Source organism: Hemiscyllium ocellatum, chromosome 12 (genome assembly GCF_020745735.1).
Source record: "Hemiscyllium ocellatum isolate sHemOce1 chromosome 12, sHemOce1.pat.X.cur, whole genome shotgun sequence".
Classification (NCBI taxonomy): domain Eukaryota; kingdom Metazoa; phylum Chordata; class Chondrichthyes; order Orectolobiformes; family Hemiscylliidae; genus Hemiscyllium; species Hemiscyllium ocellatum.
The window spans coordinates 57046158-57118246 of NC_083412.1; the positions used below are offsets into that span (position 1 = coordinate 57046158).

At 40.1% G+C, this 72089-nt stretch overlaps 1 protein-coding gene across 1 annotated transcript; it reads left to right on the forward strand.

The window, feature by feature from the left end:
* Positions 1 to 3258: 3258 nt before the first annotated feature.
* On the forward strand, positions 3259 to 35978 carry dpt (dermatopontin). The gene is made up of 4 exons (XM_060833063.1): positions 3259 to 3593; positions 15844 to 15969; positions 29330 to 29437; positions 33799 to 35978. Exons 1-4 carry the CDS (start codon positions 3280 to 3282, stop codon positions 33863 to 33865), a joined length of 615 nt encoding a protein of 204 aa, XP_060689046.1. The 5' UTR covers positions 3259 to 3279; the 3' UTR covers positions 33866 to 35978.
* The last annotated feature ends 36111 nt before the right edge of the window (positions 35979 to 72089 follow it).

The following is a 72089-nucleotide window of genomic DNA, read 5'->3' on the forward strand; positions in this document are numbered from 1 at the left end:
TATTTGGAAAGAGAAGGACTACTTAGGGATAGTCAACATGACTTTATGTGTGAAAAATCATGTCTCACAAACTTGATTGAGTTTTCTGAAGAAGTAACAAAGAGGATTGATGAGGGCAGAGCAGTAGATGTGATCGATATGGACTTCAGTGTGGTATTCGACAAGGTTATCCATGGGAGATTGGAAAGCAAGGTTAGATCTCATGGAATACAGGGAGAACTAGCCATTTGGATACAGAACTGGCTCAAAGGTAGAAGACAGAGGGTGGTGGTGGAGGTTTGTTTTTCAGACTGGAGGTAAGGATCACTACTGGGTTCACTACTTTTCGTCATTTATCCAAATGATTTGGATGAGAGCATGAGTGATATGGTTAGTAAGTTTGCAGATGACACTAAAATTGGAGATGCAGTGGACAGCGAAGAGGGTTACCTCAGATTACAACAGGCCCTTGATCAGAAGGAGTTTAATTCAGATAATTGCAAGGTGCTGCATTTTGGAAAACCAAATCTTAGCAGCACGTATACACTTAATGGTAAGGTCCTAGGGAGTGTTACTGAACAAAGAAACTTTAGAGTGCAGGTTCATAACTCCTTGAAAGTGGAGTCGCAGGTAGATAGGATAGTGAGGAAGGCATTTGGTATGTTTTTCTTTATCGGTCAAAGTATTCAGTACAGGAGTTGGGAGGTCATGTTGCGGCTGTACAGGACATTGGTTAGGCCACTGTTGGAATATTGTGTGCAGTTCTGGTCTCCTTCCTATCGGAAAGATGTTGTGAAACTTGAAAGTGTTCAGAAAAGAGTTACAAGAGTTGCCAGGGTTGGAGAATTTGAGTTATAGGGAGAGGCTGAACAGGCTGGGACTGTTTTCCCTGGAGCGTCGGAGGCTTTGGGTTGACCTTGTAGAGGCATTTAGATGGGTGTATGAATAGGAAGGGTTTGGAGGGATATGGGCCGGGTGCTGGCAGGTGGGACTAGATTGGGTTGGGATATCTGGTCAGCATGGACGCGTTGGACCAAAGGGTCTGTTTCTGTGCTGTAAATCTCTATGACTCTATGACATTTATGACTTGGATGCGGGCAAAGAGGGTACTGGAGCCAAATTTGCAGATGGTGCTAAAATAGGTGGGACAATAGGTTCCAATATAGAAATAAGGAATGTATTAGTGGATATGGTAGGTTAGGTGAATGGACCATTATTTGGTAAATGAGGCTTAAGTTGGTTAAGTGTGTAGTTATCCAGTTTCGTCAGAAGAATACAAGGCAATGTATTATCAATGTGGAACGAAATTTCAGATTTCTTTGGTGCAGAGTGATCTGATGTCCTTGTGTATGAATTGATGAAAACTGATACGCTGGTACAATAAATAATAATGAAGGCAATGGAATTTTGGCATTGCAAAAGGAAAGGAGTATAAAAGTGGGGACTTATTGTTGCAACTGTACCAGTCATAAGTGAGGCCACATCTGGAGTATTGCATACATTTTTGGCGATATAATTGAGGAGGGATATAATTGCATTGGAGACAGTTCAGGGGTGATTCACTAGATTTTTTTATTCCTGGTGAAGGGCTTGTGTCCAAAATGTTGACTCTCCTGCTCTTCAGATGCTGTCTGACCTGCTGTGCTTTTCCAGCACAACAACTTTTGACTCTGACTCGCCATTAGCTGCAGTCCTCACTTTCTCCAGACACGTGAGATTTGTCTAATGAGGACAGATTGAGCAGTTTAGGCATATACTCTCTGGAGTTTAGAAGAATGAGAGAAGATCTAATTGCAGTATATAAGAGAGAGTCATAGAGTCATACAGCATGAAAACAGACCCTTCAGTCCAACTCAACCACACTATCTGGATATCCCAATCTGACCAGTCCCATTTGTCAGCGTTTGGCCCATATCCCTCTGAGCCCTTCTTATTCATATACCCATCCAGATACCTTTTAAATGTTGTCACTGTACTTGTCTCCCCCAATTCCTCTAGCAGTTCGCCCCATACATGCACCACCCACTACATGAAAAAGTTAGCCATCAGGTCCTTTTTAAAACTTTCTCCTCTCACTTTAAACCTATATTGTCTAGTTTTGGACTTCCTCGCCCTAAGGAATAAATCTCTGTAGGGTCACCCCTCAGCCTCCAGCAATCCAGGAAAAAAGGCCTCAGCCTATTCAGCCTCTCCCTATACCTCAAACCCCTCTGTCCCGGCAACGTCCTTGTAAATCTTTTCTGCACCCTCTCAAATTTAACAACATTCTTCCTATCGCAGGGTGACTAGAATTGTACGCAGTATTCTAAAAGTGACCTAATGAATGTCCTGTACAGCTGCAATATGACGTTCCAATTCCTATACTCAATGCACTGACCAATGAAGGCAAGTGTGCCAAGCACCTTCTTTGCCTTCCTGTATATGTGTGACTGCACTTCCAAGGAACTATGAACCTGCACCCCTAGGTCTTTTTGTTCAGCAAAACTCCCAAGGCACCACCATTAGGTATATAAGTCCTGCCTTGATTTGCCTTACCAAAATGCAACACTTCACATTTATCTAGATTAAACTCCATCTGCCACTCCTTGGCCCATTTGATCAAGGATCCATTGTATTCTGAGATAATCTTCTTCACCATTCACTACCCTACCTATTTTTGTGACATCTGCAAACATAACTTGCCATACTTCCTATATTCATATCCAAATTATTTATATTATTAATGATAAATGCTAAACATGCTAAAGTAGATGTAGGGATGATGTTTCATTTTGTGGCAATCTTGAATGAGAGGTCATAATTTTAGTATAAGGGTTAGGAAAATTAACCAGCAATGAGGAGAAATTAAGTCTGTGAAACAGTCATGAATCCATGCAATTCACTATCCTAGGGCTTGGTAGATGCAGGGACATTAAGTAAATAATTGTAAATCTTTTAGATTGGATCTGTGATCCTTTTCTAAACTGTCAAATGATTATTCATGACTGTAGGATAACAGGGTAATTCCTGTGAAATGGTAATATTTTCCATACCACTCATAGTACTTACATGAAGAGGTTAATTGTTTCTGCTGATTAAGTTGTTCTAAAATTCTCTTTAGGAATATGTATAAGAATATTTTTGTCTTCATTACAGAATATGAAAATGCTTAGTCCACCTTAAAAATAATATCAACAGTTCCACAGTCTGGGTATTAGATTTAAAACATGCTGCATATTTTTATGTCAGATCATAAATGTTTCTGGATTCAAGCTTGGAAACATCTGTTAGCCAAATGTTACATCCCATATAAAATAGTGGATGCAGCAAAGTCTGAGCCAGTGCATCCTGACTGCAGAAATGCGTCCCAAATGTGCTCACTTGCTTATAGTCCTGGTCATTGTTGTTCATGGTCAGAATTATCCGCCATCTGATGTGCAATGGGTCAATCGTTATAGACAAGGTTTTAACTTCCAGTGTTATCCAGGGGAAGCTTTGGTCTCAATACAAAGTTACTATGACAAATCAGAAGGTTCTGACAGAGTCTGGAGTTTCGAATGCATGCCAACGCCTCAGGAAATGGGAGAGGTGACAGAATGCTGGTGGGATGACATTCAACGAGCTGGACTTGAATGGTAGGTCACAAAGTGTATTGTTAATATATTGCTTTCTTCTACACAACCTCTGTTTAATTTTTGCTGTTGTGTCTATTAAGCTATGCTTTAAAATGATCAAATAGTTCTCAGACTGTTGTGTATGAATAGGAATGCAGGCCAGTTATTCTACTAAATATAACTGATAAACTTCAAATGAGAAACAGATAACGTCAGCTTTGAATTTCCTGTGACTAAATATTCTTTCAAAATACAATGTAAATCCAATCTTATTGCTAGAGTTGTGTGTCCTACGCTTGCATGTACTAACAGATTTCTTCCTACCCTGTTAGAATATTGCTATGCAAGTAGATTAAGTACAACTTACATAGCACATCAGTGTCTGCAATATTAGAAAGTTTGAAGTATATTCGTCCGTTCCAACCTCAACATTTAAGGAAGTTTCCTTTTTTAATGAATGATTTCACATTTATGGACACTTTCAATGGTTTAAATATTAACTAGGCTGAAATGCGGTATATATGAATGGTCCTTATGTATTTTTCCTTTTCTTTCTCATTCGTTTTCGCCTTATACCGTTTCTACCCTGACCACAACTTACTCTACTGTGGACTCTTCGAAAGTTAGCCTGTGATATCAAACCTAAGTGGTTGATAATCATGAGTGGAGCCAAATTGATTTTCATAGATGCATTCAGCCTTGAATACTGTTTGATGAATGGCTTGTACACTGAAGGGGCAAAGATGGATATTGTGATTCTGTATCTTGGAATGCTTTTCTGAATATTGGACCATCATTCTTTGTACACATTTATTTGGCTGAATAACGAGGAAAGCCAAAGCAGGCAAGAAGAAAGAAAAGATTTTATACTCAGAAACATGAGGAAAATAATAGAAAGAATGAGGATGATTCTAAAGAAATGTTAAGTAACAGAGCAGAATTACGAGTTGCAAAAAGCAATTCAGAAAGACACAAAGAAACTCAGTGAGAAAGAGATTAACCTGAAAAGTCAGTCCATGTTTTATTATTCACATTTTTGTGCTATATTTATACATTTAAAGTCACAAATACATAACTATTTTATCTAAAAATGTAAAGTCAACAGAGGGAAGATGGAGATTGATACTCTGCTGCATTGTATCAATTTTATATGTATTTTGCAATCTTGTGCTATTACAGTCCTTTTTTCACTTGGAGGTTTTGATGAGGTATGATTGTCTCATCTTGCTGTTAATTCATTGTATTGCGTTAAAGATTTCCTTTAAGTACCTGGTTTGTGCAGCAGTAGGTTCTATAAGGCCAAAAGAGGGCCACTTTCTTCTAACGTCCTTTAATAAAGGAAATCTATTGTCCTTACCCAGTCTGGCTGACATCAGTCTCAAAAACCACAGCAACGAGGTTGATGAGCAACAATTGCGGACCTTGCCTGTAATGCCTACAGCTTATAAAAAAATGATGAAATTCTGGAAGTAAAATGCTGACAGACGGTCGAATGGCCTCAATAAAGTGCTTGTGGCAGTCCAAAGCTGGTCCCACTGTTGGTAAAATTCCTTGGGAACATTGTGACAGAGCTGGGAATTTGGCTCCCACCAACTTTACCCCAACACCACTGTGATCCTACCTGATGCAGACCAGCAGAATTCCTATTTTTGAAAATCCTACATTCTGCATGATGATCCAGATCTAACCCTGATTAAGACTACCACCTTAATGAGACCGATTTAATCAATTAATGAACAAATTCAGAAGCCAAATTAACTTTATATATTTGAATATTTATTTCAAAGCACTGCTGGTTTTTGATCATTTGCCTCCATTTTATGATGTTAATTTGTGAAGTATGCACAAAACTGTGGCACAATCAGTGCTTGGATGAAATGGTCTGAGGTGAGTTGAAGTTTCATTAGTTCTCAAACTAAGTAGGATAGTAATAACCTTTAATAAAAGCAAAATGCAAATTATTCATGTGACAATGTTCAGTTTTCTTCTCTACCTTCATATTTTCTTACCATTCTCTTTCATTCCATCAATTCCCACTCTACCCCCAAGGCTCCCCCAACCCCATTAAAAATAAGTGTAGGTGACTTATGTCTAAACCACAAGTCTAGGAGATCGATGAGAGCACTTCAGGTCCCTGTTGTGAAGAGTATATGGCTATCTTCACAGCCTGAACAAATAAACTCACTAGGATAGATTCAAAGGGGGAAATGGATTCCCTCCTGCTCCCACAACCAGCTAATTACCCATCACTGACTAGAAATCTGATTTACGTAGAGTGATAACACACCAAGGGTAAAGATGGGACTTCTGTCCCTCACGGACAGGAGGTCCCACCCGAGGATACTGCCAACCAATCTGATCAGCTAGTGCATCTACAGTATTAGTAATAATAGAAGACAGCAGAGTTCATTGTTGGGACAATGGATAGTTCTTAGGAATTCTGATGTAGTATGACCAGGAGACCTCAGAAACGACAGGGAGTTGGGAGAGTGGGTTAGAGAGTTTGGTGGGGTGGGGGGAGTATGGGGAAAGATAAATGGGGTTAACTAACTTGGGGGTGTTGTCCTAATGACAAAGAAGTTTTCCTTTCACTGGATGGGCCTTTACCCTCCACCTTTGTTTGTTGCACAGGTTGGACATAGGGGAATGCTATGGGCTGGCTGACATCCCACTTTATTGTACATGTACCTATAGACCGGACCTTTCAAATGTACTGCCAAGAGACCATAACATTCACCCTTATGTCCGGAAGGTCTCAGAGATAATAGTAGCATCCTTATGCCATGCATTGATACACCAATGTTTGCAACCTCTCCCCCAGAAATTCAATATGGTATACTATACATCTTAAAAGAATGGGTGATTTTTGATGTCTAAAATTTGTACAGATGTAAACAGTTTAGGTGTTGTGCTTCTGCTTTTGACCTCATTAATTTTTCTAGTAGTATTCAATCTTTTGCATATCATTTGGAAAAACAAGTTTAAGAAATTCATATTGTTTTTGAGGAATCCGTCTCAGAAACTCAAATCAAATTTCAGGCCAGTATTCATCACCTACATTCTATCACTCAAATGACATCTGGAAGCTTGGTCAGCCTTCAACTGTGTCCAGATCTATATCTCTGCCTCGTTCATTGACTCAATCATTGTTGTCACTGTCTCAATTTGTGAATAAGTAAAAAGCTATTCCAGTTGAGGCCCCTTTTATTTTCATGTTTTTAGCTTCAGTTCCTGACAATCACCTGATGAAGGAGCAGCTTCCAAATTAACCTATTGGAGTATAACCTGGTTTTGTGTGATTTTTAATTTTGTACACGCAGTCCAACACTGGCACCTCCGAATCATGACCTAAGAAATGCAATGTAATCTACTGCTTGATATGAAATCAGTTTCCTAATCTAACTCAGTTTCTTACAAAATCTACTTCATTTCAGTGCTGAAATATTGCCGAGCTCTGTCATTACTCCTCCCATTCTGTGGCTGAAACTCCATTTCACATCTTCATTGGCACTGTGATAACTCACTTCCACTCACAAATCCCATGGGCTTTCCATTTATTGAAACGTCATTCAAGCCTATGTTTTCATATACTATAAAGGCACATTCTCACCAGAGTCTCCTCTCCTGGCTCCATTGGTTCCATTGTTCCAGAGCGTCAAGTTCAGAATGTTCATTGTTGTCTATCTATAAATCAATAGCTTTGCCAGTTTGGTATTGTAGACAAAATCAGTCTTAAAATCCACACTGTATTGTATTTTGTCTCATGTTCAATAATTTTACTTGCTTGGCAAAAGACGTGCTTCCCATTTTGGGTATTTATTCCATGGCAGGAAAATACGATGTTCCCAGTTTTTTGCTGATATAGAAAGTGTTCACAGCACAGAACTGGATACTTAGAAGCCACCTTAAGAACAACAGACTTCAACAGTTGATGAATGCCAATTGGTATTAGCATATAATGTAGTTGCCAACAATGACTGCATGAAACACCCATGCTTATGTTATTTTTACTTGGACAAATGCCACTTCCCACAAAACCATAAATTGTAAACATCCCTGTAATTGAAATCTGAACAAAACTTCTCTCAGAATTGTCAGTACCTTTGTAATCAGTTAACAAATCACTTATTTAAAACCCCAACATTTTGTGATTGTTTTTCGTGTATTTCTCATAAAAATATTACAAATTGGAATGCAAAAGCCTAGGAATGCAAACTAGTGGAAAATGAGAAACCAGCAGCAAGGCTTAAAGAAGAAGATAAATCTGTTTCACATTATGTTCTGTTCTACTTACCACCAAATTGCTAGTCACAGATTAGATTGACTAAATTTCTGTCTTTCCTGGATTGACAATGGTGTCAGTCACTGTGGTTATGTTGAAAATCACACTAATGTTTAGATTTGTATAATTTTATTTGTTTAATAAAATAGCCCTTTTGAGATGGATTTTTGCCAATTGACATCAAAGCTATTTAGATAATATTTTCACCTCCAGAATGGCTTGTGGAGACCATGAGGCACACACAAAAGAAAAGACTCCACAGAAAACAGTTAATTGGATAAAGATCGCATAAAATTAAGTTGAGATATTAAAAATAAAAGTAAACAGATTAGTGAGCAAAATAAGTTAAACAGTTTTTGAATGATATTTATTTGAAAATAGAGTCAGAAAGTCTTGGAAACAGACTCTTCGTTCCAACCAGTCCATGCTAACCATAATCCCAAACTAAACTACACTCAACTACCTGCACTTGGCCCATGTCTCTCCCAAACAATTCTATTCATGTACTTACCCAAATGCTGTTTAAACTTTGTAACTGTACCCATATCCACCACTTCCTCTGGAAGTTTATTCCAATACAAATCACTCTCTGTGCAAAAAAAGTTGCCCCATGTCTTTTTAAAATCTTTCTCCTCTCACCTTGAAATCACCCACTCTAGGGAAAAGACACCTGCCATTTACCTTATTTATACCCTTTGTGATTTTGTAAACCTCTATTAGGCCACCCCTCAATCTTTTCTAAATCCTCTCCAGCTTTATAATACACTTCTTATAACCAGAACTGGATTCCAGAAGAGGCCTCACCAAAGTCTTGTACTACCGCAACATGATGTCCTAACTCCTATACTCAAAGGTGAAAGTGAGGACTGCAGATGCTGGAGATTAGAGTTAAGAATAGAGTGGTGCTGGAAAAGCACAGCAGGACAGGCAGCATCCGAGGATCAGGAAAATTGACGTTTCGGGCAGGACCCCTTCATCAGGAATGGTGAATCCTGATGAAGGGCTCCTGCTCGAAAAGTCGATTTTCCTGCTCCTCGGATGCTGCCTGACCTGCTGTGCTTTTCCAGCACTACTCTAATCTTGACTCCTATACTCAGAGGTTTGAGCAATAAAGGCAAGCTTACGAAACATCTTCTTCACGGCCCTGTCCATATGTGATGCAAACTTCAAACAATTATGTACCTGAACCCCTAGCTCTCACTCTTCTACAACCCTACCTAAGGCTCTACTTTTAATTGTATAAGTCCTGCCCTTGTTTGTTTTACCAAAGTGCAATACCTCGCATTTATCCAAATTAAACTCCATCAGCCACTCCTCAGTCCATTGGCCCAGATGATCAAAATCTCTCTGCAATCTTAGGTAACTTTTTTTTTACCATTCACCAATTTTGCTGTCTTTCACAAACTTACTAACAATGCCTTCTATATTCTTACCTAATACATTTGTATAAATGACAAATGGAAGTGGACCCAACACCGATTCCTGCAGAACACTGCTGCTAACAGGCCTCCAGTCTGAAAAACAACCTTCTACCAACTGGCAAGCTCACCCTGAATCCCACATGATCTAACTTTGTTAATTAGTCTACCATGCAGAACCTTGGCAAAGGCTTTACTAAAGTCCAAGTAAACAAAGTCTACCATTCTACCCTTATTAATCAGGTTTGTGAGACACAATTTCTCTCACACAAAACCATGCTGAGTATTCCTAATCATTCCTTGCCACTTGGTTTAAATATTTATTTTAGTTGTCTGGAGGTACTAGTACAATAATAAAATGACATTAATATTGAAAGTAAAATCAAACTAAAGAGAGAAGCAAAGAGAAATGGAGATTCTTTTCTAAATTTGTTCTCCCATACGAACCCTTGTATCCACATTTGTAGTCTCAGCTTCCATCTCACCACCTTTCCTTGGTTTTCTTTGCTTGCTCTCTTTCAATACCACTTCCCACACTAGGACTTAAATTTTAAATCATTTCAGGGTCAATATAGGAGGGGAGTGGTGTGTAATTTGTCAGCACTCAACCTCTGAACTGATGTACTACCAGAATTCTGACCCTGAACTATTTTGAATGAGAGCAGTCAGGGTCAGATCAGCTCATTATCCTTATACACAATATCCATTCAAGACCCTTTGTGCCTGACTAGAATTTTCAATCAACATTACAGGCAATTCACATTGACCATGTTCATAAGCAGGCCACAGAGGTGGCCTCAATGTGAGAGTGAGTGCCTGAGCTCATGGACAGCCTTCTGAACCTACTACTCGCTCACAGTTGTGGCTATTGGTTATTCCCTGGGGTGCCTGCCCCTCCAGAGTCATAGCCAAAGCCTGTGACCTTTTAAAACTGGGGAATTGATGGCCCAATGTATCATTGCTAAATGATTAATCTAGAAACCCAGTTAATATCAGGGGGATCTGGGTTCAAATCCTGCCATGGTGTTTGGTGCAATTTGAATTCAGTAAGAATCTAGAATTAAGAGTCTGCCGATGACCATGAAATCATTGTCAATTGTCAATTGTCCAAAAAAACCCATTGGATCACAATGCCTTTTAGGGAAGGAACTGTCATCCTCATCTGGTCTGGCCTATATGTGACTCCTGACCAACACAAAGGTGGTTGACTCAACTGCTCCCTGAGTAATTAGGAATGGCTTCTTAGCATGTTGCAATCTGTGTAGCTCATTGTTTACATTCCTCTCATCAGATTTTCACCCCTTTCACAACACCAAATAGCTCTAACCCAAATTATAACATTCATAATGTGGAGGTAAAGGAGAAACAGAAGTAGAAGAAACGACTAAGAGACAAGAAAGGAAGAGAAGAAAGTATTATAATTAAAGCACAGAGGAAAACAAAAAGGTTGGAGATACGGTTTGAGATGTGCAAACACAAGTATCTTTAGCTTGATGCATGTGAGAAACTGAGAGAATTTTTTAAAGATCGAAGAGCTAGACAATCACAGAATCAGATATATTTTTCAAATTCATTGCCAATAAGAACCAAGTTAAACAAGCTACATCCTCAGTAGGGTAACTGAAGAAGGGCCACTAGACCTGAAACATTGACTCTGTTTTCTCTCTGCAAGAGCTGCCAGACCTGCTAAGTTTCTCCAGCAATGGCTAAGATGCTAAGATATATGAGCTGTCCAAATATGTGACAATCCTTTACCTTCGAATATTTTCAGTTGTTGCACCAATGTGAGCAGGAAAGATGATAAGATCAAATCATTTGTTTTTAATCAATTAACAATAGATGAGTGCAGAACAGTAACATTTCAATTATTTAAATATCCAACGTGTAATAATTGAGGGACCTTATTCAAGCATGATGTTCTAAGCTTTACATGACTGAAATGTTTTCAGTGTTTGCTTAATGCGAACACTTGGGAATGTGAAAATAGAATGGCATGAAAAACAATATATCAAGGCATCATCATAAAGTCCTGTAATCTGTGACCTCTAAAATTGACACAGAGCCCACAGCCAGTGGAAATATTCTGAAATATAAACACACCATTAATGGACTTGCAACAAGAAACCAAACATACCTTTCCCCTTGTCTTTGCAAGAGGGCTGAAAACTGCTAACTGTCAAATAAAGTGGTGTAAATCAGGCTGCTGGCAGTGGTAAGTGCACCAGAGTTTGAACAAGCCCACTTCGCCCACATTGCAACACATAAACGCTGCAAAATTCAATAATCCCACAAGCGGGTACAAGGATTTTAATGCATCATTACGTTGTGCCTGTCTCTTCTGACATAGAGATCACACAAACCTTGTGCTGCTTGCTAATATAAATGATTGTAGCACGTCTCTAGTGCCAAGTGCATGGTTGGGTGACTCCAAGCTCAAACAGGAAAAGAGGCTTACATGAATAAAAGGTAGCTTGCTCTATTAAAGGGAAAAGTACTCTGGCAGAAAGCGGTGGGTAAAACTGAAGCAACTTGGCAAAAAGCATGCTCCAAGATTTTTAGTGCTGCACTGGAGGCATTGACTCTGAAAGTGAAGAGAAGGAGAGGTGCCATCTGTCCACAGGTGACCAGGATTTCTGCAGACAAACTATAAGAAAGCAGTGCAAACAGTTGACCTTAGTTCAATGCCAGAAGCCCTGGATGCAATGTGATAAACAGTTCAAGAATTATGAACAGTCACACATATTGAATGCATCTTCAAATTCTACCAACTGTAGCGCTAATCTCTCGAACTGCTCACTGCACTACAACCCCATCATTCACCTACCACAATCCCTAATCACAACTCATACATAGCATTAATAGATTCACCCAAGCCTCACACTCATATCTCATACCTTCCACCCTGCAAACTATACAATCATGAAAGGCATATCATCCAGTTCTGACTCTCTTGCAGGAGAAGGTGGCAGCAGGACCTACCTGGTGATGAACAGGCATGGCAGTATGTCCTCACGCTGATGGAGGAGGCAGTTGTTGCCTGAAGGGGTCATTGCTGAGGACAAGACCAACGGTAGTGGCTGAAAGTATTTAAGTTGATAATTTCTCTCATACATAATTCATCTTGAGGGGTGGCACGGTGGCTCAGTGGTTAACACTGCTGCCTCGCTGTGCCATGGACCCGGGTTCGATTCCAGCCTCGAGTGACTGTCTGTTTGGAGTTTGCACATTCTCCCCGTGTCTGTGTGACTTTTCTCCGAGTGGTCTGGTTTCCTCCCACAATCCAAAGATGTCCAGTTTAGGTGAATTGGCCATGCTAAATTTCCCATAGTGTTTAGAGATGTATAGGTTAGGTGTGTTAGTCGGGGCAATCATAGAGGAATGGGTTTGGGTGGGATACTCTTTGCAGAGTTGGACTTGTTGGGCCGAAGGGTCTGTTTCCACACTATAGGGATTCTATGATGATCTTCTCACATCCCACTTCCTCCTCATCCCACAATTACAAGCTAAAGATGATGTAATGATATACTTCTTCCTAGCTCATCCCCAGTGTAACCCCCAACTTTCATCAGAATGCTACCATTCTGACTTCCTTGTTTCAGATATTCAAGAACAGAAACCTGACCATATAGTTATAGAAGAGCAGAAGATAATAATCAAAAGATACATAGCTGCCTTGATTTTCACACCCAGGTCAAGAGAGCAGGAATGGAGATTGTCCCAGCTCTAAATGCACAGCCCAAGAAATCCTATCCTTGGAGATTGGATTTTCATTCTGAAGCATGGGCTGGGTGACCCCAGACCAGGGGAGAGGCTGATGGCTTCTGATGTCGTCTGGCCTATTGGCCGCAATCTGGACAGCAACATTGTGTGGATGATTTTTTAAAAAATCTAATGGAACAAAAAAGAATCCTCCAGCCCTCATACCTCACAGCCCTCTCCCTGACACACAGTTCCCATTGCAAAGCATGTTAACAAATGACATCTCACACCTCTTATGTCACCTCATGTCCCTCTAACCACTCTATTCTGACTCATACGCCAAATCCCATCTGATGATCCCTAATGTTACCCATAGCCCCTCATACAATCCATGCCACTCTATACCCCTCTCCCCAAACTCCCATTCCACAGCTACTCAAATCCTACATGCCAACAAATGTAACCAACCAAGTACCATCTGTCCCATAAACATAGAACATAGAACAGTACAGCATAGTAAAAGCCCTTCAGCCCTCAAAGTTGTGCTGATTTTTTTATCTTATTCTAAGATCGGACTAACCTATATACCCAACATTGTACTATCTTCCATGTGCCTATTCAAAAGTCACTTACATGTCCTAATGTATCTGACTCTAGTAATACTACTGGCAGTATATTCCATGCATCCACCACTCTCTGTGTAAAGAGTATACCTCTGACATCTCCCCTAAACTTTCATCCAATCACCTTAAAATTATGCCCCCTCATGATAGACATTTCCACCCTGTGAAAAGTCTCTGGCTATTCATTCTATCTATGCCTCTCATCATCTTGTACACATCTATCAAGCCACTTCTCATCTTTCTTCACTCCAATGAGAAAAACCCACAGTCCCTTAACCTTTCTTCATAAGACATGTCCTCCAGTCAAATCCTGGTAAATCTCCTCTGCACCCTCTCTAAAGCTTCCACATCTTTCCTATAATGAGCTGACCAGAACTGAACACAATATTCCAACTGTGGTCTGACCAGGGGTCTGTAGAGCTACAGCATAACCTCACTACCGTTAACCTCAATTCCCCTGCTAATGAAAGCCAACACACCATACACCTTCTTAACAACCGTATAAACTTAGGAGACAACTTTGAGGGATTTATGGACATGGACCCAAGATCCCTCTGTTCCGCCAAATTGCCAAGAATCCTGCATGTATTCTGCATACAAATTCACGTTTGCATTTTTCCAGGTTGAACTCCATCAGTCCAGTTTTGCATCCAATAAATGTCCTGTTGCAACCTACAATAGCCCTCCCCACTATCCACAATTCCATGAAACCTTCATGTCACTGGCAAACTTACTAACCCACCCTTCCACTTTCTTATCCAAGTCATTTATAAAAATCACAAAGAGCAGTGGTCCCAGAACCAACCCCTGTGGAAAACCAATGGTCACCAATCTCCAGGCTGAATACTTTCCATCCACCACCACCCACTATCTTCTATGGGCCAGCCAATTCTGTATCCAGACAGCCAGGTTTCTCTGTATCCCATGCCTTCTTACCTTTTAAATGAGTCTACCATGCTAAAATCCATGTAGACCACATCTACTGCTCCATCTTCATCAATATGTTTTGTCACACCCTCAAATAATTCAATAAGGTTTGTGAGGCATGGCCTTTCCCATCACAAAGCCATGCTACTATCCTTAATCAAACTATGGTTTTCCAAATAATCATAAATTCTGTCTCTCAGAATCCTCTCCAATAATTTGCCCACCTCAACATGCTAACACACCAACAATCTACCAGGGGCACATCGGGATCTGTGAATAACTGAGATAAAAATAAACTTTTATGAAATAAAATAAGTATATTGCAAACTTCACCATTTCAAAAAAAGACTCTCATTCATAAAAACACATTTACAACTTTAAATTATTTCTCTCCACTAAATCTTTACAAAATCCACTGCTTCGTTCAAGCGTGATAAACATTGGAAATCAAAGTTCCACAACAAGGGTCCAAATCCAATTATTATTGTCAATCATGTATAAAATTGAAGACACCCCCCTGTGATAATAGACCCTTGTGAAATCAGTCATCAATCATCAAAAAACCCAAAGTTTCACACTTTATTTACCCTCTCAAAATCTTTCACAGACTGAGAATCCATTTAGCTTCTGTGCTTCTGCTTAATACTTTGTAGATTTTCTTATAATGTGATTTTTGTGTAAATCTAGTGAATGCTTCTGCATAATAGCCATGCCTTTAACAACTTTCTGATAATCTTATTAGCATCATAAATCCTTATTTTTTGACAAGTCACTTACATTGCATCTTATCAAATGCTCCTGAAAATCCATATGTATAAAATTTCTATCAATTTTTTTCTAAGCTATAAGTATTTTTTCAAAATGTAATTCATTTTATCAAACATGAAGAAAAATCCCAGTTTTCCTCTTTAAGTTCAAATAAGTAAAAAAAAATCAGGCATATCCAGGTGTGCACATTATTCATACAGATTTTCTGACATTCACTGCACTCAGGCAATCCTGTGTACTTGGGAAAAACTAGAAAACTCTCCTGTACGCACTCCTAATCTATTAATTAGATTAAGAAAATTATAGTTTAAACCTGAATTATCCTATGTGATAGTTGTCAAGTTGATTCATTTTCATTTGGTACTATAATGCAGATGATTCAGACAACTTGTGAAATTTTATTCACCTTATGTGAATGTGATGCAATCATAAACTGAATATGTTGGTAACAAAAGTGCTCTTAAACTGAGGCTTAAATAATCTGCCTACTTAACTATTTACTCTAAGTAGTGCTATAAAAATAATAAGCATTCTTTATTCATTTATTTTTTTAGGTATCATACTTGCTCAAACAATGGTATCGTAGCTGGAATACAAAGCCGATACTTTGAGGCTGTTCTGGATCGAGAATGGCAGTTCTACTGCTGCAGATATAGCAGAAGATGTCCATATGGCTGCTGGTTAGTTAAGAGTCTTTATTTAAGTAAAGTTTCCAAACAAATCATTTTTTGCATTTGTTTTAATACACTGGTGACTTGAGCTATGTATATGATTTCATGTTTCTACGTGTCCTCCATCAAGATATTAATCCTGTTGTCGTCATCACTGTTAAGGATGTTAAGGATTTCGTGATACTCTTTGGTGAACAGCAGGGAATTCTCCTGTTGTTCTGGCCAGCCTTTCTGCCTCAATGAACACAAAGAAAAACAGACTAACAGGTCATTAATCTCATTGTGTTTCAAACTATCATTTGTATTTTCCTGCACAGCAAAGGACCGTACTTGGAAACTAATTGATTGTGAAAGGCTCTTGAGCATTCTAAGAGAGTTGATAAGTTGTTACACAAACACAATTATTTTTTAAAGGGGGAAGAGAGGGAGGAGAGAGTGGAGACTGATGAGCACCCTACAGCTTAGAAAAACATTCCAACTCCTCCTGGCTGGATAGAACCATGTTAAAATGTATTTTTAAAAAGTATGACTACGAATTGGCATGCTATTTAGGCAATAAGGATGCCTAAAACTAAGATTCAACATATGTAAGGGTTTATCACCTTTTTTATTTATCACTTATCACCAGCAATACCAGAAAATGGATGGAATTAATTGCAGGTTGGAGTATTTCAGGTGTCTTTGACTGCAGACTGTGGGTCCTTAAATTTAGATTTTATCTTATCTTGCAACAAGGATCAATTTCTACTGTGAGATTCTTTGGATGGTGGCAACATTCCTCCAAGTGATTAAACGTTTTGTTTGAATCTGAAGGCTAGATGTGATGAGGCAACATTACCTATGCAGACATGAACAAGAGCATAATATTTTCCTCACATTAGCATCTACACAATTTTTCAAATATTGTTGTGTTTGTTAGCAACCCAATTTCCATGATTGATTAATTGATTTAGTTCCCCTGATAAACACAAATTATGAAGTAAGCATTCTGAAATACTTAGGCTTGATTCTCTCTTAGCCAGACCAGTGATTTAACACCTTAAGAATATACAAGACAAAAACCAGCCACGCCTCCTGTTACTGGGGCTTACTGGGACAGAAGCAAAAAACATAATCCTATCTAATTGTTGTCTTTGTGACCCAATGGAAACCAAAAATAATCAAAGTGCCATAATTTGTCAGAATAACAAATGTGTAGCTTTGATTGAAATTCCGCTTTTAATGAAAATTAAAATAGCTGGCTTGCTTTCTTTCCAGCTAATAAGCACCAACAAAATGGTATTCTCATAGTTTGATGTTTTAAAGCCTATGTTTTCACAATTTCATTGTCATGACTCACTGGGGCAGTCCACTGTAAGTTAAATCTCACTATTCCCAGAGTCGTCACAAATGTGGGAATATTTATTAAAATATCCAAAGTCCCCAATTTACCTGACTGACAAACTCAGATTAAAATGAAACACTTGTCAGGTTTCTGTGCTTAAGAAGGAATTAATTGTTTATTCTGATGTAGAGGTGCCAGTGTTGGACTGGGGTGGACAAACTTAAAACACTAGGTTTGAATCCAACATGTTTATTTGGAAGCACCAACTTTTGAAGTGCTGCTCCTTCACCAGGTAGCTGTGAAAACAGGATCATAAGACACAGAATTTCGAGCAAAAAAAACAGTGTCATGCAACTGAAATGATATATTAAACAAACAGGATTGCTGTTAAGTCTTTCATTAGAATGGTTTGCAGATTGTGGTTCATTGATATGTAAATCAAAGAACTTCTTTTTAGTCACATTCTTCAGATAACCTAAGATTTTATAAAAAGAGGTGACATCTCAGCTCACACAATGCATTAAAGATGTGAGGTTAAAGTATGCCTGTTTGATAATCTTGCATCAGACAGGTTCTATTTCCAAAGTAGGAATTTATGAAATGTTATATAGGTGGGCTGCTTGCATTGACTGCCTGCAGATTGTGTGCTTTTTGAACTAAATGGAATGTTTCTGCTAATGCAATTCACCCTATAGACTTGTGTGTGTGTGTGTGTGTGTGTGTGTGTGTGTGTGTGTGTGTGCATGTGCATGTGAGGGAGAGAGAGACTATGTGTGTTTATTTTGGAGAGAGTATGAGTGTCTGCATGTGAGTGTGAACGCACGTGAGAGAGTGTGTGTTTGCGTGCATGTGTGCTTGATAGAGTGTGTGTGTGAGTGTGATGGAGTATAAGTCTGTGAGAGGGTATGTGTGGGGATGTGAATGTGGGGGTCGTATGTTCATGTGCATGAGAGAGAGATCATGTGTATGAGAGAGGGTTTGCGTGAGTGTGTATGTAACTGTGTGTGTGTGTGTGTGTGTGTGTGTGTGTGTGTGTGTGTGTGTGTGTGTGTGTGTGTGTGTGTGTGTGTGTATGTATAGTATAGGGGGGTCACTTGTATTGTGACATGAACACAAGATCCCAGTTGAGGCCATCCTCATGGGTACCGAACTTGGCTATCAGCCCCTGCTCGGCCACTTTGCGTTGTTACGTATCCTGAAGTCTGCCTTGGCGGATGGTCACCTAATGTCTCTGATTGCTGAAGTGTTCCTCAACTGGGAGGGAACAGCCCTGTCTGGCGATCATTGTGCGGTGTCCATTCATCTGTTGTCGTAGCATCTGCTTGGTCTCACCAATGTACCATGCCTCCACCAACCTCGCCACATCATCATTCCCATTCTCTCACCAACTCACAGGTCACTTCAATCCACTGACATAAGTGCTACCCTTCTCTTCATGACTGTGTCCATCAAGATGTGCAGGTCTCTGTCTGTGAAGTTCCTCTTGTCTGGGGGCATTCCTGAATGTAGAGGCATGAGCAATGCAGTGTTGTTCCTGGCTTGCAGCAGTTGATGTGCTGTGCAGCTGGATGTTAAATATAGTGCCAGAGATGTGAAATCTGGAAGGTCCTGGTACAGGTGAGCACTTTCAGTTCTCAGGTTGCACAATTCTCTGAGAAAAGTACCTAACAGTCCAGTTCTATAATTAATGACGGTATTAAATTAAAAAAAACTAATTAATTAATCAATTAGATTTAATCAAAGAGCAGAAGTTTGCATGAGAAAAGTTGCTCCAAGCTATGGTAGACTGGGCACTATGAATCTCACTTGACAAAACATTTTAATTAAAAATGAGAAAATATCATCCATTGTTACCATCAGAAAGGTTAATCTAAACTGAACAGCAAAGAATTTTGATATGTCCTTCAGTATTATAAGTTTACACATTAGTTGCAATCATTACTCTATAATAGTTAGCTGTACAGTCTGTGCTCCAGTATTCAAGGTCAGACAGCCTGATCTTTGTTTTAACATTCCAATTTTAAAAACAGTCTGTTGGAGCATAAGTTATCTTACAATGGATCAGTAAGCACTTGTGGAAATGATGAAAGCTGCTCAGTCAATAACATGATGCCTGTTGAGCAATTTTGGGGCTAATTGCTGATGCCTATGATTCAATCCATTTTGTCAGAATTCCCAAGGGGAAATCATAAACCAATACTTACTGAGTGCCCATAAGATGCTTTTTGTAGCTTTTATTTTCATATGAATCAGAACTAATACAAATTAAACATTAATTCAGAGGCAAATGATATTTAAATTAAAAAGGGAAATTTCAATTTAATAATTGATTAAACAAATTTGTATTTGTACTGCCTTCTAAATTCATCGCTTGAAACCACCTCAAATACCTGAAATCATGGAAGCACCCAACCAGAGAAGGTCACTCTCCCTACCCAGTCTCCACCACCCGCATATTTTGAGTACTGTTCTCTATGCAATTTACTCAGCTTCCCAGGTTTGGGAGTTTGCGAGACAGTTCTTGCATTGCTGGCATTTCTTTTACTTCCAAACAGAAAAAAAAATTGTCTTCCCAAGAGAGATTTGTTTATCTTGCTTAGAAAGATGCAGTTTGTTCATCTTTCCATCTCTGCCTGCTTTCTCTATTTGTCTATATTTGTGTACTGACTACATTCATCTTTCCCCACCACCCTAGCCTTTCTGATTGAAATTCTCTTTTGTGTCTGCAGCTCTCCTTTGTGTCCTTCAGTTGCACATCAGTTGATCTTAAATTCCTTCTGGTTGGTACTGCTTTCAGGTCAAGTGTTGCCATGTTACATGACAAGTACTTGTTATCCAAAAGAATAGCATTTTATCACTTTACAATTAATGTAAGCTCTTAAAATCAGTTTCAAACTATCATAAAAACATGTATAGATTTCACTGACGTTTGAAAGAAATTACAAATTTTCTTCACTGTACTAAGCTCCACCAAAGACTATCACATTGGTACAATTTGAAGAATCAAGCATTCCTTTTCTTGGTGACTCCTATGAGGCCTCCAATAATGTATAATATGTTCCCATTTTCTTTAGGTAAAGTCCTCAGCTAATTTCCAGAATAAAACTTGACAGAGTATTAATGATGCCTTGATAAAGTATCCCAGAAAGTGACCTTATATGCATTAAAAGGTCTCGTCAAGTTCTAGGTAGACAGAGTAACTTCACTGTCAACCAACTTCACTTTTGCATGCGAAAAGACGACTGTGGCTTTCACTGTCACCCTAGGACTTGAGCACAAGAATTAAGGCTAAGAATCTGTGCATTACTTATGGAACACTTCAAATAAGTGATTGTTCAATCTTCAGAATTGAGTTGAGGTATCAAATTAACTCAATTGTTTCAAGCCTAGAAGCCACAGTCGTTTTCTTGTATGCAGAAGTGATACCAACTGAGCTTTGGTTGACAGTGAAGTTACTCTGTCTACCTAGAAGTTGAAGAGACCTTTTGATGCATATCAGGTCACTTTCTGGGATACTTTATCAAGGCATCATTAACACTCTGTCAAGTTTTATTTGGGAAATTAGGTGAGGACTTAACCTAAAGAAAATGAGAACTTATATATTATTGGAGGCCTCACAGGAGTCCCACAAAAAGGAATGCTTGATTCTTCAAATTGTACCAAAGTGACAGCCTTTGGTCGAGCTGAGTACAATGAAGAAAATTTGTAATTGATGAACTGTCATGTGATATGCCAAACAAGCTGCTGTCTTTGCAGAAATCTGTGAATTGTAGCGCCAGTGGAAATTCCATGAGTCAACCCATTTGAACCCTCCAGTACTGACTCCACAGGAACCTTTCAGAGTCAATTTATGGGTGTTCACCTGCTCAGTATCTGTCACCTTAATGCACCTGGAGAAGTTGTGAATCAATCTGCCACCTGACCATACTATGAAATGTTACTTGCTAACTGAAGCAATACTTCGCAGCTTTATGTGAAGCAGGTGAGCGGGGGATCTTTCTTTTCAATCTTTTGAGTTCACAGGGATCCATGCCACTTCTCCAACTGAATGACAAATCATTCTGGGCCAGGGAACATGAGTTCAAGACCCATCTGCTCCAGGTGTGTGCCTGAACATGGTTGACATAATAATAAAAAATAACTTATCTGAACATGCTGATTAAAAAGCTAGCCTTCAGTCAAATGATACAGTCATTGATATTTGAATGACCAAAAAAGTTGACATAATGTACAAAATTACTAGTGATGCCCCTTTAAAGAAGGTGCTGTAATGAAATCAAATAATCAAAGGAACCTTAAATAATTTGATTTAAAATTCATTGTGAGGTGAAATAATGCATCCCAGCCCTTGTAGTGGGAGGTGTCCATACATCTGGACCAATTATCAACATTTGCAAGCTGTCATTTATGTAAAGTACAAGCAAATCGTATCAAAGCCATAGCCAAAATCTTGGTGTGTATATGCATTATAAAAAAGAAAAATATCAATGAGTGACATTATGGTAGTAATATGCCATTTGGCAGTTTATGAATCATTTTGATTGTATTCTCAACCTATCAGCCATGATTGAATGGCAGGGCAGATTTGATGGGCCAAATAGCCTAACCTCTGTTCCTATCTCTTATGGTCTAAATGTTGCTAACCCCACCCCTTGACAATCAATGGGTGTTACCATCATAGAATCCCCCCACTATCAACATTCTGGGGGTCACTGTTGACCAGAATCTCAGTTGGACTCACAACATAAACACAGTGGCTACAAGAGCAGGTCAGAGGCTGGGAATACTCTGGCAAGTAACACACCTCCTGACTCCCCAAAGCCTGTCCCACATTTACAGACACAAGTCAGAAGTGCTGTGGAATATTCCCCACTTGCCTGGATGGGTGCAGGTTCAACAACACTTAAGAAACTTGACAGTATCCAAGACAAAGCAGCTCTCTTGATTAGCACCACATCCATAAGCATTCATTCCCTCCACCACTGACATTCAGTATCAGCAGTGTGGACTATTTACAAGCTGCACTGCAGAAACTCACCAAAGACAACACCTTCCAAACCCATGACCATTTTCATCTAGAAGGACAAGGGCGGCAGATACCTGGGAACACCAACACCTGCAAGCTTCTCTCCAAGCAATTCACTATCCTGTCTTGGAAATATATTGCCATTCCTTCACTGTCACTGGGGACTTCTGGTGGTGGACAATCATTCAGCACTTCTGAATAAAGATGGATACAAATGCTTCAGTTTTGCCTTTTGCTGAGCTTTTCCATTGTTGAGGATGAGAATATTTATAGATCTTTCTCCTTGAATGAGTTGTTTAATTGTCCAATATCATTTGCAACTGGATATGGCAGGACTGCAAACTTAGATTTGATTCACTGATTGTGGAATCATTGTAAATTGCATAGTACTTCTGATTTGGCATGCAAGTAGTCCTGATTTGTGGATTCACCAGGTTGACACTTCATTTTTAGGTATACCTGGTGCAGAGTCTGGCATGGCCTCCTACACTCTACACTGAACCAGGTCTGATCCTCTGCTTGATGGTAATTGTAGAGTAAAGGATATGCTGGATCATGTAGTTGCAGATTGTACTTTGAGTATAATCCTGCTGCTGCTGATGGATCCAGTCCCTCTTAGATTTTTTTCTGAGCTGTTAGACCTACTGAAAGTTTGTTGCATTTAGCTCTACATAATATGATGAAGGATATCTTCAAAGTGAGGATGGGACTTTGTTTCCACAAGGGCTCTGCAGGGACCCACTCCTAATAATATTGTCATACCCAGGTGCATCTGCATCTGGTAGACTGACAAAGTTAGGACCTGATCCAGCATTATCTCTCTCATTACTTCCCACAGACACAGTCTACCAGCAATGTCCTTTAGGACTCATCCAGCTCACTCAGTAGTAGTGTAGTGGAACCAGTCTTGGTGATGAACATTAAAGAACAGTACCAAGAGGACATTCCATGCCCATGCCAACCCGAATGCTTCCATAAAGTGGTATTTATCAGTCAAGGCAAGGCTGTAGATGGTAGTCTTGCAGGTTTCTTTGACCAAAAGTCAGGGTAATCCAAGATGGAGGATGGGAAAATCTCCTAGCTGTAACAGCTGCTCCTTTTTTGAGGTATTTTAGGTGTTGGAGGTGATTTCCTTGAATTCCAGGAGCAGCAATTACTGTTTCATATGCTGTTGCATTGTTTTGGAACTTTGGGAAAAAAAGTCAAAACAATAGCAGTTTAAAAAAGGAAGAGGTACAGACAAAGGAAGCACATGGTGAGGTCAGTGCAGGAGAGAGTGAGAGAGAGAGAGAAAGAAACTGACACTACAATGAACCTGCACAGTTACTGCCTTTGTTGTTTGAATTCATGTATCGCTGGACATTGGACAGCGTCTGGGAAAGTTAACAAACAGTGAAATTCACAACTGATCGTGGAGGAACTGTTTGGGTGAAGTCACAGCACAGAAACAGATAAGTGAATAGTTTTAGGTGTGGCCTACAGAAAGTCTACAGTAGTTGAGTGGGTTCTTTCTTGATGATATGTTTTTTGAGATAGGTCCCTTGATAAAACTTAAAACATAATCCATAACTATTAATTTAACCTGGAGCAGTGTTTTGTAGAGGAATATGACTGTGTTATTTTCTGGATCTGTAGACTGTGAAGGAGCAAAATGGCCTTTAGTAGAGTGATATGTGCATCTTGTCAGATGTGGAAGTTTAAAGAGAGTTTACCGGTTACTGAGGATTATATCTGCAAAAAATGCTGTTGGTTGTGAATCCTATCATATTGAATGGATTGGTTGGAGAGAAAATTAGAGGCAATGAGGAATTTGCAACAGCAACAGTATGTGATGGATGGCTGTTATAGTAAGGGGGAAAAGTCAAAAATACAGTCACATAGATGGGTTAACTCCAGGAAAGGTAAGAGAGGTAGGCAGTTAGTGCAGGGGTCTTCTGTGGCTATCCCCACTTCAAACAAGTATGCTGTTGTGGAACATGGAGTGGGTGATCGATTCATAGAGGAATGTAGCAAGAACAGCCAAGTTTCTGTTATTGAGACTGGCTTTAATACAATGAGGGGTACGCCGAGTTCCAAGAGTTCAATTGTGTTTGGGGATTCTCCAGTCCAAGGTACAGACAGATGTTTCTGTGGCCAGCAGCGAAAAATTAGAATGGTGTGCTGCTTCCCTCATGCCAGGATCAAGGATGCCTCAGACAGGGTGCAGAATGTTCTCAAGGAGGAGAGGGGCCAGCAAGAGGTCATTGTCCACACTGGAACCAATGACATAGGAAGGGAAAAGGTTTAGATTCTGAAGGGAGAATACAGAGAGTTAGGCAGGAATTTAAAAAAAGATGTCCTCAACAATAGAATTATCTGGATTACTCCTGGTGCTACAAGCTAGTGAGGGCAGGAATAGAAGGATAGAGCAGATGAATGCATGGCTGAGGAGCTGGTGGATGGGAGAAGGATTCACATTTTTGAATCATTGGAATCTCTTTTGGGCTAGAAGTGACCTGTACAAGAAGGACAGAATGCACCTAAATTGGAAGGGGACTAATTGACTGGCAAGGAGATTTGCTAGAGCTGCTCAGGAGGATTTAAACTAGGAAGGGACCCAGGGAGATAGTGAGGAAAGAGATCAATCTGAGACTGGTACAGTTGACAACAGAAGTAAGTCAAACAGTCAGGGCAAGCAGGGACAAGATAGGACTAATAAATTAAACTGCATTTATTTCAATGTGAGAGGCCTAACAGGGAAGGCACACGAGCTCAGAGCATGGTTAGGAACATGGCTCAGGATTGGACAGGACTGGCAGCTTAATGTTCCAGGATACAAATGCTACAGGAAGGATAGGAAGGGAGGTAAGAGAGGAGGGGGAGTGGAATGTTTCATCAGGAATAGCATTACAGTTGTACTGAGGGAGGATATTCCCAGAAATACATCCAGGGAAGTTATTTGAGTGGAACTGAGAAATAAGAAAAGGATGATCACCTTATAGGGATTGTATTATAGACCACCTAATAGTCAAAGGGAAATTGAGAACCCAATTTGTAAGGACATCTCAGCTACCTGTAAGAATAATAGGGTGGTTATGGTAGGCGATTTAACTTTCCAAATATAGACTGGGACTGCCATAGTGTTTAGATGGAGAGGAATCTGTTAAGTGTGTACAAGAAAACTTTCTGATTTAGTATGTGGATGAACCTACTAGAGAAGGTGCAAAACGTGACCTACTCTTAGGAAATAAGGCAGGGCAGGTGACTGAGTTGTCAGTGGGGCCAGTGACCATAATTCCATTCATTTTAAAATAGTGATGGAAAGGGATAGACCAGATCTAAAAGTCAAAGTTCTAAATTGGAGAAAGGCCAATTTTGACTGTACTAGGCAAGAACATTCAAAAGCTGATTGGGGGCTGATGTTCGCAGGTGAAGAGACAGCTGGAAAATGGGAAGACTTCAGAAATGTGACAACGAGAATCCAGTGAAAGTATATTCCTGTTAGGGTGAAAGGACAGGCTGGTAGGTATAGGGAATGCTGGATGACTAAAGAAATTGAGGATTTGGTTAAGAAAAAGAAGGAAGCATATGTCAGGTATAGGCAGGATAGATCGAGTGAATCCTCAGAAGAGTATAAAGGCAGTAGGAGTATACTTAAGAGGGAAATCAGGAGGGCAAAAAGGGGACATGAGATAGCTTTGGCAAATAGAATTAAGGAGAATCCAAAAGGTTTTTACAAATACATTAAGGACAAAAGAGTAACTGGGGGGAGAATAGGGCCCCTCAAAAATCAGCAAGGTGGCCTTTATGTGGAGCTGCAGAAAATGGGGGAGATACTAAATGAATATTTTGCATCAGCATTTACTATGGAAAAGGACATGGAAGATATAGAATGTAGGGAAATAGATGATGACGACTTGAAAAATGTCCATCTTGCAGAGGAGGAAGTGCTGGATGCCTTGAAACGTATAAAGGTAGACAAATCACCAGGACCTGATCAGGTGTACCCTAGAACTCTATGGGAAGCTAGGGAAGTGATTGCTGGACTGCTTACTGAAATATTTGTATCATCAATAGTCACAGGTGGGGTGCCGGAAAACTGGAGGTTGGCTAACATGGTGCCACTGTTTCAGAAGGGTGGTAAGGAGAAGCCAGGGAACTATAGACCAGTGAGCCTGATGTCGGTGGTGGGCAAGTTGTTGGAAGGAATTCTAAGGAATAGGATGTACATATATTTGGAAAGGCAAGGACTGATTAGGGATGATCAAAATGGCTTTATACATGGGAAGTCATGTCTCATAAACTTGATTGAGTTTTTTGAAGAAGTAACAAAGAGGATTGGTGAGGACAGAGCAGTAGATGTGATCTATATAGACTTCAATAAGACATTCGACAAGGGTCCCCATGGGAGACTGGTTAGCAAGGTTAGATCTTAGAGAATATAGGGAGAACTGGCCATTTGGATACAGAACTGGCTCAAAGGTAGAAGACAGAGGGTGGTGGTAGAGGGTTGTTTTTCAGACTGAAAGCCTGTGACCAGTGGAGTGCCACAAGGATCGGTGCTGGGTCCACTACTTTTCGTTATTTATATAAATTATTTGGATGTGAGCATAAGAGGCATCATTAGAAAGTTTGTAGATGACACCAAAATTGGAGGTGTAGTGGACAGCTAAGACGGTTACCTCAGATTACAATGGGATCTTGACCAGATGGGCCAATGGGCTGAAAAGTGGCAGATGAGTTTAATTCAGATAAACGTGAGATGCTGCATTTTGGTAAAGCAAATCATAGCAGGACTTATACACTTAATGGTAAGGTCCAAAGGAGTTTTGCTGAACGAAGAGACCTTGGAGTGCAGGTTCATAGTCCCTTGAAAGTAGAGTCACAGGTAGATAGGATAGTGAAGAAGGCGTTTGGTATGCTTTCCTTTATCGGTCAGAGTATTGAGTACAGGAGTTGGGAGGTCATGTTGCGGCTGTACAGGACATTGGTTAGGCCGCTGTTGGAATACTGCGTGCAATTCTGGTTTCCTTCCTATCGGAAAGATGTTGTGAAACTTGAAAGGTTCAGAAAAGATTTACAAGGATGTTGCCAGGGTTGAAGGATTTAAGTTATAGGGAGTGGCTGAACAGGCTGGCGTTGCTTTCCCTGGAGTGTCAGAGACTAAGGGGTGACCTTATAGAGGTTTATGAAATCCTGAGGGGCATGGATAGGATAAATAGACAAAGTCTTTTCCCTGGGGTCGGGGAGTCCAGAACGAGAGGGCATAGATTTAAGGTGAGAGAGGAAAGATATAAAAGAGACCATGCAGAGGATGGTACTTGTATGGAATGAGCTGCCAGACGAAGTGGTAGAGGCTGGTACAATTGCAACATTTAAAAGGCATTTGGATGGGTATATGAATAGGAAGGGTTTGGAGGGATATGGGCCGGGTGCTGGCAGGTGGGGCTAGATTGGGTTGAGATATCTGGTCGGCATGGACGGGTTGAACCGAAGGGTCTGATTCCATGCTGTACATGCTTGACCTGTCTGAGACTTCATGGGTTCAGGAGTCAATGTTGAGGACTCCCTGGTCAACACCTTTCTAACTGTCACTGTGCTGCCACCCCTGGTGGGTTTGTTCTGCTCTTGTGTAATTGTGGTGACTGGGGCATTGTAAGGTATGATTCCATGAGTATGACCATGTCAGGCTGCTGCATGACTTGTTTGGTGAGGTGGGGCTGAGCAGCTCTCCCAATTTTGGCAGTAGCCTCTAGATTTTGGGGTAAGGAAGACTTTGCAGGGTTGAATGGGCTGTGTATTGCTGTTAGAATTTCTGTTTTCTCGGTCAATGCCAGGTGATCTTTCCAGTTTCATTCCAGTTTTTGACCTTGTAACAGTTTTGATAAATTGAATGGCTTGATGCCATTTCAGAGGGAAGTTATTGTGGGTTGGGAGTCCTATGGACATCATTAGGCTATTCATGAGCCAGATATTTTTACAAAGGTTGACAATGGTTACATGGTCACCATTAGGATAATTTTTAATTCTAGATTTTTTACTGAATTCAAGTTTCAACATCTGCCATGATAGTTCTCAAACCTATATCCTACAGCATTAGCATGGGCCTTTGGATAATAAGCCTATTGATATATCCACAACTCCACTGCCACCCTGAATGCCTTCAAATTCAACTTAATGATTACTCTCCATATATGGAAACAAATTATATTTTTAAAATAATGCATTCAAATAAGCACAACTGAATACCATTATATAGATATTTTCTCCATTAAAATCAAAGATTTTTTTCAGATACTGAAGTTTGCAAGTGCCTTCAGATCTAATGGACAAAATTAAGATCACCATATTTACGTAAAACATCTCAAGAAAACAGAATGCTGAATAAACCTGTCCTCCATTTTGATTAGTATCATATTGACCAGATTTTTAAAAATTTCACAGTAGTGAGATGAAACTAGAAACTGTGCTAAAACTTCTCATTTTTTAGCCACAAAGCTAACTTTCTCACTGATAATCTTTTGATAATTTGCATTTGATAATCTTGGCAGCTTGGATCAGGTGTTGCTGCTCATCTGAGGCTTCTGTTTTGCTTTATTTGATTCTCCTGAACAGCATTCATTTGCTTGTCTATTTTTTCCAACTATGAACTATCTCAATCTCCATACCTCTGAAATTTCTACAAACATCCACAAATGTCCAAGATATTTGTTGTATTCTAATTCTGGCCTCGTGTGCATTCCAAATCATAATTTCTTCATTACTAGTGGCTGTGCCTTGAATTGCCTAAACCCTAAGCTCTGAGTTTTGCATCCTATACCTCTCTGCTTGTTCGCCTCCTTTAAGACATAGCTTAAAAATCTACTTCTTTGACTGAATGTTTTGTCATCGGACCTACTGTTGCTTTGTGTGGCTCAATGTCACATTTTGATTTGTAATACTCCTGAAGAGTGCCTTTGGATGTTTCATTCTGTCAAATTTGTCAGTATAACTTGTTGATGCTGTTGTTGGATTAACTAATTTCTTTGTATGCTTTGAAGGCTGACTACTGATTTTCCTGAACAACATGAAGAAGAGGGACATTTGGTGATTCAGAATTATGGGTATTTCATCAGAGGAGCTGGCACCACCTTTAGTGCTTTCCATAGGTTGGTATTACAAGATATTTCCATAATGTACTCCTGATTGATTGACAAAAACTCTGGAGAAACAGGAGAAATGACTTTGTAGATCTTTTGCCTGTAGAGTTTCTACTCTCACACATTCATTTTCTCGTCAATGCTGAATCAGCTCATTTGACTCATGGCACCAGAAGTGCTACAAAAGTTCAATATTTTGTCAGCTATTAAAGGGAGAAATCAGTCGAGCTCCATGACCTTGGTCACTATCTAACAACAAGAAAATAAGCATGAGTGAAGGTTAGGAGAGAGTCTGATTATGCTGTCTTATATTTCCCATAACAAAATAAGCAATTGGTATTCATGGTTTGGGTTCATGCATCACACAATTGACAGTAACCTTGCCAAAGTGATGGAACCATAGCCCAAGATGAATCCTGGGAGTAGATACTACTTTCAGGCAATGGAGCAAAATGGATAGTATTATAGCAGCTGCCCATGATTCACAGCCCTGATGTTTCATCCCATTGGCCTGAATGAAACTGAAAATCCAGCACTATGTACAACAGTTAAATCAACATCGCTCAGTCTATGTAACTGGCCAAGATAAATGTCTTTCCCCTCACCTTCTGAAGAACAAGGGAGTAAAATCATTCGGACATGAAAGTACACTCGACAATACCATTGGTGCTGGAGTTGCAGAACCTCTGATGCCAAAAATCGGCCATGACATGCTGCTGGCAACTTCAAGTGTCTTTGTTTGACACCGCATGTCAGGTATGATGCTGTGTATGCATTGGAGATTTTTGATGTAGCATAGTTGTTCTGGCTGATTTGATGAAGGTGTTTGAAATGTGTACCACACAGCTTCAATGAATGGCTTCACTAATCACTTACAATTCAATGTGCATGAGATACCCTATCTTTCTCACTGTGTCAATTTAACCAGACAATCACCAATCTTTTAGGTGAGGTGCTTTTGACTTAGCTTCTGCAATTATGAAATTAGTAGAAGTACTGTGGAATGTATTTGGAAGTGTGATCAATTATTAGATATGGCAGGGTGTGTTGCTGCATAGAGTGCGGACAGGGGAAGGTTTGGTGTCTTGCCCACACGAAGTCTGCAAAAAGTATGTCGGCTATGCTTGCATTACCTATGAGTCTGTCATGACAGATATCTGGAGCAGAGGCTATAGAGACAGGAATCTTTACTCAAAGAGAGGAGAGAGGCCCTTCTACAGAATCCCTGACCATTATGGGCTTTCCCAGTCCACACCCCCACCTCAGCTTGAGGCACCTGAGATTTGCAATGAAAGTGACCACAGAATTGAGTGACAAAGTGAGAGAGATGTACATACACAGCAACGAAGCATGAGAACAGACTCAAACACAAAGGGTGAGCAAACAAGCAAGAAAGAGCACGTGAGAGAGACACATTCAGACATACACAGTGAGCACAAGAGAGTGAGAGACACGCAGACACAGAGCAAGCGAGTGTGAGAGCGTGAGAGAATAATACACTCAGGAACAATGACAGCACAAAAAAGACAAGTACAAAGCAATCAAGGAAGAATGGTGCGCACACCCGTGCTCCCCCCAACACAAACGCACGTGCATGCACCTTCAGAGTGAGTGACAGAGTGAGCAAGCAAGTGAGACAAAGAGAGAGTGAGTGAAACAACAGAAATACACACAGCATAGTGAGCATGACAGGATAAGAGACACAGACATAAAGCGAGCATGAGAGGTAGAGACTACACAGAGTGAAAAAAACACTCCAGAAATGATGACCCCTAGAAGATGTTCAGAACAGAAGGGATGTACTACTTCTTAGGAATGGAAACAGAAGACATTTGAACTGACAAAGGCAGCCTGGACTGAGATTCTTGCGGATGTGAGCTCTCTGGATGGCACAAGAGAATCTGGGTCCAATGCTGCAAGAGCATTAATTATCTGCTGCACTCTGCTGACTAAGTGTTAGTGTTTACTAAATGCCAACTCTCACTATTAACTACGTGAAAGATTGGAATTCTGTGACTGAGAGGAATTTTGCCACAAGCATATTGGATACAGGCATCTCCATCAGATGTTGCTTGAGCAATAAATTTATTATAGTGAATCAGAGCTACCAATGTTGCATTCTTTCACCACAGTGCGACTGCATCTTGCACGTCATAGAATCCCCACAGTGTGGGAAGAGGCCATTTGGCCCAAAGAGTATCTTTCCCATCCCCATCCCCCATGCTATTACTCCACATTCACCCCTAACTAACACATCCCTGAACACTGTGGACAATTTAGCACAGCCAATTCACCTGATCTGCACATCTTTGGATTGTGGAAGGAAACCAGAGCAAACCCACGTAGACACAGGGAGAATGTGCAAACTTCACTCAGACAGTTGCCCAAGAGCCAGAATCGAACCCGGGTCTTTAGCACTGTAAGGCAGCAGTGCCGACCACTAAGCCACCGTGCCAACCCTCTGTCAGGCTTCACTGTACGACATAATTTGAGCTACAACACTCAGCAGCTCATGCACCAACAGGTCACTGATGTTACTTTTCAACTTGGAGAATAGACACTTTTGTTTTCAGTAAAGAATTGCAAGGGACAAGATGCAACCACAAAACATAATTTCTGTCTGAACACTGCAGAGATATTTTAGCCATGCATATCATAAAGTGCTTCATTGCTCTCCAAGTACTCTTAACTGTTTGATGAAACAAAAGTACCATCATTCAGAAACTTTAACTGATCAGATTCATATACCACAGTTTTCTTAACTGAAATGCAAAAACAGATATTCAGAGCTCTGGAGATTTACATATCAATCTTAGCGAACGTACCCACAAAAATGCAAATTCTCTGTAATTTTTGCCTTTTGATCACAGCCACCTCTTATTCCTCAACCTGACAGACACTCATCCTGGTAACCTAGGCAGGAACAAGCCACTTTTCTCGTCTGTCATGTCGGCAGTTAATTGGAAAGATGGCAAGTTGAGACCCCTAAATGACTGCTTACAGCTTTTAATTGCTAGTGAGTCAAGAAAGTCTACAATAAATCTTTAACCACAGTACTTAATTGACAAGATGGCAAGAAGCAGTGAGCATCTCTCCAAGGCAGAATTGCTCAATTATTTCTACTCCTTGTGTGATGATAATATAGCTTTAAGAGGTTTAGTTTTTTTTAATGAAGAGAGGTTGAGACAGAGGCAATGAGTGGCTTGCTGAAAGCCAATAAAATAAACATCTTGTGAGGCCTTAGAGTTTTTTTATAAATTGGAACTGTAGAAACAGCCTGAATGGGTGTGGTCAAGATCCCACAGAACCAGGATGTTTAGTTTTACCTTTTTGTAGTTGCTGGGGTCATGAAGCTGGATATGGAAGCTCTCTCTGTTACAGCGTCTCCATCTGCTACTAGAATTGCATGTGAGACTATTTATTTTACTGGCTTTGCCTTTGCCAAGGGTGCATATTGAATATCACTATACTGGAACAGTTAATTAGTAGCAGTTAATATATATTATTTTGTTACACATTCTGATAAGAGTTACAGTTCTTCTTTTGTCTGTGTTTTAACAGTAGTGTAAAAATTAAGTGTGTTTTGCTTAAAGTCGAGTAGTTTGACCAAACGATTTGCACCTGGAATGCAATGTCTTACACATACCTTTAAAATAAAATAAAGATATGGTCTAGGCTATCTTCTTAGCATATTTTGAGGGGCTTGGTCTGGTCTGTAACACTTGTCACCTCTTTTACCAGAGAGGATAAACATGTGCTCAGGATCTTTGGCTTATTTGCTCCTCTCGAATCAGGGATATATAGTAAAATAATATACCTCACTTTCTTCTCCAGTTAACCCAAAATAAACTCATAACTCGGCCTTCCATTTTGGATACACTTGTACTGCATTGGTGTTTACCCTCCCATTTGGGAGCAAACACAATTAATTTAAGATACTGGACCCATTATATAACCTCCTGAATAAGTGTTAAAATTGCAACGTTCACGCTGAGACTACAATAGTCTCAGAGTTTCTTGTAAATGATTTCTTTGAACATACCAACATAGGTGATAAGCTTGATATTAGTATGCACACCATATAGGTGTTGTATCTCCCCAGCACCATTCCATTAGTTACTGAATTTTCAGTTCTACACGGAACAGGTTCATCTTCAGTTATCAATATTCCATGTGGTTGGAGACAAATTCATAATATTTCTGACATTCAGAGTGTGGGAAAAGTAAAGTGAATGAATTAATTCTGAACTATTAATTGCCTAAATACTGATGTTAGTCAATATTTAGTGTATATAATTCTCTTCTGTTATACATAAATATTCTTTTACTTTAATTAATTCTGTTTATTTACTATTTACTTTTAATTTCAGGGACCGTCAGTGGAAATATGTAATCTGCAGGATGACAAATTTTGACTGTGATTTTGATAACCTGTAGGAATCATAAGTTGAATGCTTAAAACCAACTCCAGAACAAATATCTATTTAGCTGTGATGTCTCTGTTAAAAAAAATCTGCTCTGTAAACTATATATAGTTTATTTAAAATATAAGGTGCAGCATGTATGAGAAGAACCATCGTAATAATTTCTGGTATGAACAAGGTTGAGATGTGATCGTTGTTAGAACATGACAATCTTTAACTGGAAAATACACGGGAGATTAGTTTTGTCAATACTGGGTTGAAGGCACAATGAGAATTGGAAAACACAGGAGGTTAGAAGACATATCTGAAAAGGAATTCACATAATTCTCCCCTATAGTATAATTGGAAACAAATTGGGCAGGTTATTGTACAAACGTGATTTGAGATGTCGGTGTCGGACTGGGGTGTACAAAGTTAAAAATCACACAGCACCAGGTTATAGTCCAACAGATTTAATTGGAAGCACAAGTTTTTAGAGCGCTGCACCTGATGAAGGAGCATCTGATGAAAGTGCAGCGCTCCGAAAGCTAGTGCTTCCAATTAAACCTGTTGGACTATAACCTGGTGTTGTGTGATTTTTAGCATTGTACAAACATGCAGTCTAAACCACCCAAGTTTTTAATATTCATTGTAGCAAGACCATACAGTGCAGCTAGGTGAATGCAGGAAGCTCCCTCCTCTTACCAAGATCTGCCATTTTAATGACTCAAGAATCAAAGTTTGCTTTGCTTAATAGGCCATTATGGTTATTAGTTTCTAGTTGAAACCAGAAATTTATTATGTAAATAAACTTTGTGCATGAAAACATTCAATTAATGGTGTTGAACTGCAAACTAAGTGTAATCTGTTCAATATGTTAAAATTCTAGATTTTAAGCAATGTTATGTACATTTTAAAGATTGCATATCTTCTGAGAAAAAAGTTTATGGAAGCTTGGTCATTCCTCCTCAGTACCACAAAGTTAAATCAAAACAAACTCAAATACACATCTACAATACAATAACCTTGGCCTTCAATACTCAGCCTTGATAATGATGCATGAAAACTGCATTGTCCAAAAATAATCTCATTGAAAACTGCTATTGCTTATAGCCAGGGTTTAGATTAGACCGTGAGAGTCTACTTCCTCCGTGAAACAAAAATCTTCCCTTTCAATTGAACGATCCAACTATTTGATGCAGGAAGCCTGGTCCAAATACCACAAGTAAACCCTGGATGATGGCACAAAATCCAAATCTCTATATGAGCAATGTATGTTATTAGCAATGAACACAATGACACCTTTGCATAGAATTTTACTTCAATGATTTTAAGGACAGTTAATTCGAAAAATTAAATTAATCTCTGGAACAACAAAATAGGCAAAATAAATTTCTACAGATTTTTTATCCTAACTTCATTGCTTTACAATATCATACAAGATTATAATAGGAATGAAAAATATCCAGCTTTTAAAACGGAAAAAATTACAGTATTATTGGTATTGCCTATATGGATACTTTATTTAGTAACTTGTTTCACACAAGCATATTTTTAATCAAAGGTTTTGCATAGTTGGTTTAAGCCTTGCTCAATAAACTCAGTGGTCTTAAATCACAATTGGAGGTAAAGCCAGAATTTCAACTGGACATCACAGCAGAGACAGAAAATGGAAAGGAATTTTTTGGGGGGGTTTCCACACCACTGAGAGACATTTTCTGATGACTGAACCCCGTAAGCCAAGTAAATTGTCTGTGAGAATTCTACCCAGTCTGTCTTTCAGACTGGCATTCTAGAGTGGGATCTAGGGCTTTAAGCATGGAAACATGAGTCTTGCTGCCCTTTAGCCTGCGGAGGAGGTTGTTGAGAAATTCAACTCCGATAGATTTCTAATTCTAACATTTTAGAATTCCCAACAAGATGCAAACAATTATGCCACATGCATTCCCTCAATTATATGCAGCCTCCAGCAAAAGCAAATATATATAGTAGTTACTCATCTATTATTTCCATTTAAGTGAATGTTTGAATGAATGAGAAGATTACAACTATGTTAAAGCCTATTCTTGGCTGTAGTTCATATATATCCTATAGTTCCTGAAGTTGGCTTGATTTTGCTTAATTAAATAAAATTAAAGATATTTGTGTCTTAGTGTACATTCATTCTTTTCTCAGTAAAAGAACATTAATTAAGGTAGGTTATTCAAGGTCTCATGATGACCCATTCATTATTACATTAGTCTGTTGACTATGCATTCATTACTTGGGTGGGTTCTGAAATAAATTTTTTGCTAAGTAATTACACTCATCTGCTTGAATAGACAACAAGTCGCCAACCATTTATGAAACAGTTATTTGATCAAATTAAATATCTTCTTATGAGCATTAGAATTACGCAAAGAATTACCACCAAATGAAACCACACTCATTTCAGCTCAAGACTGAAGTCATTAACTAATGTCCCAAAATTACTATGCTTCCAAACTGAAGCACCACAATGACAGCATGCAGTCAGCATTATCTACAGGAGACAATAACAGAAAACAACACAAAAACAGGCAAAATTGTTTAACTGTCTATATTTCTCCCAAACTGATGGCATGGATAAAAATTCCTTCCATTTAACTTTGATCTAGAAAGTAAACCATAAGATACTTTTCAAATGTATTGGAACAGCAATAATGCCTTTTAAAAAATCAAAAACAAGTGTGGGGAAAAACATTGAAAAAGTTGCAAATTAGTCTGCAACCCAGAGGATGCACTGACACCAGGCTCTCTAGACCTAGAGCTGCTCAAAGTCATCCTCCAAAGTTAGCAGTGATGTAGTTTCTGGATAAAACACTTCAACCAGTATGATATGGTCTGACTCTTCCCTTTATATTAGTCCTTGTAACATGTACCATGAAGGTTGGGTTCTTCTTGAGCCAAATGCCTTAAAATTTATTAACATTAATTATCTCCACCATTATAAGATCTCAGAAATGCACATAGTCTGGGTTTTGGGCTTATTACTGCTACTCTAACTACAATAACCTTTATTCAAGGTGATACTTCCTTTGTACCTACCTTTAGATAGGAACATCACATGTCGCAATGTCATCTGTTTGAATGGTGCACTATCTACTTGGTCTGAAATCTATGCAATAATACAACAAGCAATCTTCCCCAGTGAAAGTCTGCAGCCTTTCACAGTCTGTTGTGATCACTGAACCATGGGGAAACTGAAGTCACGCAGAAGACATGCACCAAGGATGAGCACAATGGTTATTAATTCTGTATGTGTTACCCAATTTAAAAAGTTAATAGCAATCTTTGGATTTGCTTTTGGTGACAGGCTATATTTTTGTGATAGAACCAATTATGTTATCAGAAACAGTGTCGAGAATGTGATGCTGGAAAAGCACAGCAGGTCAGGCAGCATCCGAGGAGCAGGAGAATTGGCATTTTGGACATAAGCTCTTCATCAGGAAGCAGGATAATGTAATTTTAAAAATTATTTTCAGGATGTGGGTGTCACTAGCTAGGCCAGCATTCATTGCCAATTCCTAATTGTTCTCAAGAAAGTGATTGTGAGCTACCTTTCTGAACTGCTGCAGCCCATTTGGGTGGGTGTGAGGTGGGGTGGGGGGTAGAGGTGGAAAGCATTTGGGGAGTGGATTTCCATGATTTTGAGGGAACAGCAGTATTGCTCCAAAGCAGGATGATGTGGTGTATTTTGATATGGAACGTGGAGGCGATGGTATTCCCATGCATCTCCTGCACTTGTTCTTCTAGGTGTCAGAGCTCGCATACATGGAATATGTTACTAAAGGAGCTTTGGGAGTTGCTGCTGCTGTGCATCTCTGGTGAAGGGAGTGAACAGTGAAGATGCTACACGGGATGCTAATTACGAGAGCAGCATTGTCCTAGATGGTGTTAATCTTCTTGAATGTTGGTCCAGCTCCAACCTTCCAGGCACATGGAGAGTATTTCATCACACTCTTGATTTGTACCTTGTGCATAGTTGATAGTCATTGAGCAATTAGATGAACAACTCGCTACAGAATTCCTAAACTCTGATCTGCTATTGTGTCCACAGTGCTTAATAGCTGGCTCAGTTCAGTTTCTGGTCAATGGAAACACCTAGGATGTTGATGATGGATGATTAAGCATTGGAAATGTCATTGAATGCCTTGTCGTTTTCACTAATTGGTTGTGTTCTGCCATTTTTAGGGATTCTGATATTTGTGAAGTCTCACCTTCCTTTTAGATTAGATTAGATTAGATTACTTGCAGTGTGGAAACAGGCCCTTCGGCCCAACGAGTCCACACCGACCCGCCAAAGCACAACCCACCCAGATCCATTCTCCTACATTTACCCTTTCGCCTAACGCTACAAGTTGTTCAATCGTTCACCATCACCCATGAATGGATTTGGCAGGATTGCAGCGCCTAGGTCTGGTCCATTGGTTTTGAGAGCTCTGGCTTAGTTCTGTTTATTTCAAGTTTTGTGACAGTCAGTTTTACAGGGAGCTGATTAAGGTGTGGGGGTGGGGGCGGAGAGGTCAGGAAGAAGATTGCAGGTTAGGAAGGTGGTGCTGAGTTCGAGGGTTGGGACTGAGACAAGGGTTTTAGGCACGGAGGTGAAGGCGGCGGAAGAATTATCTCAGTCCCAACCCTCGAACTCAGCACCACCTTCCTAACCTGCAATCTTCTTCCTGACCTCTCCACCCCCACCCCTACTCAAGCCTATCACCCTCACCTTAACCTCCTTCCACCTATCACATTTCCAATGCCCCTCCCCCAAGTCCCTCCTCCCTACCTTTTATCTTAGCCTGCTTGGCACACTCTCCTCATTCCCGAAGAAGGGCTCATGCCCAAAACGTCGATTCTCCTGCTCCTTGGATGCTGTATGACCTGCTGTGCTTTTCCAGCAACACATTTTCAGCTCTATTTTGTATCGGTCTGCTTTCATTTTCCCAGTCATGTTCATGTAAGAGGGAAGTGTATCCTGTCATGCATATCTTGAAGTCATGTTTTGAGCACAATATTTTAAAAGGCATTAATGTACTGCATATCCAGCCAGACTTGTACCTAGAGAATTTTAGTAAGTGTAGAATACATTCTAAGATATTTAAAATTGCACCAAGAGCCAGCCAAAGACATAACTTAGCAATTAACCTGCAAGCATTTCATTATCCTTTTAAATAGAACTGGTACGAGAATTCTTCATGGTGTTAAACATTATTTTTAGTTATAGAGTCATAGAGTCATAGAGATGTACAACATGGAAACAGACCCTTCGTTCCAACTCATCCATGCTGACCAGATATCCCAAACCAATCTAGTCCCACCCGCCAGTACCTGGCCCATATCCCTCCAAACCCTTCCTATTCATATACCCATCCAGATGCCTTTTAAATGTTGCAATTGTACTAGACTCCACCACTCCCTCTGGCAGCTCATTCCATACACATACCACCCTGTGCATGATAAAGTTGCCTCTTAGGTCTCTTTTATATCTTTCTCCTCTCACCCTAAACCTATGCATTCTGATTCTGGACTCACCCACCCCAGGGAAAAGACTTTGTTTATTTATCCTATCCATGCCCCTCATGATTTTATAACCTCTATAAGGTCACCCCTCAACCTCTGACGGTCCAGGGAAAACAGCCCCAGCATATTCAAGCTCTCCCTATAGCTCAAATCCGCCAACCCTGGCAACATCCTTGTAAATCTTTTCTGAACCCTTTCAAGTTTTACAACATCTTTCCGATAGGAAGGAAACCAGAATTACATGCAATATTCCAAAAGCGGCCTAACCAATGTCCTGTACAGCCGCAACATGGCCTCCAAACTTCTGTACTCAATACTTCGAACAATAAAGGAAAGCATACCAAATACCTTCCTCACTATCCTATCTATCAGCGATTCCACTTTCAAAGAGCTATGAACCTGCAATCCAAGGTCTCTTTGTTCAGCAACACTCCCTATGACCTTATCATTAAGTGTATAAGTCCTGCTAAGATTTGCTTTCCCAAAATGCAGCACGTCACACTTATCTAAATTAAACTCCGTCACCCACTTCTCAGCCCATTGGCCCACCTGGTCAAGATCTCATTGTAATCTGAGGTAACCTTCTTCACTGTCCACTTCACCTCCAATTTTGGTGTCATCAGCAAACTTACTAACTATACCTCTTACGTTCACATCCAAATCATTTATATAAATGATGAAAAGTAGTGGACCCAGCATCAATCCTTGTGGCACTCCACTGGTCACAGACCTCCAGTCTGAAAAACAACCCTCCACCCCCAAACTCTGTCTTCTATCTTTGAACTGGTTCTGTATCCAAATGGCTAATTCTCCCAGTATTCCATGAGATCTAACCTTGCTAACCAGTCTCCCATGGGGAACCTTGTTGAACACCTTACTGAAATCCATATAGATCACGTCCAGTGCTTTGCACTCATCAATCCTCTTTATTACTTAAAAAATCTCAATCAAGTTTGTGAGACATGATTTCCCATGCACAAAGCCATGTCGACTATCCCTAACCAGTCCTTGCCTTTCCAAATACATGTACATCCTGTCACTCAGGATTCCTGCCAACAACTTGCCCACCACCGATGTCAGGCTCACTGGTCTATATTACGTGGCTTGGTCCTTATCACCCTTCTTAAACAGTGGCGCCACGTTAGCCAACTTCCAGTCTTCCGGCACCTCAACTGTGACTGATGACTGTAAATAACCTCAACTGTAAATACTGATGATACAAGTACCTCAGTAAGAGGCTCAGCAATCACTTCCCTAGCTTCCCATAGAGTTCTAAGGTAGACCTGATCAGGTTCTGGATATTTATCCAGTTTTATACGTTTCAAGGCATCTAGCACTTCCTCCTCTATAATATGGATATTTTTCAAGATGTCACCATCTATTTCCCTACATTCTATATCTCCCATGTCCTTTTCCACAGTAAATTTTGACGCAAAATATTCATTTAGTATCTCCCCATTTTCTGTGGCTCGACTCAAAGGCCGCCTTGCTGATCTTTGAAGAGCGTTATTCTCTCCTTAGTTACCCTTTTGTCCTTAATGTATTTGTAAAATCTCTTTGGATTCTCCTTAACTCTATTTGCCAAAGCTATCTCGTGTCCCCTTTTGCCCACCTGATTTCTCTCTTAAGTATACTCCTACTGCCTTTATACTCTAAGGATTCACTCGGTCTATCCTGTCTTTACCTGACATATGCTTCCTTCTTTTTATTAACCACACCATCAATTTCTTTAGTCATCCAGCATTCCCTATACCTACCTTTCCTTTCACACTAATAGGCATATACTTTTTCTGGACTCTCGTGGTACAAGGTTAAAACAATTGGCTGGAATTATTGTTGAAAAATAGCAGTATGGTTCCAAATCAGCTTTACACACTCACTCATACCATTACATTCCTGCTTGCGTTGTCATATTTATCCAATGATGTCCTGTACACATTCCCAAGAGTACCAAGGTTCATTTTCAAGTGGACATACAGCCCCTAACAACAGGCACTTCAAAGACCAAGTTAAACCATTTGCCTTGTTTAGGGTAATGGAACAGTACAATCTTAGATTAGATTAGATTACTTACAGTGTGGAAACAGGCCCTTTGGCCCAATGAGTCCACACCGACCCGCCAAAGTGCAACTCACCCAGATCCATTCTCCACCATTTACCCCTTCGCCTAACGCTACAGGCAATTTAGCGTGGCCAATTGACCTAACCTGCACATTTTTGGACTGTGGGAGGAAACCGGAGGAAACCCACGCAGAATGTGCAAACTCCACACAGTTAGTCGCCTGAGGTGGGAATTGAACCCTGGCCTCTAGCGCTGTGAGGCAGCAGTGCTAACCACTATACCACTGTGCTGCCCAAGGTGGATTGCTAGAATGACTCACAAGTTGCTTAAGTGGAAAACAGAAGATTGTTAATGAGAGAAATCAAAAATGAAGTTCATATGCCAATATGTGAAGAGTTGAAAGGGTGGAGAAAAGGCTGCAGGGAGATGTGAAGGAAGAAAATTTGGCAAAGGGTAATAGGTTTTAATAGCTTAGAAGGATAAATGAAAACAAATGCCATAGCTGAAACTATTAACTGTCTATTCAATTTTATACATGTTGCCTGACGCACTGAATGTTTCTAGCATTTTCAATTTTAATAAATCATTTTCATTTAGTAAGATTAAAAAAAAAGTCAACATTTGGCAATCATTCTGTGGCCTGGTGATTATAGGAGTAACCAAACTGAAATCATGAGCACTAGCAGTTTTTCGTTACTCCATTTACTATGTGAGCCTCATCAATCAATGTAACATTACAGCCAAGCTTGATCTTATTTGAGCTTTCCAACAAATCAACTGATAATGAGCAATTTTGATTGATGTTTTTCTTTCTGGCCAAAACCAGTAAGCCAATTTTAGGATCTTTAGCAGCAAGATAACCAAAAGCAACCAAACACAAGCCAGGGTCCAAAATTTGCTTCAACAGGGATCAAATTGCTTACTGGAATGTTGGATGTTAGTGCCCTTCACAATTCTATATGCTTTGGAAACTTGGACAACCTGCAGGAGGCACCTTAATGCATTGGAGAAATACTATCAACAGTGCTTTCATAAGATTCTCCAAATCCAGTCGCCATCCAACAGCAGTGTCCTCTCCCAAGCCAACAGTCCCAGTGTGGATATACTCATCACCAAAAAATTCACCTACCCCTGGTAAGATATGTCATTCCTATTTGACACTAAATGCCCAAAGCAACTGTTCTAAACTGAGCTCTGTTGTGTCAGGAGGCACACAGGGGCAACAGAAATGCTTTAGGATTGTCCTCAAGTACCTGTGAACAGTTCAAACATACCTGTCAATTCATGGAAGGTCACAGCTTCTGGCCAACCAAAATAGAGAAGTTTCATTCAAATGACATTGAAGAATTTTGTCATTAGCACACAGTGGTGAGGCAGAGTCCCCCAAGAGATCACACAATACTCCAAACTGTATGGTTCTTCAAGTAGCACCCTCCCCACAAAACAGAAGAGTCTGCAGATCATGATTTAGACTTACCGGCCATTTCAGAAAGAGAGTGGAAGAGCTTCATGCTCAGTTCTGGAGAACCGCCTAAGAAGAGAACACAACACTTTTTAATTTGTATAAAACCAGAATATGAGTCCATTTTTCACATACATCCACTGAATTTTTAGAGAAAATCTTATGTTGCTAAAGATCCTGCCTCATTACAATCCAAATTCCACCCTAGAACATAGCAGTTGCTAATTTTTCAGGATGTTACATTGCTGAAGGCATATTGGACTGTAAATTAGTTGGAACCAACTACAATGTTATACTTGACGCTGTGTCAGCTACCTAATGATAAATTGTCAAGAGAAAAAAGTCAACTTGTATTAAGTTCTAATCAGCTCTGCAGCAACTCAATATATTTCTCAATTTCCAATAATGTTACCTTTATGCCAACAAAATATGTGACAAAATGTCTTCAGAAATGCAGGCATGGACCTCTGAGCTAACACATGACATTAATTTGTCTCTTAACTACAATATGACTGACATCCTTTAATGCTAAGCAAAGCTCGTACAACCCCATGTTCACAGCAGCGCTGACTGTGCTCTAGATTATCCCTTCTTATTCTGGTTAATAAGTGATAGTTGGAAAGTAAGTGATGAGGCACAACTTGTGCAGAACTAGGTATCCTGTCCCTGTCTCCAACCATGTTATCCAAATGCAGCGATGTCATTGGTATCCACACAATAAGATGAACAATTTCTCAGATACGCCAAATCCAAAATGAAAGGGCAAATATCCATGTATCAGTTACTTCCAAATCATCAAAAACTGATGAAAGGGACCAACAAATGTGAAATCAAGTGATATCTAGGCCAAGATTTTCCTATTTGCTTTTTAAAACGTGGTGGCAGGTAGCATACAACAAGAGACACCCCCACTGTCCTAAAGAGAAACCCCTCAGGATCTTGTCACTCAGTAATTAGCCAGCATGCTTCTCACTTCTCGGAATAGTAATATCCTGCTGTGTGGAGACTACCAGCCAATCAGATGCCAGCAGTTATGGATAGAATCCACCTCTGAGACCAAGGCAGCTGGTAGCATGGCAATGCTGAAGTTCTGGTACAGCAAGTGATGACTTCAAATTCATTTCAATGTCAAATTTTCATTGAAATGACAGAAACACTGCTCATCTTATTCAGAAAAATCTTGTCACCAGTTATGCCACTGTTATTTTTCTGCTCTCAGCTACTTCGCCTCCCTTTCCCACCCCAGCACATCTCTATTGCTCAGTCTTAGGAGCATAAACCATTCAACCTATTGAGCCTGCCCCCCATTTTAGACCATGGCTGATCACTTCACTTAGCCTGCTCAAGTCCTCTTGAAGCCTTGTATATTCTCCTCACAGCTTATCTGCCCACACAGTTTGGTGTCATCAGTACATTTGGAAATATTACAAATTATTCCCACATCTAAATCATTTATGTAATTTATGAACAGATGTGGACCTATTGGTGGCACACCAATAATAAAAGCCTGTCAATCTGAGATTGATTTTGTCCCAACTCTCTACTTTCTATCTATGTCTGTCTTATAACCCCAGCAATTACAGACCAGTCAGTTTAGCTTTTGGTGAGAGGGAAACTTTTAGAAACAATTATTAGGAATATAATTATTAGTCACATGGAATAAGGTGGATTGATTAGGAAGTGTTAGCCTGAACCTCTAAAGGGGAACCCATGTTTAACTAACTCACTGGAGTTTTTTTTGGAAAGGTAATAGAAAGGCTTGATAAAGGTAAGTCTGTTGATATAGTAATCATGGATTTCTGGATGGTATTTGATGTGGTGCCACACAACAGACTTGTGAGCAAAGCTAGAAGTCTTGGTATAAAAGAGGCAGTAACAACATGGATATAAAATTAGCTGAGTAATAGGAAACAGAGAGTACTAGTCAATGGATATCTTTTGAGCTGGGGGAAGATTTGTTGTGGAGTTTTCCAGGAGTCAGTATTGGGTCTTTTGCTTTTCCTGATTTATATTAATAATCATAGAATCTCTACAATGTGGAAACAGGTCATATGGCCCATTGAGTCCACACTGACCTTCTGAAGAGCATCCCGCCCAGACCCATCCTAGACTTGTAGCCCCACACTTCCCATGGCTAATCCACCTAACCTGTACATGTTTACAATGTGAAAGGAAAGCAGAGCATCCAGAGGTAACCCACTCAGACACAGGGAGAATATGCAAATTCCACACACAGGAAGTTGCGTGATGATGGAATTGAACCCAGGTCCCTGGCACGAGGCAGCAGTGTTAACCACTGAGCCACTATGCCACACAAGCCACCATGCCACCCATTTGGACGATCTGGATCTTGGTGTTGAGGGGACAATTTCAAAGCTGGCAGATGACACTAAATTTGTATGGATTATAAACTGCGAGGAGGACAATGTGAAACTCCAAAACGACATTGACAAATTGGTGGAGTAGACAGATTAGTGGCGAATGAATTTCAATCCAAAGAAGTATACGATGATGCTCTTTAGTAGGATGAACCTTGGAAGATAATATAAAGCAGGGTCTACAATTCTAAAGGGAGTGCAGATGTAGAGGTGTATTTATGCATAAATCATTGAAGGTAGCAAAAAAGATAAAGAGAACAATTCATAAATCATGCATGTCTTTGACTCTATTAACAGGGCATAGAGTACAAGAGCAAGACACTATTTAAACCTCAACTGAAGCATTGGGAGCAGTTGTGGGTGCCACATTATAGGAATGAGATGCATTGGAGACAGTGCAGATGCAACTTACATGAATGGTTCTAGGAATGAGACTGTTTATGAGGACAGATTAAAGAAATTGTGACTGTTCTACTTGGAGAGAAGAAGGCTGAAAGGAGATTTGATAGAGATTTACAAAATCATGAGCAGACTGGATAAACATAGAACATAGAAGGGTACAGCACAGAACAGGCCCTTAGGCTCACAATGTTGTTCTGAGGTTTAATCCTAATGTAAAATATAATAATTTAACCTACACACGTCTCAACTCACTGCTATCCATGTGCATGTCCAGCAGTCACTTAAATGTCCCTAATGACTTTGCTTCCACCACCACCACTGGCAATGCATTCCATGCATTCACAACTCTCTGCGTAAAGAACCCACCTCTGACATTTCCTCTATACCTTTCTCCTAATATCTTAAAACTATGACTCCTCCTACCAGTCAATCCTGTCCTAGGAAAATGTCTCTGGCTATTGACTCTATCTATTCCTCTCATTATCTTGTACACCTCAATCAGGTCTCCTCTCTTCCTTCTTCTCTCCAGACAGAAAAGTCCGATCTTATTCAACCTTTCTTCATAAGGCAAGCCCTCCAGTCCAGGCAGTATCCTGGTAAACCTTCTTTGCACCCTCTCCAAAGTCTCTGTATCTTTCCTATCGTAGGGTGACTAAAACTGGACACATTATTCCAAGTGTGGAACTTGTAGAACTGTAGCAAAACTTTGCAGCTCTTAAACTCAATCCCCCTGTTAATGAAAAACAAAACACCATATGCATTCTAAACAACCCTATCCATTTGGGTGGCAACTTTGAGGGATCTATGTACTTGCACACCCAGATCCCTCCACACTGCCAAGAATCCTGTCTTTAATCCTATATTCAGCATTTGAGTTCGACCTTCCAAAATGCATCACTTCGCATTTATCCAGGTTGAACTCCATCTGCCATTTCTCAGCCCAGCTCTGCATCCTGTCTATGTCACGCTGCAGCCTGCAATAGCCCTCGATGCTATCAACAGCACCTCCAACCTTTGTGTCATCTGCAAATTTACTAACCCACCCCTCAACCTCCTCATCCAAGTCATTTCTCAAAACTACAAAGAACAGAGGCCCAAGAACAGAGCTCTGCGGGACCCCACTTATCCCTGACCTCCAGGCAGAATACTTTCCATCTACAACCACTCTCTATCTTCTGTCAGCCAGCCAATTCTGAATCCAGATAACCAAATCCCCCTGCATCCCATACTTCCTGACTTTATGAATGAGCCTACCATGGGGAACCTTATTAAATGACTTGCTGAAGTCCATATATGCCCCATCCACTGCTCGACCTTCGTCGAGCTGTCTTGTCACCTCCTCAAAGAACTCAATAAGATTTGTGAGGCATGGCCTGCCCCTCACAAAGCCATGCTGACTGTCTTTAATCACACTATGCTTTGCCAAATAGTCATAAATCCTATCTCTCAGAATTCTTTCCAAAACTTTGCTGACCACAGCCGTAAGACTGACTGATCTGTAATTGCCAGGGGTTTTCCTGTTACCCTTCTTGAAAAGAGGAACAACACTTGTCTCCTTCTAATCCTCCGGTACAACTCCCGTGGAGAGTGAGGAGGCAAAGATCCTTGTCAGTGGCTCAGCAACCTCCTTTCTCGCTTCCCGGAGCAGTCTCGGATAAATCTGGCCTTGGGGACTTATCAATCTTAATGTTTTCCAAAATTTCCAGTGCATCAACTTCATCAATCTTGATCTGGTTAAGCCTGTATCCCAGCTCCTCAAAGTTTTCATTCACAACAAGGTCCCTTTCCTTGGTGAAAACCGAAACAAAAAACTCATTTAGGGCTGCCCCTATCTGCTCAGACTGCACACAGAAGTTCCCTCCGCTATCCATGATCGGCCCTATCTTCTCCCTGATCATTGTCTTATTCCTCACGTATGAGTAAAGTGAATAGGGAGAAGCTGTTCCAGTCACAATGAGACAGCATTGATTTAATGTGATTTGCAGAAGTATCAAGGGTGAAGTGAGGAAACATTTATCACACATTAAATAAATAGAATATGAAAGGTCCTGCCTGGAAATGTGGTGGAGGTAGATTTATTGGAGGTATTCAAGAGGGAAGGTTATTTGGATAGATATAGTGTATAGGGATAAAAGGGAAGAAACAGGAGATTGCCACTAGGTAATGATGCTTATTTGAAGAACGAGCAGTACAATCTTTCTGTACTGTAACAAGTCTGGGATTAACAAATTCTCAGTCCATGGTGGTACCTTCCCTCAATCCCGTGTGCTCTATTTTGCTGATTTTCTGTGTGGGCCTTCTGAAAATCTAAATGTATCACATGCATTGATTCTCCTTTAGCTATTGTACAAGTAACATCCTCAAAAAACTCCAAAACATTTGTCAAACATAATTGCATTTTCATAAACACATATTGATTTTGCTCATTTTTAATGTTTTTCTAAATGTTCTGTTATCACATTCTTTATAATAGATACTAACAGTTTCCATAATACATCAAATTTAATGGTCTACTGTTTCCTTTCTACCTTCTTTCTACCCTCCCTCCTTCTATTTTTCTACTTTGCACTCATGTCAAGCCTGAACTTAGTAAACCAACAGCTGCTCTTGCCACCTCTCAGTATTTGTCAAAACGTTCATCAAGAATCCATCTAGTCCTTCCTTGTGAGCAGTAACCCAGCTGACTGCTTCTTCTATTGACAAGTTTCCCACCCTGTGGAGTTACTGGGGACTAATTCTATCAACTTTCTGTCATTCAGTTCAGAACCTTCGAACTCTGCTAATGGGTTAATAATAATTTCCCCAACCCTTATTTCCTTGCAAAATACCCATTCACCCAGATCAAGCCCTGATCTAGAATGAATTTATGCTATGTAGTGATTTTGATGCGATATATCCAGTTTGTCAATATCACAATAATAGGCAGTGTACATGCTGTCTCTGTTATACTGCTCCTACTGAAGCCTCACTATCCTTTTATACCTTCTAATATCCACAAGAGATTGCCTTGATGTCAATATAGCGCTCACTTCCAAGTGTCTCCAACTTCTTGGGCACATTTTACTCCTCTGGGAACTCATTGTCTTTACACTATTACTTGTACTTTAAAAAACTTTGAACTACAGCAACTACAGTCTCCTAATTTATCTCCAAGTTATATTTCATCTGTTCCTATTCCAACTTTTGTACTAAATACCTGTCATCCTGCTATTTTCAATCTCCATCTTCCCACCTGATCTATGATCTATGCCCATCTTTATCTTCAATCTGTTCATGAACTCACCTACCTCTATTTATGGCTAACCTCGCAACATGACCATCTCATGTGATCTTCATTGTAATGACTTCTGTCACAGGTAAAATCAATTCTGAACACTCCTACCATCGCTCATCAGCCATTCATCTTTACACTCTCTTGCTCCTCATCAAACCTTTGTTATCAGAAAATTAAATCTGATTTAATATATAATATATAATTAAATAACCTGATGGCCCTCTGCCAAAGCTAAAGAGGATTTCCATTACTTACTATCTAAACTGTCTGCTAACAAGTAAAGGTAATGGAAAATATATCATATTCTCACATTTTCTTAATCAGCAATGTTTAGAATTTTGTCATATTATTATTCTCAAACTTAGAATGAAATTGCCACAATCAAGAAATTAGCTTTAATAATATCAATAGACAAGCTGACCACTATTTGGACTCTACTGAAACGCATTGGTGTTGTAAGATGTCATACACAAATGTCACATAATGTGATATTGTCCCCCATAAAGTAAAGAATTTACTTATTCATGCAGAAATATGAAATTAGAAGACTTGAATAAAAATATCCCTTACTTTGTGCCAATTCCTATATACCAGTTAGTTATGGATACAAAAGGACAGTTTTGTGAAAGGCCAGTCAAGAATAATGAACTGAAGCTGCCATTGCTGGATTGTAAGCAGAAAATATATCAATACTGTCCATGATGTACTATTGTATCATGACAGTATTAGATATCAGAAAGTAACTCACATTTGAATTATTGCTTCTATAGAGCATGGTAAGCTCAAGTCACTTTATTACTTACAGTAGAAATAAGTAAGAAACTTCCTAATATGCACCTTAGCTTTTAAGCCCTAATCTCCAAAATGTAATAATTGTATGTTTGCTGCTTAACAGTGCAAAATCCTTCACTTGCACCACATGGTTCCTGTTTAGCTTTTTCACAGTTTACAGTAATTACTCACCTGTTTCAGGAGTCAGCGGGTTATGTCTCTGTGAGCTGGTATGAAATCACAGCAAGAATCTTTCACAGAAACAATCATTTTAGTAAAAACTGCAATTTTATTTATACAAAACAGAAAGTCTGCCACACAGGACTGAGGGCATGCAAAACCTTGAGGATAAATCAGAAACACCATCCAACTATTGGTTACCCAGCTCTAAGTTGAAGATGTGTATTAAGAGCCAGAATGGTAACATGAGTTAGAAACTCAATTCCTAGCTGTTCAAACTTGAAGCGGGCCAGCAACAAACCCACATGCTTTGGTGAGAGGCTGCTAAAATATGCAATTTAGGCTCCAAATCGATTTTAGAAATCCAATTGCCTATGGAATTAGATGCAAGTTATTGATCAGATTTGGAATTTGGCTGCAAGGCAGAAGATAGAGAGTAAATATAATGTTCAGTATTCTAATTGAATAAATATGGCGTCTCATGGCGATATGTTGTGAGACCTCAATTGTTGCAAATGGTTTTCAAATCTTTGAGCCTAAAAAAAGGTATAGATTTTTTTAAAAAGAAAACTAAAAAACAGTGGTGGTCCAAAGTGTTTCCTGCAACTCTGGATGGCTTTGGATCCATAATGCCGACTGCAAGTGGATGGTGCTGCTGTTCCACTGACTTCATATTCATATCAGCTGGTGCTTTAAAATTCCTCTCACACAAAAGCACAACAAGCATCAATAGCATGTGCACACCCAAGCTCCATTACCAGAGATTATAAGATTTCTGACTGAGTACCTCATTAGCTGCTTACATGTGGTCCAGAAGATCTTACAGGTACATTCTTATTGACTCAATTATACATATCTCTGCAGTGTTCACAATGCAGGAATAGCAACATTCGTAAAATCACTTTCCTACATGATTGTTGTAACTGCCATAATGAAAAGTCTAAATACTGCTGTTATGCCCAGTGACAAAATATGCTATCTATAACATCATACATGCTCTGTGTTCATACGGAAGCCTCTGGGGTTGACCTTTTACTTTTGAAAGTACACACAGTTAGACTCAGAAGGTACCTGACTCTGCGCCCGTGAATACCAGAAAATTGTAATGGAGGTGGGGACAGGATAGTGGGTAGGTCACCTGCTGCATTTGATGTGTCAGACTCCCCCATTCCTCCAACACAATCCCTCTCCTCCACCTCCCCCTTCCCCCCGCTCCACCAAAATTACTATATAATTTCAATACATCAAATACAAACAAGTTAGCAAACATGTGATATGCTATTGTTGTCACTGCACAAACCACAGGTTACTATGTGTATCTTTTTAATTCAAGGAAAAATATTGAGTTTCATTAAGGCCTTGAGACGTTAAGCAAATTATTGAAGCTACTAGTTTCTGAGAAAATGTTTGAAACATTGCCAAGCCACTTAATTCCTTCATCTCTGTATGCTTTTAGTTTTTAAAGTGGAGGAGTCATTTTTGTAGTGACCTTGCTTCAAGAAAGAATCCTCTGCAGTGGCCTGTAAACAATAAAGATTATTGTTGCATCTCCACTATTACTAAATCAAACACTGCTAACAATACTCTTGGCCACTATCTTGGTAACTTGGACAACAACCAACAGACAGGAGTGTTCGCTCCCAGTTGGAGAAAACTTCAGCAGTCCAGGACCTTCGGTGACCATCCTCCAGCAGCGAAAAGTGGCCAAGCACAGGCTGATAGCCAAGTACGGTACCCACAGGGATGGCCTCAACCAAGAGCTTGGGTTCATGTCACACTACAGGTGGCCCCATTGCACCATATACATACACACACACACACACACACACACACACACACACACACACACACACACACACACACACACACACACTCCTATATACACACACACAGACACTCCCACAGACACACACACACTCCCACATGCACCCTGCCACAGACTTAGACCCCTTTACACTCACACACATACATATACAGTCTCTCTCACACTCACAACCCCCTACCACACACACACACAAACATGCATGCACATATATGTTTGTGGAGTGAATTTGTATTTGCAGAGCTACATATGTACTTTGTTCAAAAACTACATGAATCCATGTAAGATTCTGTTAATTCACTTTTTAGATTAGCATCAGTCTAAACATTATGGCACAGACAGCAGCACACAGGGGGCTAATACCTTCAACACATTATCTGGGCTGACACCAATTGTTAAAGTTCACCTGAGAATGTAACTTTTAAAAAAAAAGTTTTGCGATTTACTTATGAAAGAACTGAAACTAACAAGATCATTCTAACAGATGAGAGACTTAAAACGCAATCAAGGTATTTTTCAATGAATAATTTCAGTTACATCACACTGTAAACTTTTGCTATAAATTCTGTGTTTTACAATTGTGTACTTCACAATCACCTGATGAAGGAGCAGTACTCCGAAAGCTAGTGCTTCCAATTAAACCCGTTGGACTATAACCTGGTATTGTGTGATTTTTAACTTTGTACACCCCAGTCCAAAACCGGCGTCGCCAAATCGTGACTTTTATAAAAAGATTGAAAATCACACAACACCAGATATAGTCCAACAGGTTTAATTGGTAGCACACTAGCTTTTGGAGTGACAGTCCTTCATCAGGTGATAGTGGAGGGCTCAATCGTAACACAAAATTTATAGCAAAAATTTACAGTGTGATACAACTGAAATTATACATTGAAAAATTGATTGTCTGTTAAGCCTTTTATCTGTTAGAATACAGTGATAGTTTCACTTCTTTCATGTGTAAACCACAAAACCTTTTTTTTAAAGTTGCATTCTCAGGTTAGCTGTTAACAATGGTGATAGCTAGACAATATGTTGAAGGTGTTGGCCCCTACGTTCTCTGTCGATGCCATGATGTTTAGATTGATTCTAATCTAAAAAGTGAGATAACACAGTTTTACATGAATTCATGCAGTTTTTGAGCTCAGAGTTCTACACGAATGCATGCAGTTTTTGAGCAAAGTGCAATGTAACTCTGCAAGTACAAATTCACCCCACAAAATATATGTGTGCATGTGGGTCTTTGTGTGTGTGTGTGTGTGTGTGTGTGTGTGTGTGTGTGTGTAGTGAGTACAGAGGGTCTTAAGTCTGTGAGGGGGTGCATGTGTGAGTGTGTGTGTCTATAAGGATGTGTGTGGTTATCTGTGTGCGCGTTTGTGTGTACCTGTGTCCGTGTGCATGTCAGAGTGTGTGTGTAGGAATATCTGTGTATGTGTGTAGTGCAATGGTGATCACCTGTAATGTGACATGAACCCAAGGTCCCGATTGAGGCCCTCCCTATGGGATCAGCGTAGGGCCTCCGCACGTGGGTTGACCACTCACGCCAGACTCCAGTCCCTGCTCTGCTCCACCCACCCACTCTGCAAACACTCAGCTGCTTGAAGGTAAGTTCAAGGACTGCCTCTCCCACGCCAGTCTCTACCTGGGACTTGCTGCCTGTTGCTGTTCCAAGGCTTCTTTCCATACACTTTCTGGGTACTTGGAGCCTATGCGCTGTTCTGGGGCTTGTCTATCTTGTTACAAATCCTGCGTATATTCCATTAGGCTCCCCTAAGCTTTATCTTTTCAACATTATTCTTCTGATGAAGCATACTCAATTATTGGCTTTGTTTCTCCTGTCTCCTAATCTCCCTAGCAAGTTTTCAACTTCCTGTTCTTGACTTTACTTCCTTTCAATTTCGGTTACCCCTCAGCTGACCATCCCCACGACAAGCTAATTTAAACCCACCCCAACAGCACTAGAAAATCTCCCTGCGAGGATATCTGTGCCAGTCCTGTTAAGATATAACCTGTCCAGTTTGTACAGATTCCACTTACTGTTCCCAATCCCTCAGAAATCTGATGTCTTCCCTCCCATACCAGTTCTCCAATCATATTTGGCAGATTGCTATAATGTTCTCAATTACTAAATTGTTAAATATGTCTTTGTAATCTTATAGTTCTAACTATGCTTTTACAAAGCCTGTAAATCTTTGTGCCTTCAGAAAACTTGGATATGTCTCTATCCCATCCTCTGTGCCATTAATAAACAAATGTGAAAAGTTGAGGCACCAACCCAGACTCCACGGCCACATTAACAGTAAACATTCCCACATCCAGCTTCAAATCCAAATATCTAATCACTGAATTGAACTTCTGATTTGATTTTATAATTGAATACAGTATATAAACCTTTCCAGCTTATTGATACACATCAACTCTCAGCATAATTATTTGCAGAAATCATTTAATTGAAAGAATGTAAGCTAATTTGCTGCCTCTTGATGAATCATAGAAGTTTAATGTTTTGAAAATAAAACTTGTATGTTCATTAACCACTAAAAATGATTACACAATAATACCTTGTCACAAAATATTATTGTGAAAGATCTTCCATGCGCAACACTTATGGTTTTTAGATTCATTACATTTCCAGAAAATATATAGAAAAGCAATACTTACATTCAGGTTGTATATTTTTTTCTGAATAATTATACTGATTGGGAAAAGAAAAGCTATAAATCAGGTGACTCATTTCAAGTAATGCAAACAGGCCACTAGAAATTGAATCTCTTGCTGCACAGAAAAATACAGTGGAAGCACCAAGCTGGTATCTTGATGCTGCTTAATCTAAATTGATTAAAATTAGAAGAAAATGTGTATCTTGTGACACTGCATTTATTTCAGAGAATACTGTTGACAAGTAAATACTTGATAAAATTACAAAATAGTACTCGCTAGCAAAGGCTTTCAGTTAAGTTTCATGACCCATAAAAATTGCTAGTTTCAGTCTGAGTAGGCTGCTTGCATTCTTCCTCCAGTACTCATTAAAGGCCTGCAAATTATCCTGGATGATGAAGCAAATTGCTTCATAAGTGTTTTAAGAAATACACACAATGTGTATATGTTTGTCATGTGTATGGCCACTTGCTCACAGGCTTCAGAAGAAGGGGCCAATATGGTGCTAATTATAGGGCCCAATGCCTTCAGGGAGTTTGGATTCAGCAAGCATTGCCTCCCTCAGTGACCAATCAAAATAAAGTCGTTTCTACCCATGAGACAGACAGCATCTGTGAGGAGCTGTTCCACCAATCCACCAAACACACTGTTTCTTTCCCACAATGACTGCGAGCAAATTCACTCATGAGCAGGACTAGGCCTCACACTTAACAAATGTGGCACCAGGCCACAGAGGTTACTGAGCACGGGGCCATATCATGGAGATTTTGGACACAGCACCAGGCTGTGAAGGTTGCTGGATGTGGTACCAAGTCTCAGGTTTGTCAAGAATGGCTCCAGTGCATCATGATTGCCAATGTGGCTCCAGCCTCAAGGGAGATTTCTAAGTGTGGTTGCAGGCCTTGAGTGTTGCTAAGCGTGGATCTGAATTTCAGTGCTTTCAAGTTGGTGTCAGGGCCTTGGGATTGCTGTCAGCCAAGTCTAGGAGATGCCACTGACTATGATATGGGGTTGGCAGTGGAGGAAGGAAGTGGAAAGTTGTGCAGGAATTGTAGGAAGAGACTGCAAGGACTGGGGAAGGAGTTTGAAGGAGGAGGCTTCAAAAGGTTAGTTAGGTGAATAGAAAAGCAGGAGGTTTCCATGGCGGGAGGGTGATGGAGGCTGCAATAGCTGGTGGAGAGAGGAAGTGTTTGAAGAGAATCTACACAGAGGCAGCTGCAAGTGATATTGTGAAATGGAAGAGGCTGTGAGTAGTGATTGCAAAATGGAAGAGGCTGTGAGTAGTGATTGTGAAAGAGGAGACTGCAAAGAGGTGGAGAAGGAGGAGGCTTCGTGAAAGATTATGATGTGGTAGGCATCACAGAGACATGATTGCAGGGGGTCAGGACTGGCAGTTACACATTCAAGGATTTACAACTTATCGAAAAGACAGGGAGGTGGACAGAGGAGGCAGGGTTGCCTTGTTAGTTAAGAATGAAATTAAATCTATGGCACTGAATGACATAGGGTCAGATGATGTGGAGTCTTTGTGGGTGGAGTTGAGGAACGACAAAGGCAAAAAATCCATAATGGAAGTTAGGTACAGAACTCCTAACCATGGTCAGGACCGGAGGCACAAGATCTAGATAGGGCATGTCAGAAAGCCAAGGTTACGGTGATTGGCAGGGGAAGGACTTCAATATGCAGAAAGACTGAGTGAATAATGTTGCCAGTGGTTCCAAAGAAAGAGAATTCATGGAATCCTTACAGGATAGCTTTTTGGAATAGCTTGTGTTGGAGCCCACAAGGGAGCAGGCCAGTCTGGGCTTAGTGCTATGTAATGAGCCAGACTTTATAAAAGATCTTAAAGTGAGGGAACACTTAGGAGGAGTGATCATAATATGGTAGAGTTCAGTCGGCAGTTTGAAAAAGAGAAAGCAAAATTGGATGTAATGGGATTACAGTTAAACAAAGGTAATAACAGGGGCATGAAAGGGGGACTGATGAAAATCGATTGGAAGCAGAGTTTAGTGGGGAAGACAGTAGAGCAACAATGGCAGGAGTTTCTGGGTGTAATTGAGGACACAGTACAGAGGTTCATCCCAAAGAAAAAGATAATCTGGTTGGGGAGGGGGGGGGAGGTATTGGAATTAGACAGTCACGGCTGACAAAGAAAGTCAGAAAAAGAGGCAGCCTATAAAGTGGCCAAGAGCACTGGGAAATCAGAAGATTGTGAAAACTACAAAAACAAACAGAGGATAACAAAGAGAGAAATAAGGAAGCAGAGGATCAAATATGAAGGTAAGCTAGCCAATAATATTAGAATTGACAGTAAAGGTTTCTTTCAATACATGAGAAACAAACAATAAGCAAAAGTAGAAATTGGGCCGCTCCAAACTGATACAGGAAGGCTGGTGCTGGGAGATAAGGAAGTAGCTGATAAACTTAATAAGTACTTTGTGTCAATCTTCATAATGGAAGACAGGATTAAAATCCTAACAATTAAGGAGAGTCAGGGGGCAGAGTTGAGTATGGTAGCTATTACAAAAGAAAAAGCATTAGAAAAGCTAAAAGGTCTAAAAATTTATAAATCTCCAGGCTCTGATGGACTACATCCTAGAGTTCTGAGGGAGGTGGCTGAGGAAATAGTGGAGGCATTGGTTGTGATCTTTCAAAAGTCACTGGAGTCAGGGAAAGTCTCAGATGATTGAAACCCCCTTGTTCAAGAAAGGATCAAGCCAAGAGATGGAAAATTATAGGCTGACTAGCCTAACCTCGGTTGTTGGTAAAATTCTAGAATTCATCTTTAAGGATGAGATTTCTAAATTCTCGAAAGTGCAGTCAGATTAGAACAAGTCAGCATTGATTTACTTGTGGGGCGGGGGGGCGCAGTCATGTTGACAAACCTGTTAGAATTCTTTGAAGAGGTAACAAGTAGGTTAGACCAGGGAAACCCAGTGGATGCTATCTATCTAGATTTCCAAAAGGCCTTTGATAAGGTGCCTCACAGGAGGCTGCTGAGTAATGTAAGGGCACATGGTATTCGAGGTGAGCTACTGGCATGGATTGAGGATTGGCTGTTTGACAGAGTGCAGAGATTTGGGATAAAAGGTTCCTTTTCAGAATGGCAGCCCGTGACAAATGGTGTCCGGCAGGATTCAGTGTTGGGGCCACAGCTGTTCATATTATATATTAATGATCTGGATGAAGGGACTGGGGACATTTTGGACAAGTTTGCCAATGATACAAAGTTAGGCGGGCAGCAGGTAGTACTGAGGAGGTGGGGAAGCTGCAGAAAAGTTTAGACAGTTTATGAGAGTGGTCCAGGAAATGGCTGATGAAATTCAACATGAGCAAATGCAAGGTCTTGCATTTTGAAGAAAATAATACAGGCATGGACTATTGTCTAAACGGTGAGAAAATTCATAAAGCCAAAGTACAAAGGGATCTGAAAGAAATTCCCTTTCTTTGGATCCACCGGCAACATTATTCACCCAGTCCATCTGCATATTGATGTTCCCCCTACCCGTGATCACCGTAACCTTGGCTTTCTGACATGCCCTATCTATTTCCCGGTACATCTTGTGCTGCTGATTCTGATCACTGTTAGGAGGTCTGTACATAACTTCCATTATGGCTTTTTTGCCTTTGTCATTCCTCAAATCCACCACACAGACTCAACATCATCTCACCCTATGACATTCAGTGCCATAGCTTTAATTTCATTCTTAACTAACAAGGCAAATCCACCTGCCCACCTCCCTGTCTCTAAAGGTTAACTTGCACGTTGAGTCCGTGATTAAGAAAGTGAATATAATGTTGTCATTTATCTCAACAGCGTTGGAATTTAAAAGTGGTAATGTGCTTCTGAGACTTTATAAAGCTCTCTTTAGACCCCATTCAGAATACTGTGAACAATTTTGGGCCTTACACCTCAGGAAGGACATAATAGCACTGGAGTGTGTGCATCGGAGATTCACACAAATGATCCCTAGAATGGTAGGCCTAACATATGATGAATGGCTGAGGATCTTAGGATTGCATTCATTAGAGTTTAGAAGGTTGAGGGGGGATCTAATAAAAAATTTACAAGATAATGCATGGATTCAAAAGGGTAGACGCTATGAAGTTGTTTCAGTTAGGCAAGAGACTCGGACCTGTGAGCACAGCCTTTGCATTAGAGGGGGTCAATTTAGAACAGAAATGCGGAGACATTTCTTCAGGCAGAGAGTGGTGGGCCTGTGGAATTCATTGCCAAGGAGCGCAGTGGAGGCCAGGACGTTAAATGTATTTAAGGTAGAGATTGATAAATTCTTGATCGCGCAAGGAATTAAGGGCTACGGGGAGAGTGCGAGGAAGTGGAGTTGAAATGCCATGATTAAATGGTGGAGTGGACACAATGGGCTGAATGGCCTGACTTCCACTCCTATGTCTTATGGTTTTTATGCTCTTATAGAGGCCGCAAGAAGGGGGAAGGAAGTGGCTGGAAAGAGTTGTGCAGAAAAGGAAGCCACAAAAGAGAGAAAATAGTTTTAAACCTGCCTGGAATGGAATACTCAACTAACTGGTAGCCAACAAAACTTGAAATCAGCAAGATAACGCATTCCTTGATAATAAACGTACAATCTCTATCTTAAGGCTATAACCCACATTGTCAATTCTTAAATTTATATCTGTGAATGACATCAGGGTTGCAGTAAATGGACCATAAAATATAGGAATAGAAGTAGGCCATTGTACCCATTGATTCTCCTCTCATTCCATAAAATCAAGGCTGACTTAATAAATCACACTTTCTTATATTTTCCTCATAATCTGTGATTCCCTTACTGATTAAAATCTTGTCTATCTTAGCCTTGAATGTTCTTAATGTCCCAGCTCTGTATTAAATGGGTGACCCCTTATTCTGACACTATACCCTCTGGTCTTAGACTTTCCAACAAAGGGAAGCAACTTCACTGTATCTGAGCAATGCATACAAGCCCAATCTACTCAACCTCTCCTCATAAGAAAATCCCTCTAAACCTGGAATAAATCTTGTGAACCTTCTCTGATCTGCTTCCAAAATCCAGTGTATCTTCCCTTAGAAAAGGTGACTAAAACTGTTCACAGCATTTTAGGTGTGGTCTGACTAGTTCCTTTTGAATTCTTTTAGATTCCATTTGAAATAAATGTCAGTATTCTATTTGACTTCCTTATTATCTGCTGAACTTGGATGCTATATTTCTGTGATTCATCCACAAGGATATCCAAATTCCTCTGTGCTACAGCTTTTTGCAGTCTTTCACCATTTAAAAAATATTCTTCCTGCCAAACTTCATAATATTACAATTTCTCACATTATGTTCTATCTGCAAATAATTTCTTAGAAAGAAACATATCAGTTTTAGGGGGTGTATCAGCCTTTAGTTTCTCTTGCACTTTATCTGTAGCAATGGTTGTTGCATTTATTCTCTCCCTCATGTTGCCCTTGATGAATTAGTACTTTTGGAATGTTATTAGTGTCTTCAAATGTGAAGACTGTACTTATACAATTCCTCTGCTTTTTCTTGGTTCCCCATTATTATTTGCCCAGTCTCATGCTCCAAGGAATCAATGTTCACTTTGGTTCCTCTCTTACTTTTAATATATTGAGAGAAGCTCTTACAGTTTCTATATTATTTGCTAGTTTAACCAAATAGTTTATTTTCTCCCTCTTTGTTTTTGTAGTTTTTTAAATTGGCTTTTGAAACTTTTCAAATCTGTTTGCCACACATGGTCCTTTAATTTGACACTGTCCTTAACTTCCTTGAATGACCATGGTCGGTTTATCCCCTACTTAAAATGCTTCTTTTTCACTTGGATATATCTTTCCAATGAGTCATGAATTGTTTTGTTAAACATTTACCATTTTTCCTCAACCATCTTTTTGTTGAATTGCCTTCCCAGTTTACTCCAGACAATACTGCCCTTGTCCAGGGTTCCACTAAATGCTTTTTCTTCTGCACAGACCTCCGAGGTTCATGTATGTGGCAGCAACTTCTGAAACCGTACGTCAACAGCATTGGCACACCAATCAGTGTGTGTGGATCCTTGGAGCTGCTAAGCTTAGAGTGGACATTGCTTTCAGTCCTATGTAATTAGCCTTATTTAAGGTTAGCACAGTTGTTTCTTGGCTCAGGTTTCTCCCTAATGAACTGAATGATAAATTCAAGCATATTATGGTCACTGTTCTCAAGAGGAATTTTTACTCTGAGATCATTTATTAAATCTGCCTTGGTGCACATTACCAGACCCAAATTAACCTGATCCCTGGTAGGTTCCACAACATTTTGTTCCAGTAAACTATCCAAAATACATTCTATGAATTGTTTCTTGTAGCTAACTCTTTCAATTTGCTTGTCCCAATCCACATGAAGATTTAAGTCACCCATGATTAATGTACAGTACTGCTTATTTTATTTTCTGATTAATTCTGTATGTTATTGTACAGCTGCTGTAATGGACACTACAGATTACTCAGTTTCTTTTTCAATTATTATTCCTTATTTCCACTTATGAGAATCAAGATAATTTAATCTATTGATCTTATTATAAGCTATACCATCCTTCCCTTTCTTCTTGTCCTTCTGAAAATCTTATACTCCTGAATATTTAGGATTAATTGAATTTGTAAATAAATTTATGTCCTCCCAATACAAAGGACCCAGCTTAAGCAGTTAATGAGGGTCCAGTATTAGTTGGCCCTTTCAATGTAAAGATTGAAAAAACTTGTTCAAAGCTAGTAACTTGAGATTTAGATTCAGATTTAAATTTTATTATCACATGTACTGAAGTACAGAAGTACAATGAAAAGTATATAATGTTGCTACACATAGCGCCATCTTAGGTACAAAGTACCTAGGTACAAAGACTTAAGTAAAAAGTGGTAAGAGAACTGAATTAAAAAGTTAAGCATTAACTTCACAGAATAAATAGAAAAATAAATAAATAAGGATATAGTTAATACTAAAGTCCTTCTGAAGTTAAACTAGAAAAATAAAGGAATTAAGTTAAATGTCCAGCAGTCTTTGATAGGTCATCTGCTTATCTTGCCCTCTGCAATACCTCAGCTGCCTCTTCTTGATGCCATTGCTGCAAATATCAGGGGACCTCCCTTACCACTTGCTTTTCCCGTGTTGGACTGTAATTCCATCATTACTGCTACTGCTGATGCTGTCACCTCCCTGATCTTCCCTCAGTGTGTCCAGAGCATGCATAGAAGCACCCATTCATACCAAAAGACTGCCACAAACCATTGAGAGATTGGGCCAAGATACCACCATGATCTGCCAAGAGATTAGGCTCAGACACCGCTGTATACTGCTGAGGGATCGGGCTGAGACACCACCAGCTCCAAACTAATTAGGTTAAATTAGAATCACTACAGTCCAGAAAGAAGCCATTAAGCCCATTGAGTCTGCACTGATTCAATGAAGAGCATCCCACCCAGACCCACCCTCTTATCCCTATAATACTACATTTTCCATGGCTAGCCCATCTAACCTGCACATCCCTGGCCACTATGGGCATCTTTGGGCTGTGGGAGGAAACTGGAGCACCCAGCAGAAACCCATGCAAACATGGGGAGAACGTAAACACTCCACACAAACAGTCACCCAAGGCTGGAAAATTGAACCTCGATCCCTGGCACTGTGACGCAGCAGTGCTAACCACTGTGCTGTCTGTAGCAAAATTAGGTTTGCATCAGTGAAAAATTTAGAGATGTTCTTCCCCAACAAATGCATGTATGTAGCCCATGTACAGTCCTGCTAGGTTAAGATGTTTCAACCTCATGCATGTTGAAGGAAACATATTGTCTGCAGCCTAACCAACTTGCAGAAGTATGTTTAAATTGATAGCTTAAGTGTCTAATAGTTATTTTAAAAATAAATTTAGTTATTAACTTACACCTACTGTCCTGTGTCAACTTAAATAATGTGATGCCAAAGGAATTAATATTTTCCATCTATAAAGTCAAAGTCTTGCAAATGCTAGAAATCTGAAACAAACTCAGAGAATGATGAAGTAAATTGGAGAAAAGCCAATTTTGACGGTTTTAGGCAAGAACTTTCAAAAGCTGATTGGGGCAGATGTTCACAGATAAAGGGATGGCTGAAAAATGGCAAGCCTTCAGAAATGAGATAACGAGAATCCAGAGAAAATATATTCCTGTTAGGGTGAAAGGAAAGGCTGGTAGCTATAGGAAATGCTATAGCATGACTAAAGAAATCGAGGGTTTGGTTAAGAAAAAGGAGGCATATGTCAGGTAAAGGCAGGATAGATTGAGTGAATCCTTAGAAGAGTGTAAGGCTGTAGAAGTATACTTAAGAGGGAAATCAGGAGGGCAAAGAGGGGACATGAGATAGCTTTGGCAAATAGAATTAAGGAGAACCCAAAGGGTTTTTACAAATACATTAACGACAAAAGGGTAACTAGGGAGAGAATAGGTCCCCTCAAAGATCAACAAGGTGGCCTTTGTGTGGAGCCGCAGAAAATTGGGGACATACAAAACAAGTATTTTGCATCAGTATTTACTGTGGAAAAGGATATGGAAGATGTAGAAAGTAGGGAAATAGATGGTGACTTCTTGAAAAATGTCCATATTACAGAGGAGGAAGTGCTGGATGTCTTGAAATGCATAAAGGTGGATAAATCCCCAGGACCTGATCAGGTATACCTAGAACTCTGCGGGAAGCTAGGGAAGTGATTGCTGGGCCTCTTACTGAGATATTTGTATCATCGATAGTCACAGGTGAGGAGCCAGAGGACTGGAGGTTGGCCAACATGGTGGCACTGTTTAAGAAGGGTGGTAAGGACAAGCCAGGGAATATAGACCAGTGAACCTGACGTCGGTGGTGGGCAAGTGCTGAAGGGAATCCTGAGGGACAGGATGTACATGTATTTGGAAAGGCAAGGACTGATTAGGGATAGTAAACATGGCTTTGTGTGTGGGAAATCATATCTCACAAACTTGATTGAGTTTTTTGAAGAAATAACAAAGGGGATTGATGAGGGCAGAGCAGTGGACGTGACCTATATGGACTTCAGTAAGGCGTTCGACAATGTTCTTCATGGGAGACTGGTTAGCAAAGTTAGATCTCACGGAATACAGGGAAAACTAGCCATTTGGATAGAGAACTGACTCAAAGGTAGAAGACAGAGGGTGGTGGTGGAGGGTTGTTTTTCAGACTGGAGGCCTGTGACCAGTGGAGTGCCACAAGGATCGGTACTGGGTCCACTACTTTTCATCATTTATATAAATGATTTGAATGCGAGCATAAGAGGTATAGTTAGTAAGTTTGCAGATGACACCAAAATTGGAGGGGTAGTGAACAGTGAAGATGGTTACCTCAGATTACAACAGGATCTTGATCAGATTGGCCAATGGGCTGAGAAGTGGCAGATGGAGTTTAATTCAGATAAATGCAAGATGCTGCATTTTGGTAAAGCAAATCTTAGCAGGACTTATACACTTAATGGTAAGGTCCTAGGGAGTGTTGCTGAACAAAGAGATCTTGGAGTGCAGGTTCATAGCTCCTTGAAAGTGGAGTCGCAGGTAGATAGGATAGTGAAGAAGGCATTTTGTATGCTTTCCTTTACTGGTCAGAGTATTGAGTTGGGAGGTCATGTTGCGACTGTACAGGACATTGGTTAAGCCACTGTTGGAATAATGCATGCAATTCTGGTCTCCTTCCTATCGGAAAGATGTTGTGAAACTTGAAAGGGTTCAGAAAAGATTTACAAGGATGTTGCCAGGGTTGGAGGATTTGAGCTATAGGGAGAGGCTGAACAGGCTGGGGCTGTTTTACCTCGAACATCGGAGGTTGAGGGGGTGACCTTGTAGAAGTTTACCAAATTGAGGGGCATGGATAGGATAAATAGACAAAGTTCTTTCCCAGAACTGGAGGGCATAGGTTTAGGGTGAGAGTGGAAACTTTTTCATGCAGAGGGTGGAACATGTATGGAATGAGCTGCCAGAAGAAGTGATGGAGCAATTGCAACATCTAAACGGCATTTGGATGGGTATGTGAATACAAAGGGTTTGGAGGGATATGAGCTAGGTGCTAGCAGGTGGGACTAGATTGGGTTGGGATATCTGGTCAACATGGATGGGTTGGACCGAAGGATCTGTTTCAATGCTGTATATCTCTATGACTCTATGACTCGAAGAAGAGAAACTGAAGAAGGTTCATATCTAATTCAAAACTTTAAACCTGGTTCTCTCCACAGATGCTGCCAGACCTGCTAAGTTTCTCTAGCATTCTCAAAGATTTCCTTGTATTAAATGGATATCAATGAATTCTTCTAATTCTGCTTCTATGAGTGTCCAAGTACTCCAAATGTTAACTCAGATGCAGAAAGTATTATGACTTCATCACCTAATAAATGAGTTATTGAGAATGGAAGAGTAGCACCGAAGAATATTAAGTAGTTCTCAAAAAGATCTCAAAAAGATCTCAAGAAGCGTGCCTTATAAAAAAAGTGTTCATATGGAATTGATTCAATGAAGCAGTTTTGATTGCATATTATAAACAACTAAGTTGTGTAAGGTAAAGGTAAAGCTTTACTAGTTCATTGGGCTGCTCTCAATGACTGGTGATGGTTAACCTGAGGGTTCCCATGTCTCAGAGGACGGATTGAGAAGGAGAGCCCTTCATGGTAACCTCGGCTGGTGCAGAAATTGAACCCATGTTGTTAGTTTCAAGTTGTGTTCAATCACATGACAAAGTTATGATTGTAAAGTGTATCATATCGAAAACTGAGCTTTCAATGGGCTTGATAAATAGATGCATCTGGTACAAAAGCAAAGAGGTTTTGCCAAAACGATAAAACGAGAATTTGTCTCCACTCTGACTGTGCTTTCCAACTTTGGGCACCAGATGGACGTAGCAAGGTCAGAAGAAATTTAAAAGAATGGCTCCAAGGATGAGAGATCACAAAGAAACTGAGTTTGCTCTCCTTACAGCCAAGAAGTCTAATTAGATTTGATGGATATTTATAAAATTCAGAAGAGATAACATAGAATAAATAGAAACTGTTAACCATGACTGAAGGATCAATAGTCAGATGGGTCCACACTTCATTTAAATTCATTGGAAAAAGAACTTGAATTCACTTCCTCGCTGATAGCGAAGTGGATACAGATCCAATTTAGTCTTCAAAAGGAGATTGGATAAATAGTTTTTAGATTAGATTCCCTACAGTGTGGAAACAGGCTCTTCAGCCCAACCAGTCCACATCGACCCTCCGCAGACCAATCCCCTTCTGATTAATGCACCTAACACTACAGCAAATTTAACATGGCCAATTCACCTAGCCTGCACATCTTTGGATTGTGGGAGGAAACCAGAGCATCTGGAAGAAACCCAAGCAGACACAAGGAGAATGTGCAAACTCCACACAGACAGTCACCAGAGGCTGCAATCAAACCTGGGACTTCAGTGCTGTGAGACAGCAGTGCTAACCACTGTGCCACCATACAGCTGCTGTGGAATGAAATAGGAAAAAATAGGTGGCATTGCAGTTGTGGTATTATTGTTGGGGTTTCTGTTTGACAGAACTAGCACAGACTGAACTACCCCTTCTGAGCTGCATTATTGTATTAGATCAAAACTGCAACTCAGTGAAAGCTTTGAGGCCTATACAGCATGAGGCAGATTGTGAGAGAGTAACTGGACAGATAAGTGGCCCAGAAAGAGAAGAAACACCGGGCCTATTAAGTCTCCCACTGGCTGTGCCTGTTCCACATCATGTTCTAACTCATTATTAATCCAAGTAAGCTTTTACACCTGAACAATGAATTGCTCCGGTTCTCTGATGAAGGCACAAATTACACTCAATGAATCTCTGTAAAAAGACCAGAACCAGAGACCTCCAGCTCCACCTATACTGCTGAAAACACTGTACCCTCAGAATAGTTGCTAGCAAGGCCTTCAGCAACACCTTTCTCCAGCTCAAAAGTTTACACCTCTTGGGTACTCCTTCTAGATTAGACTTTGAACACAACCTAGTGAGTATATCAGTGTTCCATCAACAGCAGGTCAAGGAAGAAATGTCCTAGCACTTTGAAACTTAGAGGATTTCCAGAGACCAGGCACTTGCTCTTCCCCAGAAAGAAGCTGAGCCCTGTTCTCAATCACTAATGACTTCATCAAAATGCACGGACAGGCATGGGAACTACGGGCAGTTTTGTCAGATGTGTTTTGTGACCTGGGTCGATGATTGGAAGAGTTCTTCAACATTAACAGCGCCATGCAGACTCTGACATGAGTGTCTGGCTGTAGCTATGGACAAGTTTACAACCGCCATAGAAAACTACTGGATGTGTGCATGGATCTCCATTCCATTGCTTCAGCTATAGGTGCTCAGCATCAACAATAAGACAAGAGAAGAATGAGGGGTCTTGACCTCATTCTGGGTGCCTTATTCTCCCAGAGAAACTGTGTGGTGTTAGGAAGGAGGAGTGACAACAGGATCCTCAGAAACTCCTTCTCTGAATACCCAAAAGATGCTCAGCTCCTCCTTCACTCCAGTAATCTCAAAGTCTGCAGCATTTCAAGGAAAAGAGGATGGCCCTAAATTTGGGCAGGAGACTCTCAGCAGGCCAGAAACGTCTAGGCCCAAAGGCACAAGAGAACAAACACCCAGGCTTTCCAAGTCACCAGGGACAACAAGAGTACAGCCTCCCTTCATGCCGGTGTAGACATCGAAATCGCACATAACAGAAGGCAGAGGAAGAAAAAAATTACTGAAGGCACAAAGGTTGCATAGGTCACATATCATTGTAAATAAGCTTTCATTTTTGTAGATATATGTTTACCTGCAGTGTTCAATTGTCTGAAATAGTATAATTGTCACTGCTGGACCTGCTTAGGTCATATGCATGTGAGAGATGAGAAGCCTCTTTGGACATGGATGAAAGAAGTTTCAATGATCACGCATTGAACATCTGTACAAGCAACCATTTCCTTGACTGCAGGCAGCATCAGACATCAGGGATCCTTAAACTATGACATTGAAGATCACAGTTATGATGTTGCATTTTAATGTGGACAACAATAAAGGTGGACAAAATGTGCAGGGAATGTGTTCGGGCCTGGTCTGCACACATCATTCCGCACACCCATGCTGTGAATGACAGTGCAGAATCAGAGGTAATTCCACACAGTTGTACTGGGAAAGATTCATTTTGAGAAATGGTGGCATTCTGATAATGTAATTGGACCAGTAGTCCAGAGGCCCAGGACTATTTCTTATTAATTATGATTGTGGATTAAATTCCACAATATCATTTTGTTAAAACTCTGAAATATCTGAAGCTAGTCTTGGTAATGTAACCATGACAACAATAATCAATTGTTGTTGAAAATATTTTGGTTCATTAATGTCCTTTAGGGAAGGGAAATCTGCCACCTTTAGCTGATTTGGCTTACATGTGACTCGAGACTAATAGCAATGTGGTTGACACTTAATTGCCTTCTGAAATGCTCCTAGCAATCCATTTCAAGGGCAATTAGGGATGGGCAACAAATGCCAACTTTGTTACAGCTATCCACATTCCAATAAAGAAAAAATAAATTGTGTTTTGTTTTTCAAGAGAGTGCACTGCTGTTCAGGGCTGGGAGACATACAATTGACAACACACATCCCCACTCCACTTTGTACTGGTCTGCGAGGGAAAGCTGCACAAAGTGCTGTCTGTCGCAGATTCAAAACTGTCTTAGAGAATGCTCCAGCATTTCAGGGCAACTTAGTAGTCTACATGTATTTTAACCAAAGCTGTAAGTGTGAAAGGAGATTTCTCATAATTCCTCTCAACCTTCTGGCTATCATGAGAGATGTCCTTACACAAAACAAAGATATGACATGCTGACAGATTTCTTATTTGCTACCTAACCTTAGACCAAGTGATATTAATACCGATTGTTGTTTTTTCCTCTAACCACCAGTAATACATACAGGAATATTTTTAAGCCCATTTTTTCAGAGATTTTATTGTATACTTCTGGATCAGGTGGGATTTGAATCTCGAACAAGAATACTACCACTGAGCCTTTGAGGACACACTGATATGTATTTGTGAACCACTCTGTTCAAAAACATTATGACACATCTACGGGACAGGTGCACCTTGATTCCAGGTCTCCTGGCTCAGAGATAGGGACAGTACCACTGTGCCACTAGATCCTTTAAGACATGTTATGAGTAGATACTTTAACATGGGTTCACCTGAAGATATCAAGTATACAATCACATAGATAAAGGGTATTTATTCAACAACACAAATGTTTAAGGACTGTAAAAATAACAAGAACTACATGATCTTTGCAGTAAACAGGAGCTACTTGTCAGATCTCTACTAGAACGTTAAACAATTAAACCATGTCCAAACCAAGCTAATTCACCCTGGAAACAGGTTTCACTGAGGTTATCTCTGGCCTTTTAAGCTCAATGATGCATTGCTCTGTCATGTTTTCGTGAAGACCCTTCCTGGTCAACATCCTCACTCTCATCTTCATCCTCAGATTGTTGTTGATCTCACATTCCCTGTGCGATCCAGGATATCACCCTGCTTTATGTTGCTTCAGTTGTGGAAAGCACAGTATGCTACAATGATGTAGGACACCCTTTCTGGTCTCCTGGGATTTCTGACGCAGCACTGCAGAATTTGCCATTGATGATCACATATACTTTGAGTATTTATGGAGTGGAAAGGTCTCCAGTTGACAAACTCTCCAGGTTAATGAGAAGGCTATCTTAAAGCAATATGGGTGCAATTGATAGGGCCCTACAGCTGAGGAAAACCAGAGATAGTCGGGTATCCCTCTGATTGACTCGTCATGTCATGAGGGAAGGTTATGAAAGGGTGTGCTCTGGATAAATTGGCTTCTCAAACTTCCTGGATGCATTTAAAAGCGAATGATTGGGAGATGCCGCACATGTCCATGTTTTTTCCTTGAAAAGAATTCAGGCTGCTGTTATCAAGGTATGATTACCACACTATCCTTCTGAACACAAGTTATATTGTAGCAAATGACACAGTTTGGGGATAATACTGTTGAAGGAAATGACAATGAGTTTTGTAGATCCAGTGTGTTATCCATTCTCCCTGTCTTCCTAGTGTATCTTCAATGTACCTTCTCTGGAGACTGTGCAGGAGGTTACTGTTGGTATTGGGCTTGTGACTCCAGCTATGGCATTCTCCATGATCTGTGTGTCGATAATCCTTTAGACAACTTTGGAAGGATAACACAATCATATTGAAGAAACTGCAGAACCCTCCCATCCATCACAACATTATGTCTTCACACAATGTGGCATGGAGACGTCCCAAAGAGTTCATTGTAAGAAGCCCTAATGTATGTGACCTTACCATGTTGATGTTGAGGTCCAATCCTGCTTTCCACAATTGAGTCCTGTCACTATTACCATTCACCCAGAAATGCAATTCAATGACTCATGACACCCATACTGGAGTTAGCTGTTTCTTCCAGGACTCTACAGAGTACCTCTGATAAGTTCCTGACTAATATTGCCAAACCCCAGATTGACATGGCAGCACAGCTCGAACTAACCCTGGCCCACGTGTCACAGTGATGTCCCATAGCAGTGAGATTTGACCTACCTATGGTAGCGGGACTGGTTGCAATTGACCTTGGCCCAATTCATAGACTGCAAGGACATGGATGCCTGGAATCTGGTAGAACCCTAAACAGTTGACTGAGTATGGCCACCTCACTGGACTGGACTTGGACGGGCCTCTTGACTGACTGTAGTCCCTCTTCCTTCCACTGAGGACTGCTCCCTTTTGACTTTTGCACATGGCCATTTGCTTGAAGCACAATTGATGGGTTTGCTACGTAAGCTGCTGGCACATGATTCTGATTTGATTTGAATGGTTGACATAGCACAATGCCACATATATGTCCAATCCCTTGATTTTTCAGGTGCTCACAACATCACAGATGTATGCCTCTCCCTCTTTGCTCAAAAGCAATGCAAGTCACAAAGACTGGCAGTCTGTAACTGAGCACTAAAGACTCTGTGCACTATGAAAACAATGTGACCCACACAGAGGCTGGCAGCCCATAATTCACTGCTAAAGTTAGTCAGTGTGTACAAGAAAGCAAACTAAGGGCCATAAGGTACTGGGTTGACAGGAGTGTGAAAACAATCTGTGCAGATATATGAGATGAATGTTTGACCTTTCAAAGCAATGTAGCAGAACTATGCAAGTTCTAGGCAGCTCTGAGGTACAAAGTGAATTATCAAAGCTCTGAAGTGGTGTCTGAGTCGCTCTGTTAGTAGGCATGACGACGTGGTGTGGTTGGCAGCTTAACGAAGGGAAAAGGTCGAGGAGGATGGTGTCTATGGAGCATGCAGTGACATTGTTGTTAAGAAACAGGTGGATCCTGAGACGGACCAATATTCAATAACCACAATTATCAAGTACCTACTCTGAGTTACTTGATGGTAATTTATGTTGTCTACATTCTTGGAGCAAACACATGGAAATAAAGTAGTCATTGCACAAGGGTGAGATTCTAATGTTGCTATTTAAGGCTTAAACAAAAAAAAAAATGGGAAATACTATCTTGATGTCAAGAATCTGATAGTTTTCATTCTCACCTTTTTTCCTAATTACCTTCACCACAGCAGGGAAGTGAAAATTATAGGGGCAAACATGTTTGGTGGCAACTGACATATCACCTTCATTGCTGAGATAGCATGACAAATCATTCACCAATTGGCTTATTAAGATATCGAGTGATTATGAGCAAGTTTCTTGGACTACCACAGGCCTTAACACTACTATCCTCAGTTGCCAGGAACTGCTGTGCAAACAGAAGCTGGTAATCTCTGGAACCTAAAGACTATCAATTGAGGCCTACTCCTCAAGGATCCAGTGGTGAGAATGTAAGTGATTTTTATCTTTCTGTCACAGATTGTGGGTCATGGGCAGAGAGGTTTCAAAGGGCTAGTGACAGAGGGAGGCAAAGGCCTTCAGAGGCCACTTCCCGGCTTTCCTCTCCATGCCTCTGAATATCAATCATGGAGACTCCCCAGGCAGGCCCTTGATCATTCGGGGATAAGTGTGAAGACATTGAACCCACAATTCTCATCTTCAGAAAACTGTTGTTTCCCACAACTCAGAAAGCCCAGCTTGGCAGCATTAAAATTGTTAAAAGCTGCATGATAATGATGGTAGCAATCTTATTTTCATATTTAAAGCTGCAGCCAACTTCAAGTGTCTTGGTTCTCGCCCACTTTCCAGCTTCAGCTAAAGACAGAAATGGACAGGTTGGAGAAGGATTCAGCTTGACAAACAGCCATCTAATGTATGAACCCCATGTCTGACCTTTCAATATTTTGTGCATTATTTCTGTTTATGTAGTCAATGTTCTGAGCATTTTCCAACTTTGTTTTTATTCCATATTTCTAGTGTTTGCAATACTTTGTTTTGTTTTCTATTACTTTCCTGAATTCGTTGAAGCTTGCAATCACTGTGATGAATTAATTAGATTTAATACTTTAATAATTAAATGGGAAATGGCTGTTGTTTGCATTATGCTAAACTTCCATATTTTAAATTCATTACTTCAGCATGACTTTTAGTTCACATTATCTTAACACTTCTTTTTTTACAGTTCTGTTTTAAGAACACTTTATGTCATTTCACTTAACACCTCTTTTTACAATTCTGTGTTAAGAAA

What these genes read in the sequence shown, in the direction of transcription:
- dpt (XM_060833063.1), top strand. Translation starts at nt 3,280, where the DNA reads ATGCAGCAAAGTCTGAGCCAGTGCATCCTGACTGCAGAAATGCGTCCC. An exon ending in CAACGAGCTGGACTTGAATG is followed by an intron (nt 3,594 to 15,843) that starts GTAGGTCACAAA and finishes TTATTTTTTTAG; the next exon opens with GTATCATACTTGCTCAAACA. An exon ending in ACCTTTAGTGCTTTCCATAG is followed by an intron (nt 29,438 to 33,798) that starts GTTGGTATTACA and finishes TTTTAATTTCAG; the next exon opens with GGACCGTCAGTGGAAATATG.